General features: G+C 41.9%; 3 protein-coding genes and 1 long non-coding RNA gene across 8 annotated transcripts; 1 reads left to right on the top strand and 3 right to left on the bottom strand.

Moving 5' to 3' along the window:
- Window positions 1–19,357: 19,357 nt before the first annotated feature.
- On the bottom strand, window positions 19,358–48,516 carry LOC136456019 (disease resistance protein Pik-2-like). Of its 4 annotated transcripts, XM_066455778.1 has the most exons (6): window positions 48,342–48,516; window positions 48,134–48,262; window positions 47,898–48,020; window positions 32,070–32,986; window positions 27,733–29,731; window positions 19,358–20,829 (listed from the first exon to the last, which is right to left on the bottom strand). In XM_066455778.1, the coding sequence occupies exons 4-6, from the start codon at window positions 32,924–32,926 to the stop codon at window positions 19,579–19,581; spliced, it is 4,107 nt and encodes a 1,368-aa protein (XP_066311875.1). In that variant the 5' UTR covers window positions 32,927–32,986; window positions 47,898–48,020; window positions 48,134–48,262; window positions 48,342–48,516; the 3' UTR covers window positions 19,358–19,578. The 4 variants fall into 4 exon arrangements, with proteins under 4 accessions (XP_066311875.1, XP_066311874.1, XP_066311876.1 ...); XM_066455777.1 differs by having other exon boundaries at window positions 48,134–48,516; XM_066455780.1 differs by having other exon boundaries at window positions 20,118–20,237; window positions 48,134–48,516.
- A 1,766-nt stretch (window positions 48,517–50,282) lies between these two features.
- Window positions 50,283–51,965, top strand: LOC136458256 (uncharacterized). Its single transcript, XR_010759937.1, has 3 exons — window positions 50,283–50,549; window positions 51,137–51,259; window positions 51,829–51,965. It is a non-coding gene; the product is annotated as an uncharacterized lncRNA (long non-coding RNA).
- A 1,697-nt stretch (window positions 51,966–53,662) lies between these two features.
- LOC136456018 (receptor kinase-like protein Xa21) lies at window positions 53,663–61,140 on the bottom strand. 2 transcript variants are annotated; one of them, XM_066455776.1, is made up of 3 exons: window positions 60,855–61,140; window positions 58,435–60,770; window positions 53,663–58,004 (listed from the first exon to the last, which is right to left on the bottom strand). In XM_066455776.1, the coding sequence occupies exons 1-2, from the start codon at window positions 61,120–61,122 to the stop codon at window positions 59,587–59,589; spliced, it is 1,452 nt and encodes a 483-aa protein (XP_066311873.1). In that variant the 5' UTR covers window positions 61,123–61,140; the 3' UTR covers window positions 53,663–58,004; window positions 58,435–59,586. The 2 variants fall into 2 exon arrangements, with proteins under 2 accessions (XP_066311873.1, XP_066311872.1); XM_066455775.1 differs by having other exon boundaries at window positions 58,435–61,140.
- Window positions 53,690–59,575, bottom strand: LOC136460594 (probable LRR receptor-like serine/threonine-protein kinase At3g47570). The gene is made up of 3 exons (XM_066460236.1): window positions 59,263–59,575; window positions 58,505–59,128; window positions 53,690–53,811 (listed from the first exon to the last, which is right to left on the bottom strand). Exons 1-3 carry the CDS (start codon window positions 59,573–59,575, stop codon window positions 53,690–53,692), a joined length of 1,059 nt encoding a protein of 352 aa, XP_066316333.1.
- Window positions 61,141–72,089: the final 10,949 nt, after the last annotated feature.

Genomic DNA, 72,089 nt, shown 5'->3' with positions numbered 1-72,089 from the left:
GGTGAAGTCGGTGGCATGCTTGTGATCCAGGACGTTTCGCCACCGGAGCAACGGCTCCGTTTCCACCGTGTACACGGTGATACCTACCGGCAGGAATGAGAGCAACAGCACCGGGCTGGTGGGAGCGACGTAAGCCGGGTTGAGCAGCACTGCCAGGATAACCACTGTCAAGATGAGAGAAATGTTGGAGAGGTACGCCGCGGCACACAGGCGCCGCATGGACTTCTCCCTGGCATCGTCGTCCACTGTGACTGCCGGATCGTCGTCGTCCACTATTGGATCGTCCTGCAAGCCGATGCTACACGCCAGTGGCACGGTGATGGCCAGTAAAGCGAGCAGGGAGACAGCACAGAAAGCTATCTTGATATGTTCCTGCTCCTTTTTCTCTCCCAGCGTGAGTGACAAGAACGCGACAAGCACAGGCAGTGTTGTCGCCGAGGCCTTGGTGAAGTACATCAGCAGCATGTCTTTGACCAGGTAATCGTCCAGCCATTCAGTCTGTTGATCCTGTTTAATTTATAGATGAGACGGTCGGATCGATTTTGTGGAAGAGAAGCGCTACATCTAAATATCCAAAACTTGATCAATGTTCGAAAGAAAAAAACTAACCTACTTCGTATAATACTTTTGCCACCACCCACCACAACATATAGCTAGCAGATGCTGCTTTGTCATGGGGTTAATGAAAGTTTGGAATACCTTAATCATCTGGATGACAGGGGATCATCATCACTTACCTGCAGGCCTGCAGCAGCCGCCATTTAGTGCGTCCCTCGAACGAGTCCTCGCCGTAGATGAAAGTCGGGGTGTAGTGTGTATCATGGTGAACATAAATAGTTTCAAAAAAAAAAAGGTGAACATAAACAAGTACCACCACGGCCTGCTGAAGATCGAAGGTAACACTAGCTAGGCCATAATCCTGACCACAAAAGCATGTGCTGCTCAATTTGGAAATGTTGTGAAACGACACCTATACGCGAACGGCGTCTACAGACGAACAGGCGTCTCTTCACGAGTGATCTCATCCATCAAGCACAGGATTAGTGGATAGGATTAGACAGTTAATTTTAGTTCCAAAGGGCATGTCTTTTGGGAACAGTCGTGTCCCTTCGTGACATCCCTCCACTTGTATAAATATATTTCCGAGATCAATGAAAGCAACAGTTCTCCTAAATCTTGTTCATTTCAATTCACGCTTTAACACATTATCAGCACTTTGCTCTACGATCAAGAAGGCAGGAGGATGACGATGCCGGTGATGCAGATTCTCCCATGCCGTCTCCGCTACAAGACTGTTGTTGTCATCTCCAACAACGAGACAGGCACAAGGGCCATCAACACACTGCATAAGCACGTTCTTTGGTGTGCAGAATCAAGAACTCAATGTTGATGGCAATGAAGACGCTTCTTCATCGGCGTTCCTGGAAAAGAATGAATTCAGAACAAAACCAGAAGAAGATAAAGGACGGTAAACCACCGCTATTGATTGTCTTCGATTTATCATATTATTACCACTCTACGGTAATGGACGCCGCGACGTCGTGTACCCCGGCTGCGGTTCTTGGCTGGGCCCTGGCATGCGGCGGCGTGTTTGCTGGTCCCGAGGCCAGGCCTCATCGCAGCCGCGGTGGTGGCCACGCCCCGCTCGCCAGGACGACAACAGTGGCCGTGCCCGCGAGCCTGGTCCCCTATCGTCGTCGGCAGTCGGCACCCGCGGCTGGCGACTCTGCCGCCAGCGGCCTCCGTGCCGTGGCCTCGCGCCGCGGCTGGTGCCCCCCGAAGCGGCCCGAAGTCAACTGCCCACGCATCCTCCGCTCCTCGCGGCCCCCAGCATCGGCTATCGGCAGCCCTGTAGGCCACCGCGCCCGCGGCTCATCGGCGATAAGGGCGAGCGGCCATGGTTGTGCCCCGTTCACCCAAATCGGCAACAGTGGCTCCGCTATGCCCGTGGCCCACGGCGACGGCCGGCCCAGTCCGAGGCCCCTTCCCCGATGGCAGCGATGGCCAGCTCTTGGCGGCGTCCGCATCTCGGCCGCGAGACGTTTTCTCTCGATGGAGAAACCGTCCTTAGGGATAAGGCAGTGCAAATTTGCACAAAAATCCTTCTTTCTCCTACAAATTACATGATAATCCTAATAGATTATTGATGTATTCCAGAATTATGTTTTAACCATCAGGTTTTAACATGTCCTTATATTTATGTTCATTTTACACCATATATGTTTTAAAACGAACTATGATGCACAATATTTACCTTATATAAATAATTTTTTTTGAGACCATGCGTCATCAGAAATTGCATCATAATATATACATGTGCAAATGAATTTACCACTATAAATTCACTTTCCAGATCCTATATTTTCTGAATTTTTTTAGTATTGTTCAAAGTGTTCATCCAAAATGGCAAACCCAATAAACATGTACTATTAGCATTACATGTTCAAAGTATTTGTTCAAATAAGCAAACCCAATAAACATGTATTATTATATTTACATTATTCAAAGTGTTCGCCCAAATTGACAACCCAATAAACATATAATATTATTATCACGACGTTTTCATTGTAACTACTTTGTTATTTGCAATTTTCATTTTATGTTAAGCCCATTTATGCTTTATTTAAAGCTTATAGCGCTTACATTTTTTAATGCAAAATCAATTAAGTGTATTACCTCATTATTTGTATAACACAAATGTTTCACATTGTATGTTGGCCATACACAAGGTAGCGCCATAGTTGCTACTGTGGGATCTACACTAAATTCTTAGTGACTATCCTCAATGTGCGTACCCAACATCACAAATTGGAACATGCGGTCTACATCTTTTCACAAGATGACTATCAATAATCAGTATTCCTATTGGCCATACACAAGGTAGCACCATAGTTGCTACTGCGGGATCTACACTAAGTCCACAACTTAGTGACTATCCTCAACGTGCGTACCCAATTAGTTTGCGGATTAACTAAGGTCTACATCAATCTTTTGATGATTACCTTAAAATGTGTTTATACAAATTGCATACACCACTTGACATCTACTGTTCAACAGACTATGTCCATATTATTAGAGGTCTACATCTTTATGATGACTACCTCTAATGTGTTAGCATAAATAAGGTTTACACTATTAGTGAGATAGATCTTGTCTCCTATTTATTTTACATTAATTAATACAACATCACCATAACAAATTTAAATTTACCTTTTGCGTAAATTTAGAAAATCTATGGTTTAACCTTATTAGAATAATAGCCAACAAAGAGTTTGATCTCTTGCTCTTGATGGTCACTATTATCTAATATGGTCAATGGACGTAACGTTAAACTTGATGTTCTATGGATTCATGGTAATATTTGATGCTCCTCATAAGAGAGCATCACCACTTATGATCAATTTAAATACGGAGTTTTATTTAAATAAAGCACCATATACATCAATGTCACACGTATGTGTATCTCAATGGGTGCAAATCGAAGCACTATATGACTAGCTTTCAATGAGTGATACGAACAACACAAGGCAGTCATTCTGCCCAATGCCAACTATGATTGGCCACAACTTTATCTCTAGGATCTTAAGTCCACTTGAGAATATAATTATGTTGTTCTAAAATATCCCCTAACATTGCGTTTTCGCAAAAGCACACTACTTACCAAATGTATTCTAGATTAATTCCTACATTACGTCAGGTCTAAGTGTATGATAAACTCTTATCGAGGAATCATCATTAGCATTACAGTGATGCTCTATCATCTGAAGTACATTGAATTTTCAGAATCATTACAAGTTCGATGCCATGTAGTAATGTCATCCAAAGAACTTTAATGGTAAGATTTAACGCAAAAAGAAGTAGCAGCCCCGTGCATTTTTTAGGGTCAAGGCATTTCCCAAATATGACAGAACCATATTTTGTCTCAATTGTGTATGTTACAGCCACACAACTTGGAAATGTCATGCCTTGAAACATTTAATTGATCGGTATTACAAATCCATTGGACATAAATATCTGGCTCAACAATAAAGATATGAAGCACGCTTCTATCTTCACAGTTGTTCACAACAAATTTCATGAAAAAACCAAGTAGCAACCAAACACTTAATTAATAAGTGGGTCTTATGAGCATGGAGAGCACGATCATCGAATTTACTTCGCTTGATCCATTTTGGAGACCAAATTTGTCTTCTATTTACAAAGATACCTAGTATCTTCGTCCCATTTTGGTGTTGTAATATAAAATGTTATCATCAATTTTAATTGAATATCACAATAATGTGCCATCACATTTGATATTCCATTAATTAACTTGTATGTAATCTATATATTTACAAAGAATGTCATTATATTCTTCATGCTATATATAGACCTACACGGGAGTCAATCCAAATGCAAAGAGGAATTTTGCTTAGTGGATAGTTGCATCATAAACTCTATACATAGGGAAGCAAAATATTCCTAAACTCTTACATAAAGACAAGGAAATATTTTATTAATCGCTTGACGCGATGTCATGATAGTGGGCTTTGGTCGTCCTACTATCATACTCCCTATTGGTACTTAAATAATAATCATGAATTCATTCTTGTATTCTGATTCCAAAATGTACCCAATTAAAATTATAGAGATATCCATCAATGTGGTTTTCATATGGAAACCCCAAGATGACAACTAAGAGAAGTATTTTTCTTTTAACAACGGATATGACAATACTTAAACAAAACATCCTCAGTTGGATTTGACTATATATACATAACCTGTATCCAATGTTGCGTATAAATAATTCTCTCTTGATGTCAACAAGACTTGGCACATTTGCCTTAGTTATTCAACTATTGAGATAACTTGAGAATTATTGTCAATTCTATTGGTCATAGCATCAATATGAGCCACTACATTTCTTGAAGAAATTCAAGAACATACATGTGACTGTATTTACTATTTTATGGACCATAAAGATACTATGTAATGCACATTTATGCATCCATAATATAGTTCCAGGTGTGTCTCTTAGTCATGAGAACCATCACTATACCAAACTCATTGCTCGAAATCTTCAATTTAGAGCAAATTATCCTAGATGCGGGATCAAATCCATTTTATATGGAACAATTTGGTTTTTGGGTACTATATATCAAGTACCTTATGTCCATACCAATAATGGTTTTATTGAGTCTCTTATTGAGAATCAAATTGCATGACATATTAAAATAGAATTGTAATTTACCAAAACTAAGTCGTTTTCATGCGGCCTTACACACCGCATCGTTAATTCAAATTCATCAAGCTGCACTTATACAACTCCCCCCGTTGCAGTATGTACGTGAAACTTTGGCTGCAGCCAAATATTTCCCATCTACGTATCGAGTATGTTTTCACATGCCCATATCACCACCCTAACATACCAATGGCATTAGGGATCCAAAGAGGTAACTCTACAGGGAATTTATAAATTACCTGTATATTGATCACATTTGAGGATAATTGTAGGCATTAGGGGGAGATTTATACCACATTAAGAATGATAGGAATCAAAAGAGCAATCCTCACATCCACGTACCAAAAATTCTAGACCTAATCATTTAGAATGTCTTATATTTGCATCATATTACAAAGAATCTGTCAGAAACATTTACTGATAATAAGGGTGTCATAAAATCCTCTTATCCTACTTATAATGCACCCGAAAGAATGGAGGTACCAATTAAAACCATTCAACTCCCACTTCCAAAGAAGAGGGGGAGAAGTATGGTCGCTCTTAAGGATAATGTTCCAAGTAAGCATTCGAGGATACCGAGGACAATATCCTCCAAATCAATAAATCCAAGCCAACCTCAAGTTGATAGAAACCCAAAATGGATGAGCATCTAAAACCCGGATCAAAATCCACCCAGATCAACGATGCACCCAAATTCTGATCCTGGGACATTGGAACACCCTAACTCCATATGGGAAATGACTCGGAGTCCAAAAGGGTTAACATTTTCACATGCTATATTGATTTCAAGAACCGAATCAATCATTTAAAGACTACAAATTGTCGCGGCATATACTCCTCAAAGATTGTTTTTTACCTTACTGGATCCAGACCAAAAGTCCTAGGCAGAGTGTCTTCACACTCAAATTTGGTCAAACTAAGAGGTTGCAATTAAGGAGATTGCTCTTGTTCAATGATGAGAAGTATTACCATAGTAATATCTTCCCTCATATAGTTTCTTTTCAGAAGCAAGGTGACGAACAATGAGAGCTTGTAGCATATGGTTTTACGCAGAGACCCAGCATAGCATACCCCATGGTATGTGTGAAAATAAAGTTTTCCAAATTCAATAATTGGCATATCAAATGAATTTGATAGATTCGGACGTATAAGTCCCAATGGACTTTATATTCTGAATCCAAATACAAATCGCAACATACATTGTGTATAATTAAGCATGATTGCGTATATTGGTTATGTTGATATTATCATGATACAGAAATAATTATGCAATTATTTGAGATACAATTTCCATCATGTGGATTCGAGATGGAGGATTTAGGTAAGACCAAATATTGCCTAGGCTTACAACTTGAGCACCGTCCTTCAGAGATTTTAGTACATCAATCAGCCTATATCCAGAAAATATTGGAGAAATTTAATATAGACAAATCATATCATAACAAAACCCCGATGGTTGTTTGTTCTTTAGAAATAGATAAAGATCCATTTAGACCATGAGATATTGGAGAAAAAATATTGGGACCAAGGTTTCAGATCTTAGTGTCATTGGAGCACTTATATATCTTGCAAATTACACCAGACCTGATATCGCATTTGCAGTGAACATACTAGTTAGACATAGTGCAAATCTAACTCACCGTCATTAGACGGGAGCGAAGCATATCCTCAGATATCTTAGTGGCACAAAGGATCTTGGTTTATTCTTTAAGAGAAATCATGATCCCAATATGTTTGGATACATGGATACTGGTTACTTATCTGGTCCCCATTCCAAACTGGATTTGTATTCTTACATGGAGATACAACTATTTCATGAAGTCTTCTAAACAGACTCTGACGACAACCTCTACTAATTATTCTGAAATTATTGCTCTATACGAGGCATAACATGAATGTGTATGACTTCGCAGAATGATTAACCACATATAACATGCATGTGGTATTGGTTCAATTAAATCACCTACAATTATCTATGAAGATAATTTTGCTTATGTTATATAGATGCAAACAGGTTACTTAAAGAGTAATGTCGCTAAGGACATTGCCCCTAAGCTGTTTTATCCCCATAAGTTACAAGAAAGCAGAGAAATAAACATCTTGCAAATCACTGCATGCGATAATCTCGCTGAACTATTTACTAAATCCTTACCAATTCTATGTTTCAAAAAATTTCTACATAAGATTGGTATGCGATGACTTCGAAATTTGCAAGAATCGGAGGAAGACATCTCCTAGATGCTGACCTGTACCAGTATTATATTATACTATTTTCTTTCCCAAGTTTTACTCATAAGGTTTCTTATTAAAGTTTTTAATGAGGTAATATTAACATAAGCATGTGTCATATTTTCTATTTTTCCCATCAGGGTTTTCATGGGAAATATCAAAGACACATATTGCCCTCATAACTCATTCATGGTTTTTCTCTGAAAAGGTTTTTTATGTGAGTTATCTAAGAGGCAATACCAATAATATGTCGTCATATTTTCTCCTTATTTTTTCACTGGATTTTTACAGGAGTTTTAGCGGCATATTACTTTATATTGCTCCTCATATTTTTCGTAAAAGGTTTTTGGGGGAGTTATCATTATATCGTATCTTCAATATTTTTCTCTATTGAGGTTTTTAATGGGATACCAATGACATAGTGGTTTATTTAAATCACAAATAAATATGTTATTTTCTCCTTATTTTCCAATAAGATTTAAAGGAGTTTTTATGGTATATCATATATTCCTCAGATTTTTTTCATAGGATTTTTTCGAGAAATTTCAGCTTATAGCTGTATTGATCTCAAGGAAGATTCGATCAAGGGGGAGTGTTGTGAAACGACACCTATACACGAACGGCGTCTACAGACGAACAGACGTCTCTTCACGAGTGATCTCATCCATCAAGCATAAAATTAGTTGATAGGATTAGACAGTTAATTTTAGTTTCAAAGGACATGTCTTTTGGGAATAGTCGTGTTCCTTCGTGACACCCCTCCATTTGTATAAATATATTTTTGAGATTAATAAAAGCAACAGTTCTCCCAAATCTTGTTCATTTCCATTCACGCTTTAACAGGAAATGTAAGACATGAACTAGTAGCTAGTACGGGAGGTAAGAAAGGAAGCGAATCCTACTACATATACCCGAGATGCTCGGTTACCTCTTTCCGGAAGCGTCAACGCACCTGTAAACTGCTCCATGACCACAGAAAATAAGAGGCATATGTTAGATTAATTTGGGCCAGGCCCATTATTTATTCTAATTAATCAAATAAACTTCAAAGGCCCACAATTATTGTTAAGTGGAAAAGTGATTATTACCATATGGGAAATTCACTAAAAAGGTTATCAACTTAAATAACAAGTTGAGAGAGAGAACCGGGAGGCCACACGCGCACGCCGCCGCCGTCGAGCCGAGCCGAGCCACGCCAAACCCTAGCCGCCGCAGCCAACTCCCAATGCCCAACCACCCTGTCCAGGTTCATTCCCCCAACAGGGCCTAACAGACTAGATGGGGAATTGCACGGCTATAATGAGGGGAGAGCGCCCCTGTTCCAGGTGTGCGAGACCCGACTCTTCCTCTTCCTCCTCTCCGCAACATCTGAGCGCTGAGCTGTTCGTCTGCATCTTCGACCGGAGTTCCCTGCGCGCACAGGGAGCTTCGGTAGTAGGCCTCCGAAACTTCCCCCGTCAAGCGTACCTGCATGGGTAGGCGGGGAATCAAGTTTTTGGGGAGCGCCGGCTTCCCGGTGCGACTGCTGCCCCGTCTGTAGTTTCATGTTCGGGGGCTTCTGCTTCCTGACGGGAGAGTCTCGTTCTACTGCTCCGACACCGCACCTGCAGGAGCTTCCCATGCTACTGCTGCGACACTGCACCTGCAGGAGCTTCCCGTGCTACTGCTGCGACACCGCACCTGCAGGAGCTTCCCGTGCCACTGCTCCAACACCGCACCTGCAGGAGTCTCCCGGCGCGACCTCCTCTGCAACATGGTGGACACGAGGAGGACTGGTGGCCGCACCAACACCAACGACGGAGAAGATGGTGGCTCACTGTCCGCGGATACCGGCAGTCCCACCCTAGGGTATAAATCTAATCCCACTGTGCGCTATTGTTCATATGCTATTCTGTTAGCATTTTTAGCGCACTTGGTTGCTGCACTGTTAAATACTATCTGCAGTAGTGGTGCTGTTACAGTATGGTTAGTGGTACTGTTACTATTGTTTTAGTCATATTTATGGATTAATATAAGTCGTAAATTGACCAAATGTTCAACAATCCAAAAACTTAATAGGTCATTTTCGGCTGCTAGTTTTGCTACGTCACTAAAACCACCACCATTGAAAGATGATGGATCCAACTATAAAGTGTGGCGTATCTGCTCCAAGCTGTGGTTCACTAGTATGCGTTGTAAGCACGTGATCAAGGGAAAGCGCATTGAACCTCCTTTCTCTCACGAGGAGGAGATTAAGTTCAATGAGGCAGATAACTTGTTCAAGGGGGTCTCATCAGCAAATTAGCTGAAACCATGGTGCAAGTGTACATGGATATGGACACTGGCAAGGACATGTGGGATGCACTTGAGGCCAAGTTCGGTGTTGCCGATGCTAGCACTGAATTGTACATCATGGAGAAGTTCTATGACTACAAGATGGTCGATGACCGATCTGTAGTAGAGCAGGCTCATGAGATACAGATGCTGGCAAAGGAACTCCAGAACAATGAGTGTGAGTTGCCTGACAAGTTTGTGGCCGGCGGTATCATCGCTAAGCTGCCACCTACTTGGTCGAGCTTTGCCACTACTCTAAAGCACAGGAGGCAAGTGTTCAGTGTGACTGATCTCATTGCTACTCTTGGTGTGGAGGAGAATGCTAGGGCAAAGGACACTCATGGCAAGAAAGCGCATGAGGAAAGTTCTAGCGCCAATCTGGTGCAAAAGAAGAACTTTCATGCCGCACAGAGGAAGAAGAAAAACAGGCCTGCAGTCAAGCCTAAAGCTGCAACTTTTAAGAAGAAGGGCAAGGAAAAAGAAAAGGGCCTTTGCTTTGTCTGCGGTGCATCTGACCATTGGGCAAAAGAGTGCCCTGACCGCAAGGACAAGCAGAAGAAGTCCGCAAACATGGTTGTTAGCGAATCTAGAGGATCTGGGTATGGTAATCATCTACCTACAGTTTTTTCAGTTTGTCTCTCGTCTGAGTGGTGGGTTGACACGGGTGCTAACATTCATGTTTGTTCTGATGTTTCTTTGTTTTCTTCTTATCAGGAACAAAGAGGTTGCTCCTTGCTGATGGGAAATGGTACGCATGCTGCTGTACTTGGTGTTGGTACGATCAATCTGAAGTTTACTTCGGGAAAGATCGTGCAGCTAAAGAACGTGCAGCATGTCCCCTCCATCAAGAAGAATCTCGTTAGTGGATCTCTATTATGTAGAGATGGCTTTAGACTTGTATTTGAGTCCAATAAATGTGTTGTATCCAAGTATGGAACCTTTGTTGGAAAAGGCTATGAAAGCGGAGGCTTGTTCCACTTCTCTTTGATGGATTCTTGTGATAAAATTGTGAACCATGTGAGAAATGATAATGAGTCTAATGTTTGGCATTCCCGACTCTATCACATCAATGTTGGTTGTATGACGCGCTTAGCTAGTTTAAAATTAATCCCTAAAATCGATCTGGTCAAAGGGTCTAAGTGCCATGCTTGTGTTCAAGCAAAGCAACCTCGCAAGCCTCACAAGGCTGTGAAAGAGGCGAGAAATTTGGCACCGCTAGATCTCATTCATTCTGATCTGTGCGAGATGAATGGTGTATTGACCAAAGGAGGAAAGAAATATTTCATGACTCTTATTGATGATAGCACTAGATTTTGCTATGTGTACTTGCTAAAAACAAAGGATGAAGCAATGCATTATTTTAAAATCTATAAAGCTGAAGTAGAGAACCAATTGGAAAGAAAAATCAAAATGGTTGAGGTCTGACCGTAGGGGAGAATACTTTTCACATGAGTTTGATTCATTCTGCAAGGAACATGGAATTATTCATGAGAGGACGCCTCCATACTCCCCCCAATCCAATGGGATTGCTGAACGAAAGAATCGCACTCTAACTGATTTGGTTAACGCCATGTTAGACACTGCGGGACTTTCCAACGAATGGTGGGGTGAGGCTATATTGACGGCATGTCATGTCCTGAATAGAGTTCCTACAAAGAATAAAGAAGTAACACCATTCGAGGAATGGGAAAAGAAAAGGTTGACTCTCTCATACCTACGCACTTGGGGATGCTTGGCCAAGGTGAATGTGCCAATCATCAAAAAGCGCAAACTTGGACCAAAAACTGTAGATTGTGTGTTCCTCGGTTATGCTTTACACAGCGTCGGCTATAGATTCCTAGTTGTAAGCTCTGGAGTACCTGACATGCGTGTTGGTGCAGTGATTGAGTCCAGAGATGCTACATTCTTTGAGAATGAATTTCCTATGAGAGGAAATGAACCTAGCACATCTTGTCAAAACCCTATTGATTCCCCCGTGGCGCCAACAGAACATCTTGAACAAACATGTGTTGAGAATCCAGAGGAGGATAATAGTGGAGCTACTCGAAAGAGTAAGAGATAGAGGACTGTAAAGTCTTTTGGTGATGATTTCACTATATACCTCGTGGATGACACTCCAAGCACCATTGCTGAGGCATTTTCCTCTCCCAACGCTGACTACTGGAAGGAAGCAGTGCGAAGTGAGATGGATTCAATTATGACCAATGGAACTTGGGAGATTGTTGATCGTCCTTACGGGTGCAAGCCTGTAGGATGTAAATGGGTGTTCAAGAAAAAGCTTAGGCCTGATGGTATGATTGAAAAGTACAAGGCAAGGCTTGTGGCTAAGGGTTATACCCAGAAAGAAGGCGAGGACTTCTTTGATACTTATTCACCAGTGGCCCGATTGACCACAATCCGAGTACTGCTTGCCCTGGCTGCGTCTCATGGTCTTTTCGTTCATCAGATGGATGTTAAGACGGCTTTCCTAAATGGGGAGCTAAATGAGGAGATCTACATGGATCAGCCTGATGGCTTCGTAGTAGAAGGTCAAGAAGGAAAGGTGTGTAAATTATTGAAGTCTTTGTATGGCCTAAAACAAGCACCTAAGCAATGGCATGAAAAGTTTGATAAAACTATGACATCTGCTGGTTTTGTTGCGAATGAAGCCGACAAATGTGTGTACTACCGCTATGGTGGGGGAGAAGGAGTAATCCTGTGCTTGTATGTGGATGACATACTAATCTTTGGGACAAGCCTCAATGTGATTGAGGAAGTCAAGGACTTTCTATCAAAGAGCTTTGACATGAAGGATTTGGGAGTGGCTGATGTGATACTAAACATCAAACTTCTAAGGGGAGAAAATGGTGGGGTAACACTTGTACAAACTCACTATGTGGAAAAGGTACTGAGTCGCTTTGGTTATAGTGACTGCAAGCCCGTGTCCACTCCCTATGATCCAAGCGTGATCCTGAGAAAGAACCGAAGAATAATGAGGGATCAGTTGAGATACTCCCAAATCATCGGCTCGCTAATGTACTTGGCTAGTGCAACGAGGCCTGACATCTCATTTGCTGTGAGCAAATTAAGCCGGTTTGTTTCAAATCCGGGAGATGATCACTGGCGTGCTCTTGAAAGAATATTGCGCTATCTAAAGGGAACGTCGAGCTTTGGCATTCACTATACGGGGTACCCGAAGGTACTCGAGGGCTATTGTGATACAAATTGGATATCTGATGCTGATGAGTTAAAAGCCACAAGTGGATATACATTCACACTTGGAGGTGGCGCTGTTTGCTGGAAGTCTTGCAAGCAGACCATCTTAACAAGGTCAACAATGGAAGCAGAACTTGTAGCACTTGATACCGCTACTGTTGAGGCTGAATGGCTCCGTGAGCTCCTTATGGATTTGCTGGTGGTTGAAAAACCTGTGCCCACAATTTCTATGAACTGTGATAACCAAACAGTAATTATCAAGATAAACAGTTCAAAGGACAACATGAAGACCACTAGGCATGTAAAGCGGCGGTTAAAATCTGTCAGAAAATTGAGAAACTCTGGAGTAATAGCATTGGACTATGTCCATACGTCTAAAAATCTGGCAGATCAATTTACTAAGGGACTATCGCATAATGTGATAGATAATGCATCGAGTGAGATGGGACTGAAACCCACATGAAGTTCTATCGTGGTGGCAACCTGTCCTATGTGATCGGAGATCTCGTGAATTAGGATGGTGAAACAAGCTATGGGTAGACTGAGGGAAGAGACCCTTTTTAATAAAGGTCAATCTCTTGAGTAATGCACTTCTCTTCCTATCTGTATGGCAGGTTGGTAAATACCTCAATGTGATCCGAGTGGCTTAATGAGAAGCAAAGATGTCGGCCTACAGGGCATCTTAAAGGAACACAGCTATGTGAGTTTGATTGCTAGTCACAATCTATGAGATTTGGGTGATCTCTAGATACTCATGAATAGACCAGGAGTATGACTTATATGCTCCAACCAGAGGGGATGCTACAGGCAGCCTAGTATCAGTAAAGGAATCGAGTGAGCCTCACTTTGCACAAAACTGTCAATTCAAGGCATAGTCCATTGGTCAGTTGTAAATGAGTGTAAACTCCTTTTCTAGATGGATGTTCAACTTAACAGTCTTCATCGAAACACTGGTATATCAAACAAGCTCAGATCTGAAGACATTAAATGTGGACTTCTGAAGTTTGGTGGGGATTGTTAGATTAATTTGGGCCAGGCCCATTATTTATTCTAATTAATCAAATAAACTTCAAAGACCCACAATTATTGTTAAGTGGAAAAGTGATTAGTACCATATAGGAAATTCACTAAAAAGGTTATCAACTTAAATAGTGAGTCTTAGGACTCTCACATAGACAAGTTGAGAGGGAGAACCGGGAGGCCACACGCGCGCGCCGCCGCCGCCGAGCCGCGCCGCCCGCCCGCCCGCCCGCCCGCGCGCACGACGCGCCGCGCCGGGCCGTGGCCATGGCCCGGCTTGGTTTTGTCGCTTGGCCCAACCAAAACCCTAGCCGCCGCAGCCAACTCCCAATGCCCAACCACCCTGTCTAGGTTTATTCCCCCGACAGGGCCTAACGGACAGATGGGGAATTGCGCGGCTATAATGAGGGGAGGGCGCCCCTGTTCCAGGTGTGCGAGACCCGACTCTTCCTCTTCCTCCTCTCCGCAACATCTGAGCGCTGAGCTGTTCGTCTACATCTTCGACCGGAGTTCCCTGCGCGCACAGGGAGCTTCGGTAGCAGGCCTCCGGAACTTCCCCCGTCAAGCGTACCTGCACGGGTAGGCGGGGAATCAAGTTTTTGGGGAGCGCCGGCTTCCCGGTGCGACTGCTGCCCCGTCTGTAGTTTCCTATTCGGGGGCTTCTGCTTCTTGACGGGAGAGTCTCGTTCTACTGCTCCGACGCCGCACCTGCAGGAGCTTCCCGTGCTACTACTGCGACACCGCACCTGCAGGAGCTTCCCGTGCTACTGCTGCGACACCGCACCTGCAGGAGCTTCCCGTGCCACTGCTCCAACACCGCACCTGTAGGAGTCTCCCGGCGCGACCTCCTCTGCAACATGGTGGACACGAGGAGGACTGGTGGCCGCACCAACACCAACGACGGAGAAGATGGTGGCTCACTGTCCGCGGATACCGGCAGTCCCACCCTAGGGTATAAATCTAATCCCACTGTGCGCTATTGTTCATATGCTATTCTGTTAGCGTTTTTAGCGCACTTGGTTGCTGCACTGTTAAATACTATCTGCAGTAGTGGTGCTGTTACAGTATGGTTAGTGGTACTGTTACTATTGTTTAAGTCGTATTTATGGATTAATATAAGTCGTAAATTGACCAAATGTTCAACAGCATAATGGGGTCACATGACGCACAAATGAATTCCTCCAGATAATGACTGAATGAGCTTAAGCTAGAGGAACATAACGCTTCATCTTTCATTTCTTTCGCTTTATTATCTTCTTGTCCCGAGGATTTTGATGTGAATTAGAAAACGTTGGTCAATGATTTCTTTTTTAATGAAGAAAAGGTTTAATTAAAATAAAAATCTAGCCTCTCTAACGGTACTTACGGCCATTACAAAATAAATTGAAAAAAATGAGATCTAATATTCTATAAACAACATAGAAATTTTAAACTCTTAGATGCAGCTCAAATCCACATATATATCAATCTGAATTTTAATTGCCGAGAAAAAGCTTGATGCGGTTGCTCCTGTTCCCTTACATTAGGAAGAAATTAAAAATAGTCAAAGTTCATAAAATTCCATCATATACTTAAGAAGAGAGAAGAACTTAGTTAAACGCGCGGTCATATATATATTCTTATAGACCAAAATAAATCTGTTTACTCAATCGTGTTGGACTGAATAAATATTAGTATTACCGAAGCAATGCCTGCTGGCCATCACTGGATTTGTCGTGCACTAGCACTGCAGTACGGCACCATTACATTGATCCCGTCAAGGCATTTGCTTCAGCGCAGCCCTGTCCTTGCTGAGTCAACCCAGAACCCGTGAGACCTTTTCTGGCATACGCGGATGCGGGGAGCACCGGTTTTTCAAGCAGAGGTAAAAGCTCAACATGCATGAACACCCCCCCCCCCCCCCCCCCCCCCCCCCCCCCCCCCCTTTTCAAATTATGGACTCTTATGGCACATGAATGCAATACTCCCCCTTGTGCAATTCTATTTTCTCATCCCTTTGTTGGCAACGCAATCATCAAGAAGAGCTAAAAAGATTTCAATTGAAGAACATGCTCAAAGAAGTACCCATCCGGAAGGGAAAACACAAAAGAACTTGATACCAATTTTTAAGGACACAAGCTCCAAAGCATGGATGCCATGATAGATATGGGGTGCAATCCTAGAAAGCTTCTCAAGTAGACCACAAAGCACTTGCAAGTTCTAGGGATGGCAAAGCACTACGAGGAGTAAACAATGTAGCTCAAAGGCGCACAAAATCTCAAAGTGATACTATGTCACAAGAACCAAGCGTAAAAGCAATTCATTGGGTTTTCAAGATTATTCAAAAATTGTTCTCCACAAGAACAAGCACCTAGCATGAATAGTGCGAGGATTAAGTTATCACTAGTGCTATGAAAAGCTCAAACTAGGCAAACACATTCTCATCTGAAGGTCATCACAAACACCAAAATATTTAGATCCAAGCCTTGTTTATTTTATCCCAACCATGTGCCCACTTCTTTGGCAAGCAACATGAAACAAGTAAGCAACTGTATTGGATCACATTTTAGCACAAATTAGCTTGGTCATGAAAGAATTAAAAGCAACCTTGGGCTGAAAGATTATGCTAATCACAAAGCTATTTACATTTTAGCACAAGTTGCTTTGGGACACACAGAATTAAAAAACAACCATGTGCCCGGAGGTCCGCGCTAGATGCGGCTCTCGGGGTCATCTACGAGCCCATGTGCCTCATCGCGCTGTCCAACTGCATCCAGTTCGCCGTCCGCAGGCTCGCGGGCCTCCTCTCCGCCCGCGTCGCCGCCCTGCGATTCGTCCCCACCGTCTGCTGATCATCCGTGGGGTGGGGGTTTGTTTGACTTCATCCTCCTTCTACCCGTGTCTACTTGAAAACCGCTTCTGTATATATATCTGTCTGCAACTGCGGTTTTAGGGGGTTTGGGCATTGGGGGAATCAGGAACTGTCTGCTGTTCCTCTGTGCGTGCCTCAAGCATTATACCATTGAAAAGTAGCAAAATTCTTCGAATTCAAATGGAAGAAAAAATAAATAAGACCAACATTTTTTATCCTTTGTTCTTGTACTCAAGATTGATTGATGCGAATTGTGTTAGGATGCATCATTATCTGTTCCTTGTGTATAGACATGTGTTTTAATTTATTTTCTTGCTACTACTACTATTCAAGCCTGCCAGAAGCAATGCGTTTGGGGAATTCTTCTCATAAATCTACTAGTTGAATTTAGCTCAAACTGATATATATATATATATATATATATATATATATATATATATATATATATATATATATATATATATATATATATATATATATATATATATAGGACTACTATCCTGTAGCTGGCTACAGAATAACTTATTCTGTAGCCACTTTGAGTTACGATAATTACTATGTTATTTTACGAGATTATAGTAACTCCTTACTAAGTGGTTTAATATAACGTTATGGTAAATATCCCCATGTGTTATAGTAACCCAACTATCGTAAATATGTATTTATATTATGGTAAATTAGTATATAAAATTATAGTAAATGGAGGTGGCTACAGAATAACTTATTTTGTAGCCGGCTACTGAATAGCCTCTCCCTATATATATATATATATATATATATATATATATATATATATATATATATATATATATATATATATATGGCTACTCACTTTGCACTTCTTACGTCGACAACTTTTTTTCTATAATCAGCCATTATTTTGAAATTGTGACTCAAGTGGATGTGCTATGCTATATGGTTAATAATACTCTACAGAGCAAAGGCTTTTTGATGATATGCACCGTGTGTAGGATGATATTACTAGGTAGCAATGGGGATATAGTACAATGATTATTTGTAAATAGAAGATGCAGACTGGGTGGAGAAATCTACTTGTCGGATTACAGTTTTTTGTTACTCAAGCCAAATTGTAGTAATTTGTGATTTTTAGAAAGGGAAAGGAATAAACATGACCTCCTATTGGATATTGTTGAATGGACTAATGTTTTGACTGCTTTCTACAGTCATATATTAATTAGTATCCAACATGCTTAGGTCTAGTTCCAGCAGAGTAGAGGAAAAAACAAGAGGAGCTGGGTTCCAACGATTTTCTTTATTATATTGATCGCATTACCTTTCCTATAGTTTTAGAGTGATTTTCCCGAGTACAAAATGAAACAAGAGGGTAGCCTTTATTGGTGATTTTTCGTGAAGGTTTTCTCTCCATCCTTCTCACTCGCATGCTTTAAGTTTTGTTTTTTTATTTATCTAGAGTTTGTGTCAAAAATGCCTATTTCTACCATTTTCCTACGTTTGACATCTTGTCAATTGTTCTAAAATTCAATGTTATTATGTAACTATTCATAGGTTTTCAAGAGTTTTGAGTTTCCTGTATGGTGTACACACGTCTGCAGCTGTTTTATTTTTGGCCCTCTGTTCTTGTGAGTACTTCTTCTCTCCTTATTAGGCTTGCGTCCAGACACTTCTATTGGGTTCCTAGTTACTGGCTGACCATAACGAGGTACTTTTAGATATATTTTGTGGGTGGTAATCGACTAGTCATGCAATTATATGATCTTTCATGTTTTTGAGATAAATGAGGAAGGCACATTGTTCTTTCATTCATGTTTAGGTTGAATGCATATTCTGCTTATACGATCTGTTCCATTTATCTAAGAGGTTCAATGATTATCAGTGTAAGCAGTTTATGCTGGAGGGACTGAACAGCAAAGAAACTTTTTTTTTTAGGGCTGAACAGCAAAGAAACTGATCACAGGTCAAACAACCATTTTCTTTTGGCAACATTTATATTCCGGTTGCAACTCTTGAGGGCCCGTTCGCTTGAGTAATTTGTAGGAATCTGGATGAATTTAGATAAATTTGAAGGAATTTGTAAAAGAAAAATACTATTTCAGATGAGATTTAAGAGCACGCGAACGGGCCCGCACTTTCAACCCGGTTCGACTCCCGCTCCACACTGCTTCCGCTCCGTCCAGCTCCCTCTGACTCCCCACCGCTCCCGGCGCTGTTTGAGCTCCCTCGATGGCTCCTGCTCCCAACCCGCCAGAGAAAGGGGAAGGCAAGCTATGGCGGCGCCGAGGAGGCAAGCTCGGCGGTGGCAGCCTCGATCTTGGCGACGACGGCCTGGATCTCGGCGAGCTCGGCGACGGCTGGTGCTTCTACTGCTACAGGAGGCGTTGCAGCTGGTGCTCTGGATTTGCAGTACAACTTGAGGAACCACACGACGGATACTCTAATAACCACAGCAAGTGCCACCACGATGTATCATTGCAGGAGCGTGACTACTGCCGCGAAGGCGGCCGTGGCTACCAGCGCCACGAGAAGGCAATTGACGGGGTTTCAGTTTTAGAGGCAAATATTAGTTAAAAATAATATTATACAACAAACGGAGTTTCAGTTTTACAGACAATTGACGGGGTTCGAATATTTAGTCTTTGCATCCGACTCAGGGCAATCTTTACAAACTTATTACTGACTCAACATGAAAATGAATAGACCAAGTGAACCTTTTGCATGTTCATTTGGTCGGAATGATTTTTGCAAACCAGCAGGTAACTCCATAACACAGTCAACGTGCAGCACGACGCTTCACATAAAAGGCTACCAGCCATGCTACTGCTGTACTGAAATAAATACCAGGAAGATATTTGAGCAAACCAGGATTAATATGGTCATCCAAACCAAATAAACCATGAGCCAGTGTCTTCTGAGCAAACAAAGCAAACAGCATCAGGCATGCTCCAGTCAAGCAAATATTTGCAGGAAACTTGAGCAGTTGAGTCGCCTTGTCTGAGCCAGGTATGCTCCCTGGCCACCTCGATATCATCCACAGGCTGAGATATAGCATACACCCTGCAACGGCGCAGGAAACCATTGCCTCCGTGTACCAGGATCCCAGGAAATCCCCTTCATATCCATAAGTGGAAGTTAAGCTTGCCAAACCAGCTCCCAGGGGAATGAACAAGAAGCCATCGTTATCTGTGGCAACTTTGCCTGCTGCTGCTCTATAAGAACTTCCACCGTGGAGAAAAGTAGAAAACCAGACAAGCCCTGCAATCAGCTCAGGGATGCAGACCAATGCCACGACCTCTCCCAGCCATTCTCCTGCCATCGTGTGTACTGTTATGAACATCATCACCATGTATGCCATTTGGATCCATCTCAGAGGGCGTGTTAAGCCAGGACTGAGATCATCTGCCAATCTGGAATACATCAGTGCTAGCATCCCTAGCGCGCAACATGAGAAGAGCAGAAAGTGAGACAGAACAGGGCTACCGTCCCCATATAGTGCACTGATTAATAGTACAAAATACGGTACTAATGCTGTACTCAAAAGTTCCTCAATTTTCTTTCTATCTTGTTCCAAGTCATCCTTTGTTATACTCAGACACCCTTGTGCTGCTTCGAGCTCTTCAGAATTCTTTGTATCCTCTGATCTTTTGCATTGTTGCTGCAATTTGCCCTTCACCAGGATCTTTTTCCAAAGATAAGCGATGAAGCCAAGCAAACAAATAGGGAAGGGAACAAGGATGTAATACTGGAAGTTGATCAGAATCAGCAATACATATGCTATGATCACAGAAACACCGGTGTCCACGTAGATACCCATACCTTTGAACCGGTTCGACTCTGGTCTTAGCACCCGAAGATACTCAAGAACAAGGAGCACACAAAGAAGGCCAAAAAGGAGACCGCTTTGGCCTGCATTGCTCTTTTGTGCATTTGAAAACCAAGAAATAATGGACATAATTTGCATTCTCAGCAGGTTCTCATGAAGTGAGTCTGTGTTGCTCTTCTTCTCCCCTTGTGGCACCACGAACTTCAATCCAGATAATCAGATAGAGAAAATTAGCAAATTTGTATACATATTTATTAGAGATGTATGGCTTGTGTATACGTATGTGGCTATACATCTCTAATAATATTGATTAACTGTAAACAAAAATTGCCTCTGATTGCTAGATAAAAAATGAAACAAAAAAAAAATCTATTACTTCATATGTTATGAGACAAGTTTTGCATAACCTATTTCTTTTTGTAACACAAACATGTTATTTTGGATTATATTACATTATTGAAGATTAATTCGATCTCTTGCAGTCCAGTAGCACATATGGAATTATATTAGGAACAGAGACACTTGAATTGCATGTATAACCAATAAGCACCCTCTCTCATTTATATGGATTACCATTGTCTACTAGTTTTTCAAATGCAATTCTTAGTTTAACATGAGGGTCAAATAAGATAGACCTAGATGTGGTATGAAATAGCTACTCCCTCCATTTCAAATAATTCGCATTAAATTCCATCTTAGAAACAAATGTGATGGCTTCCACTGGTGTTTAATTTAGTGGTTGTTTATGAGCCCAACCTGAATTTAAGGAAGGGTTTTTGACTGAGCTGGTTCAAACTTGCAGTAATGTTTCCTTACCTTTGTTGATTGGTGGATATTTTAATCAGAAATCCAAGTGAAAAAATAATGACAAATATGACAGCCATTGGTCCATTTTATTCAATGCTATTATATGACTTCTGGGAATTGAACCCTAGATGGGTTGGATTTAAGGGAGATCGAGATGTTAGGACAAATATCCACTTGGACTAATCTCTACTGTAATGGACCAATCCAAACTATTTTAGGTACACCAAACAATGCGTCCCCCGCTGAGAGAATCCAATCACTGTGCACCCAGAAAATTACACATAGAATTTTAACATTATTAAAATCTATGGCTCCTAGTCCTCCCTCGCAGGCTTCAACTCGATCCGATGACCAACGTTATTTGGATCTCAGGCTTCGACGCACGCGCTCAGCCCCCCGCACGCACTGATCCCCTATACACCCTCCGTGGCCAGGGATGGAAATCCCACGCCGCCATGCCTCACGACAAAAAAATCCAAAACTGATATACGGAAAAAGGAAGGGCAGGACGGCGACATCGGTGGGGATCCCATCTCAATGGACGCGGATGAAGCTACTGCAGCGGCCGACGGAACCAGAGAAGCAACAACGGAGGACGAACCAGATGGGTGCGTGGAAGCAAGCGAGCATACCAATGCCGGCCAGGTTTCACCTATAGCAGCCTTCCGTACAGGTAAATCAACTAGCTTTGGACCATGCTTGGATTTGTGAAAGCCTGGCCCTTGCTTCTTTGATTAGATGCATCTATAATTTGATTGATTTGGTGGATGTGTAGTTTAATTTGGTGCATTGTACTTTGTTTTTGCAGGTGCGGTCTATAAGCTTTAGCTGACTTTGAATGAATTGACAAAATAGTTGTAGATATGAGGATAGTTCTTCGACAACTTCCGATCCAGAAGCAAACCTTGCACAAGTTATGAGGTAATATCATTTCATTGTGATTTGATTTAATTTGCACTGACATGCCTTCATTTTTCAATTTTGAACTTTTCAGGCGCATTGTTTTTCCATGTGTAATAGTTAACCGATGAATTTGTGCTGGAAACACATGCAAAAGACAATGAAGTGGAAAGAAGATCAGTAGGATTGCTATATTTAGTCTTGACATATGTTAGAATACTTCATACATAGTCTGTGTAAGTTAGTTTTTCTCTGAGTTAGTATAACATTGTAGGTCGATCTATCCAATCCTAGACATCTTTGTTACTGCAGTTAGTGTTTCAGTCATTTGCATTGTTTTATCCTTGTTGAGATCATTTGGTAATCTCTATCACATAGCTGTGCTCAACATTTTGGTTCGTTTGAACAAGTGTCGAGTCATTTGTATCCCCTTGCATACTGTTATATATGTACGACAAGGAAATATGTTTGACATCAAACCTGTGATAAAGATCAGAACCAACGGTTCTTTCTCACATGATATTTTAATTCTAAATGGAAAAAAGAGTGCCTACATAAAGTTTGAAGTCCACCTCTTGATTGCCCGTCATGCAGTGCAGGGACTGTGTTGCAATGTTACATGAAGTATTTTGGAAAATAAATTGAATTTTTATTTCTTCACATGTTGGAGAACCTAATGTGTGGACACCATTGAACTATGCCATACTATGTGTTTGAGTAGAGTCAGATATTGTATTTTAAGACTGAAGCACCATAATAATATAGTGTTGGTGATGCAGAAACAATGGTAGAAGTGCAGCAGGTACCATTGGCATTGCCAGAAGCATCAATTTTTTCAACCACCTTAGGCAAGATCGTTCTGTTGTTTGTTTTCCTTGGTGGGTGTGTGGAGAGATTTGTTTTGACACTATTTGTGTTTTCTTTAGATGTCAATCTTAGTCAGCTTTGGTATACAAAAAAATAGCTTCGTTATTGATCTTTTCCTTTGCGTTTAGTATTAGTCCGTTCCCCATCATCTTTTGTAGTCCACCACAATCTAGAAGTCCTCATGAAAATACCGTTTTAAAATGTCAAGGGTTTAAGAACCAATTATCTGTTTGTTGAATAAAAAGAGTTTTTGTCCAGCCGAGACCTCTAATATTCATGCTTGACCGTAATAAACCCAAGTAGCAGTATTGCCTTTTTAACATAAGCTTGATCTGTGGAAAATGAATTAACGGTTTAAGAACCAATGATCTATTTGTTGAAAAAAGTTTTTATTCAGCTGAAAGCTCTAATATTCACACTTGACCAAGAGATATGGGATGCCTAAACAATTAACTTGGCCTGCTCTTGAGGGACAGGAATTGATGCATTTGCTTAATTGTTCTATTTTCTGAATAAACACCAACTAAGTTTGTTCTTAATGTGGCCCGTAGCGTTAGCACGGGCAAATATACTAGTTCTAGAAATGTGCCAACTTTTGAAAAAAATGGATATAATCTTAGCTAGTAGGGTATGAGAGCAAAAAAATTCACTAGTCACAGTTGATTCCTTGAATAGAGAAATTTCTGATCATATGCCATTGTTACTATGCACTGTAAGGAACAAAGTTGACAGTCAACCTATGTTTAAATTTGAACTTGATTGGATTTTACATGAGGGGTTTTTTACACAATGGCAAAGATTTGGAAGAGTGAGAAAAAAGGATCCACGTCTATGCAGAATGGCAAAATAAAATTAGAAGGCTGTGGTACTTCCTAAGCGGATGGGCTAAGAATTTGAGTGGAAGTTATAAGAAAGAAAAAACAAGACAAGAAAGCAAATCTCAGCTTCTTAGTCAACATAAACTTGATCTTAAACAAATTGTTCGAGATAGAATTGCTCATCTTCTTCGAGAAGAAGAGACTAGGTGGTTTCAAAGGGTAAAAACCAGAAAGTTCTTGCAAGGGGATAAAAACACAAATATTTTTAGATAGTGGTTAACAGCAAGACAAGAAAATAATTTGTTTAGAATAGGAGGAAGAAAAACTTGAAGAATTTCATCACAAAGTATTATGAAGAGCTATTTGGATCGTCATAGAGAAATGATTTTTCTTTCGATGAGTCATAAATATAAGATATCCCTCAGGTTACTGAAGTAGAAAATAGCATGCTGGTTGGTGACTTTACGAAGAAGGAAGTAAGAGAGACACTGGGTCCTGATGGATTCCCAACAAAGTTTTATGGCCATGTTTAAAGAATTCCATAACTGTAAGCTTTCATCATTTTAGCCTGAATTTTGGTACCATTGCTCTAATACCGGAGTAGAAGGAAGTAAAGCAGATACAACAATATAGACCACTTTGTATTCTCAATGTTAATTTTAAGCTTTTTTTTTTACAAAAGTCTTGGCTAACAGACTGACATGCATGTATAGTCGATAGAGTGGTGAGACCTTTGCAAACGGCCTTTTTGCCTTGAAGAAATATCTTGTAAGGACTAGTGGTGTTACTTGAAACAATTCATGAAATACGTAAGAGGAAAAAGGTTGGTATTGTACTAAAAATAGATTTTAGAAGGCGTATGATAAGGTAAATTGGCAGCAAACCTTGAGAATGAAGGGCTTCTCGCCTGTCTAGTGTTGGTGGTTTGAATTGATTATAGAGGACATGTATAACCGATAAAGTAAATGATGAAATATAGAGGCCATTATTTTCATATTACGAAAGGACATAGGCAAGGAGATCCTCTATCACCTATCCTTTTTAACGTAGTAGCTGCTATGTTGGAGATTCTTGTTTCAAGAGCAAGAAACAATGCTCAATCCAGGGCTTCGTGGCCGAATTTGGTTGGTGACAAGTTTTTTATTCTACAATATGCAGATGAAACTATACTCTTCATAGACAATGACATTGGGGAGCTAAGAAGTTGAAATTGGTATTATGTGCTTTTGAAAAGTTGTCCGACCTAAAAATCAACTTCCATAAGAGTGGGTTGTTTTGCTTTGGATTAGCTAAGCTAAGGAGTAAGGATTTGGTGGAGTTATTTGGGTGCAAGGAAGGAAACTTCCCCTTTTGTTACTTAGGAATACCAATGCACTTTCATAGGTTTTTGAATAAGGATGGGACGTTAGTAGAAGAGTGATTCCAAAAAAAGCTTAGTAGCTAGAAGGGTAAGCTATTGTTGGTTGGAGGCAGGTTGGTGTAAATTAACTTGGTCTTTATCTAGTTTTCCTATGCTTAGGTTGTCCTTTTTTTGTGATTCCTAAAGTAGTACTTAAAAGGTTGGATTATTATAGATCCAGATTTTTCTAACAAGGTGATGATCATAAGAAGAAATATATACTTGCCAGGTGGAGCATCCTTTGTGAACCGAGGTGTATTAGTGGTCTAGGCATTTTGACCTTGGAAGTTCAAAATTCTTGTCTCCTTTCTAAATGGTTTTTCAAGTTTATGAATGAAGATGGTCTTTGGCAAGGTGTTCTGAAAAGGAAATATTAGAAAAACAAATGTTTATCTAAAGTGACAAAATAGCCGAGTTATTCCCACTTTTGGGCAAGACTTATGAATGTCAAAAATCTCTTCTTCGAAAAAAGGAAAATTCAAAATCAATAGTGGGCTCCAAACTAGATTTTGGGAAGATTTTGGTTGGCCAGAAACCTTTAAAGTTAAAGTTCTTGGCTCTTTATAGAATTGTGAGAAGAAAGGGTGTTAGTGTGGCTAGTATGCTAAGTACACCCCCATTGAACATCTCATTTAGAAGGGCATTAACTAGAAAAAATTGGAGGATTGGCTTAGCTTAGTGTCTAAACTTTTTCCTACTACATTAAATGAGAACAAGTTTGTTTTTATTTGGCTCGTCTTTGTATAGAGATATCATGAACAAAGAGAAATTGTTCTAGAGGGCTAATAACCTTTAAAGGTAAAGATTTTTCTTTGGTAGCTAAAAAGAGGTGTGGTTCTACAAAAGATAACTTGCTGAAGAGGGGGTGGGGGGGTGACACTAAATTTCTGTGGTTTAGAAGAAACAATCCAACATTTATTTTTTGATTGTCAAATTGCAAGGATGAGGTGGAATTCTTTGTTCATCATTTTAATCTACAACCACAAAAAAGTGCAGTCCTTATTTGGTTCTTAGTTAGAAAGCTTTCCTCCAAGACTAAAAAGACAAGTAATAGTGGGTGTGGTGATGATGTACTGGACATTGCGATTAAGTAGAAATGATATTGTTTTTAACAAAACAAATACTAACTCTCTCTTGCAGGTAATCTTCAAGGGAACGAACATACTGGATCAGGCAGTGGTCCTAGTTATCTAAAGAGGAAGAGAGAATGACACTGAGGAAAGGGTATAGTCGTTTAGAAGTCATGGTGATAGATCTAGCGTGGTGGTCAAAACCAGTGAATACTAACGACAAAGGGATGTGTGGTGGCCAAGAATGTTCATTTTACACGGTTAAACCGCCAAAGGTCTCTAGTTTTTTGAGTTTAATGAGCAAAAGAAAACTCCGATGATATGGCCAAAACTAGACTGCTCCTAAAAATGTCATCTACAATATCAAATATACTTTATGGTGTCTAATGAATTTTGTTTGATGTTGTAGATGTTTGTGCATTTTTCTACAAATTTAGTCAAAACTAGAGAAATGTGACCTAGGACAAATGTAAATAAAACCTATAACAATTTGAAAAGATGTAGTATCTCTTAACCTTCTTATGTCCACTACTAAATATTGAGACTTTGACTTAAAATAACTATTGATTTGCCTTCATTTTTTTTAAAAAAAATGTGCCATCATTTTTTGTTGCCAGCCCATTGAGGTTCTTTCACGGTTAACAACGGCAAGTAATTTAGATACAAAATTAGATGATTATGTTACTTATTTTAACAATAGCCGACATTGATAATCTAGATATATTCACAAAAAAAGATAATCTAGATTTAGATTTAATGGTTCTTTGTATTATTTTCCATAATAGCATTTGTGAGTAATTTAAGCATATGGAAATTTAGAGGTTATTTTTCATAATGTCAAAGGTGGATAATTTATTATGTGTAGATTTATGGAGCTACTCTAGTTATTTTTCATAACAATAGATATTGATAGTTTAATTAGATGCAGAATTAGGATATGGCGGATTACGTGATTCAGAAGTAAATTAGATAAAATCTCTTCTTGCCAACGTTAATTAAATCTACACAAAATCGATAGTCAGATATTTGTTTTGTGGTTGTTTAGGATTTTGTTTTTTCTGGCATGTCGTCATCTAAGGACTAACATGAAGGTACGGTTTTAGGAGCCTTCGGTCAGTCACTGCAAGATATAGTATTATATAATTCTGCAATACAATGAACATGGCTAGTTCAGTATTTTTTTGCACATAGCAAAGTTACGCTTATAAGAAGTTATTTAATTTACTGAAGCAGGGCAGTTTACCGTATGGGATGATAGTCGATGGAGCTCTTCGAATTCAGTATCGCCTACTGAAGAAACTTCCTTGCCGGTTTTCACAACAACATGGGGATGTTTAGGGTGCACCAGTGCAGCTTTCCTGACATCAGCTACAACCTTGGTGCCTACATCCTCGCGAGGGAAGGCGACGACAGCCTGCATCAGGCTTGGCAAATACTCGACCCCAGACACACTCGGTTCTTGTGACGAAGACGAAGAGCACTCCTGGAAGTTTAGCTCGAGCTGTTGGAGCATTGGCAAGGAACCAGCGCTGAAGCTTAACGATGGCAAATTTCTGCACCGGAAGCACAGCTCCTTGAGGCCTGGGAACCCGCGGAAGGTAAGTTGCTCTTGTTCCACGGAGACGATACATAAACAGAGCCGCAGTAGGCTGTCTATGCTTTCGAGGACACTGAGGCCTTCTGCGCTAAGTTCCTGGAAGTTGATGTCCATCTCGACGAGGTTAACACAGCTGCTCGCAACCAACTTTGGGATGGCGTCGTTGAGTCCGTCTATCTTGAACCGTTGAAGCGAATACCGTGGAGGAGTAGGCAAGGAGTGCAATGACTCCATCCAGAAACCACTGCTGCTGGCAACAATCAGAGAACGGAGTCGGTGACCTGCGAGTTTCTGGAGGACGGTGAGCAGGTTATTAACTTTATATTCTTGGGAGCAAAAGATGGCGAGCTCCATCAGGTTTGTGAGATCAGCAAGCTCCTGCACGGCACTGGCAGTGCTCTTCATGATATCAGCAAACGACAGAGTCCGAAGCGCCGTCAGCTTCCCCACCCCACGAGGCAATGAGATCATCCCGGCAAGCAAGTGCACTAGGTTGTGCAGGTCGACGATACTCGGAGGCAACTCTTGTATCCTTGTGGATCTTATGTCAATCGTTTCTAAGTGACGGAGCGAACCAATTTTGGGTGGGAGCCTACTGACATCAGTGCCCCTGAGGCTCAAGTATCTCAGCAGAAACAACATGGGGAGCACGTCAATGGATGGGTCCAGTGAACCCTGACAGTCTTCCAGGTCCAGAACACGCAGCATCTCCATCTTTTTAAGCTGGGGCATGGCACCAACTTCACCGAATACACTGAGTGACCGGGTATGTGATAGGCCCGCGGATCCCTTCGTCTGTGCTGCCGTGCCATGCCCTTGATCCTCCTCATTATTAGCTTTGCACTGCACGGATAGCCAGCGAATGGCGCTGTTGCTACTGGGTGTGTGATCATCTTGTCGTCGTCCACCAGCACCAGGATGTACCAGAGTCACAAAGTTCTCTTCCATGGACCTGCACACAATGAAATCGAGCATTGCTGGGTGAACTCTGCAACTCCTTGCGTTGCCATCATAGTCTACTTGCACTGGCTGGATCAGATTCCTGTTGATAAGCTCATCGAAGTAATTCTTGGCTGTTTCTTCCTTGTCTACCCCATGCTCTTCATCAATAAATCCTTCTGCAATCCATCGCCTTATCAATCGCTGCCTTCTGATCTCGCGCTTCTCTGGGAATATGCTTAGGTACAAAAGACATGTCTTGAGTTGTGGCGGAATATCGTTGTAACTCTGATCAAATATTTCCTTCATTCCATGTAGGTACGTCGACTTGTTGGGTTGTGAGTCCATTTCAAAATCCTTCAGTGCAGAAGCTGGGGATGTCTTGTTCAAGGCTGCGGCAATATTAACAATGGCTAGGGGCAAGCCATTGCATTTTCTCAAAATATGCATGGAAGCATCTCTCAGACCTGGAGGGCAATCGTTCTTGGAGCCAAAAGTCATTCCATAGAATAGTGTTTCTGAATCACTTTCATTAAGAAGAGGAATCCTGAAAACACAGTCACTGTGACTGGAACAGCAAGCCTTTGCAACACCCTCAATTCTTGTTGTCGTCACTATTCTGCTCCCAAGGTTGTTCTTCGGGAAACAGGACCATACTTCTTGCCATGCTTCCGTACTCCATAAATCATCAAGTACAAATAAATACCTGCTTATATATGGAAAAATGTTAAAAACGGTGACTTTGAATATATGGAAAAGGAATAAAGTTTAAATTTTCCATATATTCTGTAGTGATGAGAACCTTCATCGCCGTCAGCTTTTAATGTAAATTACACATGTGTTAAAATGAAAGATGATAGAAAGTAACATATTTTTAATTATATCTAAATTATCCACATCACCCATGACAAAAAAAAAACAAAAGTATCTCTAAAACCCACATGCAAATACTAATATAGGCTATTACAAAAACTAATTCACTACCCATAAAGTACACTATATGTATTTCTAAATTACACACTTCTACCACTATTATGTTAAAAGTAAACATAATGCCATATTTCATCATGTAGACCAAGTAAACATCTATACCTGAGGATAAATATTTATTCTGATAGCTTATCAAGTGCAAAAAAATATACCATCAACAAACCACATAGCATGACACTAACAATTCACTTTATATTATATTAATACTCTGTGATAATAAAATTTTAAAGTTGTTATTTTAAATAAGTTTATACGTTTGACAGAAAATTTATGTCACATTAATATTAGTAATTAAATTTTAAGAAACTCTATGTTTAATAAAACAACACTACTACAAAAGTTTGTTGATATAACAAATTTTGAGTGACGTGATGCAAGCTGAAATGACTATTTGTGTTATAGCCTGAGATCTAGAATGTTTTCTAATAAAATATAAATAAAAAAATTTGAATAAAGGATAGGACAAGACTAGAGTTTCAACTTAACATGTGTTTTGGAAAAATTGCTACAGCTAGATTAAAAGTTTAAATTCAAAATATAGATTCATGATACAGAAAGTGATGCAATAAGAGCTTATATAACTTAAGCTCAGATTTCAACTAAATAAATATCATAGTAAAAAGATAAATCCTAAAAGTTCTTAATTAAAGGTCCCAGTGAAGCTTCTACGTCAATCTTCATGAAACTTGTTGGGAAATAAAAAAAGATAGGTTTTGGGAATTCTGATATAAAACTAGAAACATCAGACTATCAATTCGGTGAACTCTAATACCATTCATAATACCCATTAAATTTATTATATCACTTAAATAATTACCTTGTTCTATGGAAGTGTAAAACAACATAAAGCCACCCATGAATCTATATTTAAATTGTCCACCTACATGCAACATGATTTAAGAGCCTGTTTGGATCCACTCCTCTAAACCATAGAGCTTTAAAATCTTTAGAGCACTTTAGCACAATTTTCAGATCTAAAGTTCTAATATGAGGTGGGCTAAAACGTTTAGAGCTAACTTTAGACCAAATGTTTGAAGACTTCAGCTCTAAAGTTTAGAGGAGTGGAACCAAACATGCCCTAAGTAAATGTAAGTTTACATTTGTTACCGACATGTTATTATGATAGATAATCTACATAACCCCTTATATGTTTCCCACTTATATTAATATTAATACAGTAAAATTTCATTAAATATAAATATAAATATTGTGCTATCACGCATATCAAGTATACATGCATACATGAACATAAATATATATGTTATGTTACTTTAGATATATTTATATATTTTAACTAAAATATTTGACATACCTATATTGATAGTATACCATTACTAGACATTAGTTCCTTGATAACAAAAATTCAAACATCTTGAGAAGTGGAAGAGGTTAGTGCATATTAAAGGTGGCTATATCTTCATGGCCTTTGAGATTCCTTTAGTGTAAATAGTCATTATTATAAGGTTTAAATATTAATATCCCCTTGAGTTTAGCACTGCTTCCTCATCTTAAATCTCACTTAAGGTCTAGCATCGATCTTAACCGATGTGATGCAGGTTTCCAACGACTGCTTGCCATCATAGTACTTAAAGAGTGTCATCTATGATCTAATCTTTTATTTTTTAAAAGGTAAAAAGAAGAGAGTTAATAAAAGGATAAAACAAGCACAAAAGCTTCAACTTAACTTGTGGATAAAACATCTGTTGCAATTTTTATGATTAAAAATTGAAAATAAAAATTTATATCTACGAAAAAACTGACCTAAGTTTTTAACTAAATGTATTGAAGATACACATATGTATCGCGTTAAGAAAAAAAAAACATATGAATACAGATGAAAAAACATATTAGGTTATCACAACTGAATAGACACACATACTATATATTATATCTATTGTTTTAGAAAATAAATGAGAGAAAAATATAACTAATTCTTATTAGTAAGGGATATTATCATATAATAGTTAATACTTCTATCTCCTAAAATTAAGTAGCCCGTGTAAGAGCACGGATTGATGGACTATCGTAAATTTAAGTGATGTGTTCAGGCATACCTCTTATGCTGCAGTCTGTCTCTGATGATAGCTTTCAGTTTGAGTTCATCCATGTTGATCGCGTCCTGGTACAGTACCCTGTCGTTTCCGTCTGCAACATCGGATAGTAGACCCTGAAGAATCTTACACAAAGCATCGGGACTCCGTCCCACAGAGACAAAAGCCCGGTGTTGGAAGTGTTCTCCGATCTCACAGTAGACCTCCTTGGCAAGAGTCGTCTTTCCTGCGCCAGGCATGCCGACGATGGAGATCACCTTAATACCCGCTGCAGAGTCCCCGTCCAGCACCATTGCGGTCACCTCCTCTCTTGCATAATACATGCCAACCAATGGGGGCCTGCTGGCAAGCTGGAGATCTGTGTTGGTCGCCGTTGTCCGCGGTGAATACAAATCGGGCTGCGCCGTGGTGGTCGACATGATGGTTGGCTTCTCCAGGAACTGCACATGTAGGCGTTCCAGTTGGAGCTTGAGCTCGTCAGAGATGCTCCTGCGATGAGCAGGGCCCAGCTTAATCTTGCCAACCAAGTTGCCCGCGAGACGTGACAGGGTACCAGCGATACCACCGGAGGCGACGTTGTTGCCCGCATCACCCACTCCGTTGATGTATCGGTCGATGGATTCCTCTATGCCGAAGGCCACCTCTCTGACCTTCTGCGCCCACTGCCTCGTGAACTCCGTAGGGTTCTCGAGGGTCGAGTACTGCTCAAATGCACCGCGGATGAGCTCTACCTCGTCCTTGAGGCGACCGATGGACTGATGGTCGAGGCCAGAGAGGGCGAACGACTGCTGCTCTAGCTGCTGGAGCAGCAGCGGGAGGGAGTCCAACACACCTGAGATCGCGCTAACCGCGATCACCATGCCTGTCTAACTCTTTCTGGATTGATTATTGTCTTGGCAATGGTTGAATCGATGAGGGGCCTGCAAGGAAGGGCAAAGTATCTCTTTCAATCTTAAATGACAAAATCAAAATTTCACTGCATAAATAAATATATATCAGATAATTGTCAATTCAGAATTTTGGAATTTATAGAAAAATAAATAAATATCAGATCTGTTTCTCAAACATGCATGTATACTGATCAGCATGGTGGCACGATACATATATATTTATATTACTAGATGAGTGCCCGTATGTGTTGCAACGAGTGCAACATAAATTGAATGAGATGTTATTATTTGCGGCGATTATTTGCCTGCCGGTGATTTCGTGAGTTTTATTCTATTTTATTTACTTGCCTTCCAGTGCCTCCATGCGGTGATTATTTGCCTGCCGGATATGGATTGCATGAGATGCGATGATTATTTGACTGCCGGATATGGATCGCATGAGTGTTTTGGTCCTGCCGGGTAGATGTTGATAATACGAATGTTTTAGTCGTAGAGATAGACACATACATATAATACACTTCAATATATCTTTTATATATTAATTAATACTGGTACAAGTTGATATTTGGAAAGTATGTGCGTGCTTTATGATTATTTAATTTTTTAATAATATATGTTGGTAGTATAGAAGAAATATTTGGTTTATTTTTAATAATAATGATAGGATAGGTATATACTGAACATAAATTGAACGGTTTGTTTAGGTTATCTATTATAATAGCAGATGTTATGCAAATTTAATAAACTCCCTTTGTGCTTTAATTAGTCAGTTATGCATATATTTTGACATCCACCATATGATGCATACACTTAGGGGGAGCATAGTCTATGTAATATGAGAGTTAAGTTTTTGTGATCAATTCTTTTCCACATATAAAGGATCACAAAACTTGACCCTCCCTTGTGTTATTAATGTCTTCCTTTTTGGTGTATGATTCCAAAGGGAGAGAGCTTGAGGAACCAAAAGCAAGTATAACCAATAATAAATACCAAATTAAAATCAACTTCAAAAAATTTTAAGTGGTATTGAATGGTGCAGAATTTCATTTTGGGAGATGGTCCAAGAAAGATAGGAAGTGGATTATGGAGTTAGGGGGAGATTTAAGTCCATAAGGCATCATAAGGTGGCATGTATATATACAATGACAAGGGCAAGATAAGTATTTCTTTATACTTCAAATGATATCTATTAGTATCATATGGTCCTGCTCTTGCATTGCATCCTAGTAAGTAGAGTGTTTATTTTCAACTGGTATATATTATCAGCTTGCTTTGGTCATGTTGTCATCAATCACCTAAAAGGGGAAGATTGCAAGAAAAATGAACCCCATGGGTCATTAAGTTTGATTTTGGTGTTTGATGATCAACATGACCATTTGGACTAACAATTTTTGCCAGTATACAGGGTCTAGTTCAACAGGATGCAAAGTGGACTTTGACCAAAGCAGAGTCGCGATCCGAATGATCAATACCTTTAGCAAGACACTAGAATCTTTGTTGAAGACCTAAAAATAAATATGAGTCCAAGACACAAATATGAAAATGTCCGGAACAAAAGACGTGAAGAAGGTGTAGACAAGGAGCTGGACTGCTGCTGGTTCCTCATGGTTGGACCAGCCCTGCAGGCTGCCGGACCACCACGAAACTGGACTGGTCCGATGATGGCAGTGTGGAGGCCGTCGAATCAAGCACCAACACTATTCAGCGGTTGGACCACCAACCTGGGCAGTAGGACCGTCGGGATGTGAGGCTGATAGGATGGGTCCTCGGCTACACGTGACTGTTGCCGGCGCTGAGGAGCCATTAGGGCGGCTCATGGTGGAACCGCCAGATAGTGCGGGTGGACCGCCAGGACAAGAGGCTGACTAGTGGGGTCAGTGAGGCACCAATGACCACGGGCGCGCTATAGACTGTTGCACTGACCTCACGATCGGACCACCATGCAGGGTGGTTGGATCATCAGGTTCTGTTGGCATGGGCAGAATGGCCCAACAACTATATTGGAGGTGGGAGGCAATATATACCCCCAAACCGGCCCACTGTGAAGTCGAGGAGTTGGGAAACCTATCTAGGGAGTTGTTGCTTCATTTTAGAGCTCTTGCCAAACATAGTGTTCAAATATTACTTAGTGATTAGTGTAGGTACTTTACGAAGTGCTTAGGCTAGTTAGATCACTGCTAGGCTAGTTGATAGGATTGCATCTCCATCTCATTTAAGCTTCCGTATTTTATTTGTGTACCTAGGTTGTATGCTTACATTTTTAGTTTAGCTTGCTTGGCTAGTTGATAGGATTGGAACCTAAGTTGCATAACTCTTTTACGGTAGAGATAGCAACTCACCTAGCAAAACCTTAGTTGCACATCTAGATTATTTGTTTTATTGCATAGATTTTAACTAGGTGGAAATTAGAGGCCGTAGTTTTATAAGTATAGATTTTTAGAAAAGCTAATTCACTTCCTCTTAGGGGTTACGGTCCCTTCAATTAGCCCTTAACCCTAAACTCTTAACCCTAAATCCTATTCGTGATGAATGTTGATGCAATAATTATGAGATTTGATGTGTCGGGGTTATAACCCCGGGGTGTCTCAAGGCACCGATTAGTTAGCAGGCGAGCGGCCCATAACACATCAGTTAGCGAAGGCCCGAACGACCAAGGCCCAACTAAGCCAGGCGAACCAAGCCGAATGCTAAGGCCGGGTCAGCCACGACCCCTCCTTCGTGCCTTAGCTACATGGCCCTAGAAAGGCGCACGACCTCTCCCCTATCACGACCCCTGGAAGGAACGGAGAGAGGTCGAGCCCAGTCAAGCGTGCCTGCTCTGACCTCGGTCCGGTCAGACGTCATCCCTGTGCCACGCCGCACAGACAAGACAATACCGCCCAAAGCGGTGACAATAGGTACAATGACCACTGGCCAGATACGGGCCGACGAGACAAGAGTACGATCCTGCCCACTATGGGACGGGATCCACAGCGATGGCCTCGACTCAGAGGCCATCCAAGCTGGCGGAAACCACGACCCCAATGATGGGGATCATGCACCCCCCCCCCCCCGCTCCTCAAGACAACAAGGCAACCAATGACCCGGAGGCAGCCACCAACTCCTGTACAACGTCCTAGGAAACCAGGAGATGATGACGAAGACCACGTCGCACAGGACGGCTGGCGAACTACCATCGTGCCTACAGTGCCTCCATGATCGGCATAGTAGCACCACGCCACACCATGCCATGACGTGGCCACAAGACCATGATGACAGCCACGCTCGGATGCACCTCGATAGACGTAGCTTGCAAGCCAAGTTAGCTAGGACCTCGCTCAGGCTCATGACCCTTCAGTCGGGAGAACCTATTGCTTTATATGCGCCCTAGCCCCAAACTCTATATACGGGCAGCCAGGGCACCCTTTCCAGACATTCTGAGTCCCCTACTCATACACATCCTCTACCATTCCATTCTTTCACCATAGTAGTAGGGCTCTGAAGCTTCACTTCGGTCAGCCCCTCGCCTAGCATAGGTTCCACCACCTCTTTCACCATTCTTGCACCCCCCATTGTAAGAACTTCAGAGCATTCAAGTGAGGAACATGCACTCGATCATCTCTGAGATTGGACGTAGGGCTTCGGTCTGAACCAGTATAAATCTTCATGTCTATTGGATGCTACCATCGTCTTCCTAGAGTAGCACGACAATCGTATAAATTCATTAGTCCGGTTTATGAAACACATGATGTTTTCCTGGTTGAGTTCATTTTTAATATGTGCTTGATTATACTTATGGCTAACTGGAGGTGTCATGTCAAGTTATGTCATGTGTATTGCGCAACATGTTTCTTGACTTGTGAGTGTGTAGGTGTTGGGCATGCCAAGACGGTCGATGTCGATGGAGAAGGTCAAGTGCGGAGTTCATGCATGATGGACCGGGAGCGGTGAAGGGTGGATGAGAAGTCTAGGACTGAAAGGACTAGAGGCCGGCGAATAGATTGTGTGTGGGCACATGAAGAGCAAAAGTACATGGGTCATGGAGACAACATCAACTGAGTGAAGGGTGAGATGGGACCAAGTCATGGGCAGGTGTCACGAGCACTTAGTGGATCGTACAACCAAGGACATGAAGGTCAGATACACGTTGACATCGGTTAGTCATGCCTAGCGAGACGTGCATGAGAGTTTGGCAATTTGTTTCACAAAACTGAGGGTGGATGGTTTGGTAGTTTGGTCCTCAAAACCATCGAAGGAGGTTTTGTTGGTTGGGCCTCAAAAGTAGGCATGGATGGATATGTGGTTTGGGTTTCAAAACCATTGGCGCACTACACCATAACCTACTTTTCCCTACAGTTATGTGTTGGTGAAACTAGGCTTTTGACAACACATAAAGTGTCGGCAATGATATACCTTTTTTAGGGTCACCTTAACTGTCACCAATAATAGTGTAAGGCTACACGTTATGTGTCGGCATTTGTCCTTCCAACCTAAAAAGTGTCGGCGAAAGTTTTAAGACAAACAAATTATCGTTGTAGCCTAAGCAAACCATTGTCAAAGTGTCATCGAAGGCTATGCGCCGAAGCAAATAAGATGATAGTGTTGGGCGGCACACCACGCACCAAAAGAGAGGTGTGCGCAGGAGCTAAAATGCTAAATGTTGAGCCCACTAAAACAGGCTACCTCAGAACCCATCCCCATTCATCTCTCCTACTCATGCGACTCGGGGGAAAAAACCCGCAGCCAGCAGAGACCGACGCCGCCCGCCACTAGCAGATCCCGACTCAGCGCGCCACCGGCCAGGAGGGCTCCTCCACCGGGCACCGTAGGAGGGCTCCACGGGCTAGGTGCCGTCAGTAGCCACTGCCGCCGTCTCCCAATCCCGCCGTAGCCGAACTCCCTGGCTGGAGCCCCGTAGCCCCCCTCCCTAGGCCCCCGTCGCTGAATCCAATGACACCACCACCCCAGTCCCTAGCCCCCCATCACCCTAGCCCGCCGCCTCCCAAGCCCGCCTCCCCCAAGCCCGCCGCCTCCCAAGCCCGCTGTCGCCCTAGCCCACCGCCGGCTAGCAAAAAGCGGTGCCGCCGCCGCATCCCCATTCCCCTCCGCATCTAGGTGCATCATCTCCGCATCCCCTTCCTCTCATCCCTATTCCCCTACGTGCTAGGTTTCGGCGTAGCTTACTTTCTTGTATTTTTTCTTGGTTGTAGAAAGGAGTAGACGAAGGTGAGAAAGGCTGAAAGATTCAAGGTTTGGGTTACTTCTCTTGTCAAACTTTCATTCAGTCTAGATCCGCTCTCTTCCCCTCTTTGGAGAAGGAACATATTCAGCTCGATTTCGATGTGATGTTTACTGCTTTAGTTGATTTTACAGAGGAACCAACAGGATTCAAGATCTTGTACACAAGAGAATCCATCAATTTGCATGTAAGTTTTCTAATGTTGGATCTGCAACTTATTTCTAGTATATGAAGGCAAAGTTCACACTGATGGGAATTCATAGTCTTTTTACTTTGGTCCTTTATGCAAAAAAAACATGTTGTGACTGTTTTATATAAAAAGACAGAGAATGGAATCAATTGAGCTTTAAGCTGCAACTGAAATTATAAGTTAGTCTTGGAACTATTGAAATGCATACATGTCTCCTTGTTGCAAAAAAATCAGATCTGAGTATTTCTTTCTTTCTTGTGCATGTTACAAAATATTCAATAAGGAAGCATTAAAGGATTCAAGTCTTTGATTTTTCTTTCTACACAAGTCATCACCAACTGTAGCTTGGAAGTAAGTTTGCTTGTGCTTAGGTTTTTGACTTATTTGTATTGTCTTGTGTGATTAATTAGCGTTGGTAATATTATCTACAGGTAGCACGAACAAGTTGGCCTTCTAGTCTTCATCTGCTCTTCTAGTGTCATTGCTTGATTGGTATGTTTTTCTTTTCTTATGAACTTTGTCTCTGTATTTAGCACATAATTGTAGGTTGTGTGTGATCTGTGGTGGCACAACGGCGGCAATGGTGAGCTCGGCTCGCCTCCGTCCCTCACCATTCGATCTGGGGTGTCGGCTCCTCCTTCCGTAGGCTTGGATTCTCCACCATCGGCGACCGACCCAGGTACGGACAATTCCTCCCATGTTCTTGAACGAGGAACGATTCTAGCTGCGTGTTCTTGATCCTTTCCCGTCGGTTTGAGCGTGCTGCTGTGACCAGCACCGGAGATCTTGGCGGCTGTGATCTTGGAACGAATCCAACTCCAAGGTGAGATATTCGATCTGCCGTCAAATACACCCTCTTTAGTATGTGGTTTTGCTCCAACAGATGTGCACTCTCTGTTAGATGTGCTTTGTGTTTTGCAAATGTCTATTTGCAGGAATTACGCTGAAGATTGAATGCAGAATGGATTTTTTGAAATATTGCCGGTGCTATATAACATGGTATGCCAGTGGAGGGTCTAAAAGTCAAACCTTTTTTCAGAATTTGTTGGGATCTGGGTAGTTGATTTTATATGAAGTTTTTCATTAGTTTATCTTGCTATGTACATGTAGTAATTGGACATATTGAAGTCTTCCTTAAAATGTCTGTTTGCGAGGCGAGGTTAATTATAATTAGTCAAGAGTCTTATTTGCAATTGTTTGAGTAATGCAATGATTAGTTATAAGGTATGACTCTGAAAATCCTAAGAACTGGTACAAAATACCAGCATTACAATCTAGTATAGACTACTGTCTTATCAGTACTGCTGCATATTTTTTCTTCAGTTAAATAGCTCATCATCAGATTCAGAAGCACTCAGTTCGCACTCAGTTTCAGTTTCCTCTGTTTCTTTAGGTGAAATGATGTCATTTTGACTAGTTTAGTAAATTCTTGTACGTGGCATTCTTGTTTTGATTAGTGAGACCAAACCACTAATCAAAACAAGAATGTCACGTACAAGAATTTACTGCCTGTTGAAATTAGTTGCTCAGATCTGCTTTAATCTAAAACTGTCCCTTGCCGCCGGCAGCACTGACGTCCTTAAGTCACAAGAGTATGCCCTTAGGAAATTTCAGATTTAATCATAAGTATGTCCTTCTTTGATACGTTGCAGCACAACTCTAAAATTGCCTTACGAAATTTCAGCTATCTATGCTGCAGTAGCTTTTGTATTTTACTGTGCACCATGGACGGCAAGAACTGCAGGCGTAGTCTAAAGATGCAACGATGAGTTTGCCTGCTGGCTGCTGCAAGCGTAGGCAGCAAGCTCAGCCTGCACACAGGTCTGGGTTCAAATAGCATAGTGGACTGGGTTGGTGTGGTTGGAACAATCCAATTGGTGGGCTGGGTTGGTTTTTAAGGTTAAGATCATCACTAATGGTTGGGGGTGGGTTCAGATCGGATTTCACACCATTACCAGCTTTACATATGTTATAAGGATCAATACATATTTAGAGCTTGTTATGAACTTATGATATGATTCATACCCTCCAATTCATAGATACTGTTTGCTGAAAAAACTGAACTTTCTTACAAGGTTCTAGTTTGTTTAACACAACAAATCCCAAACTTTTAGATTGTGGTTGTCATGATAGAATATGAATCAAATGTGATAACTTTCCTCTTTAAAAAGTTGTCACAAAGTAATACTGATCCATGTGTCTATATTGTTTAATGTGGTAGCTGCCCTTAGCTTATTGGTTGCTCCTCGGTTCAATAGAAGCTATCCAGCTATAGTGTAGAAGAGAGTAAATGCTACTAGGTACCTCCGTATGCATTGCTGCTAGTGGAGGCAAGCAGCAACCATGATTTTCCATTCATCCATCAATAGCTCGCTGCTTTGTAGTTAGCATGTCATTGCTAACTAGATTGAATGGAATTATATAATGGGCCTATGTCACTAAATAGTTGATAGCACATCTAGTATTTTTTTCACTATTTGCACCCAATAACAAAGCAAGAGTTAATGATATAGAGCACATTTCATTGATATTTCGCCTTTTCATTTTCATATTAGGTACTTAAGCTATGTGGTGTTGCAAGTATTTTGGATTGGCAACCTTTTGAGGTTCGATCAAAGAGCTGTTACATGTTCTCTTGAGTGGCAGCAACCATATGTGCACCAAATTGGTGTTCAAGTATTTTGGAGTGGCAACAAGCGTCCGAGAATTGTTGCAGGAAGACATAAATTTCAGTTCTTTTCTTTTGTTTGCACCTACTATCGTGTAGGCCAAAGAGATGGAAGCGTTGAATGCCACTTTTGTGCCCAAGTCATGATCTATTGAGCTCTTAGCTTTATCCATAACCAGTTAGTACAAGACTGTAGTATATGTCTCCTAGTGACTAATCTATATCTTGGACCTGTATATGTATGGAAGACTGGTCTATGTACTATGATCATTATCACTTGACCTGCTATATATATATATATAGCTGGTGTATGTATGGAAGATCTGATATATTATTTCTGTGAAATTAAGTGAATCTGTTCAATGTGATGCCTTCTATATGAATAACAGTGGATTTGTCAACTTATTCAAATTGTATTTATATCTATATCTGCAGTACAGTTTTTTGGACAGGGCATGATTCACAAAATACCTTGAAAATGGTTTCGCCAACACACAAACTGTCGGGAAAGGTTCAAACTATCGGCATAGGTCTTAACTGTCGGCAGAGGGTTCAACTGTCGGCGTAGGTCCACCATTTGGCAACACAAAAAGTGTCGGCGATTCCTTTAACTGTCGGCGAAAGTTTTGCCGACTGCTTCTAGCGCGACTGTTTTTAAACTGTCGGCAAAACCTTTCGCGAGAGGTTATCTGTCGGGAAAGGTACCCTTTGTCCACTATAAAAAGTGTCGGCAAAGGTATGTTGTGGTATAGTGGCGACGGGTTTGAACTTTTGGTCCTCAAAATTGGGTAATGACGGATCAACAGATACGTGGTGGCATCTCGAAGCTTGCATCGAGACGAAGCGAAGTTGGGATGGCTTCATGTCCAAATTTGGATGGATTCACCCCTAGGGGGTACATGGGTGAGTGTTTCATGTAAGGGAAACTTGGAAAATAGCCAAGTGCCTACATATATGGGAGATGGCTACTTGTGAGCCTAAGTATTTGGGTATTATTAGATTCTCATTTGTGAGGTTGAGAGTTTTGCTTAGGCTTAGACAGAGAGAGAGATAGCAGACATGCTCTTTGTTTGAGCTTTTTTCCAACCATAGCTTTGAGATCTACTAGAAGTGGCTTCCAATCATATATCTTGGGTTATTCTAAGGATCAAATTCATGCGCTACTATGCCATATGACGAGATCCTAACATAGGGGTATGTTAAACACTTGAGGTAAGAGGTTCCTGACCGATCCCTCTAGGATCGCCCGGGGGCACGGGGCTACACCCCTTAGGTGTGCTCGCACGCATCTTCTGGCCAATGATTGGGCCGAGCCTGAGTGCACCCTTTGCCTCTGCTCGGGGCTCGGGGGATCATCCGAGCCTCAGGCTCCCGATCGACAGGAGTCTGAGCCCGATCCTTTGCCCTGGCCTTCAGTGCTAGCCAAGGCCCGGGCTGGAAGCAAGCGCCCCAAGCACCCAAGATTCGGGGGGCTCCCCAGCATAGCATGATGGGCATAGCGCTGTCAATCACTCCTCCGACAGGGTCACACATGGGGCGTGACATAAGGGGACAAAACGCCTCCACTGGCTTTAGGGGCTCGGGGGCACTGGGGCCCACTCGTCAGCCCCTCAAGTTGGACGCCTTCGCCACCAATGAAGCCTCCAGAAGGTGCACCTAGTGGAGGGCTAGTCCAAGCCGACAGAGCCTGACACTCAGCGTGTCAGAACTGAGTAGCCGGGTGACGCCTAGGGCTTCTTCGACTCCACAACAACACCAAGGTCCAACCACGCCGCTGCAAGGCCCTCCTGGACTCCGACGTATGTAGACCATAGATTGGACTCCCCCAAACTGCCATGTACATGACCTACCTCGATATATAAGGGGAGGTCGGATCCTACAGAGGAGGAGTATGAACAGAACAGAACATAATAGATCATTCGAGTGCTCACTAGAATAACTCATGCTCTACACCGAGAGCAGAGCCACCCCGAGAGGAGTAACGAGACTTCCTCCACCCTTTCCATCGTCTTCCTCCTCTCCGACGACGGGGAGACCTCATCGCCGACGAACCTAGGATCAGCACCGAGCGATCCCTGCCAAATCTCTCTCTTACACTCTGTTGTAACGCCCCGATTTGGATGCTCTTGAATACAAAAATCATCAAACTACTGGACGTAGGGCCCCGATAGCCCGAACCAGGATAAACCTCTGCGTCCCTTGTGTGATCTTTGAGTTCTTTCATGTTCTTGAGTCAACCCGAGCCACTGGAGAACTCACACTCACTGACACCCGACGAACAACAATGCTTGCCGCAGTTTCGACCCCACGGCAATATACAAATCTAAAGTTTTACCTTTTTCAGTGATTTTCAAAGCCATTTTTGTGTGACTTCCTCTCTGCTGTTTTGGCTGGGTTATAGACTTGTTTTGGAGTGTTTTGGTAGCCATGGAACTGGTTCAATTCGTGGCTTGAAGCCCAACACTTATCTCCAATGTACCAAACTCAAAAAACTTCTCATTTTAAGCCTCTTTTAGTGATTTTCTTGAAAATATTTGAGGGGAACTTTTTGAGATGATCTTTACTAGTTTGTAGGTGCAACGAGTTCTTGGGAATATGCCTAGGCTTTGCGATACTATTCCACCTATTGTAACGATCTCTTCTCACATCAGCAAGCCTGCCCAAGGGGAATTCGAAGCCACCTACTACGTGTGCAGATCTCTCTTTTCTCTCTTTACATCCGTGCTCAATCCTTTGGTTATACACACAAGGCACCCTCTCTGGACGAGGGCCCTCGATTTTTTTAGAAATAGTGTAGCTCTTTTTTTCGTCCTTAGTTTGTAACCCTTACTGTAATCATCGAGCTGTTATACTCAAAAACACAAGCAAACACCATCCACTGGACGTAGGGGACGTTAGTATAAATCATGAGTCTCTGAGTGCTAGTCCATGTGAAGCCTTTTTGCGCGATGCTAAATTTAATAGTCAAAAGGATACCCTTGGTATAAAACATCGACGAAGGGCTTCTATAGAGTAGCTATGGCTCTGGTTCTTGCCAAGGCTCTGCCAAACGGTCATCCAAGAAACTGCTCCAGATAAGAAATCCGGAGGAATTAGAGCCATTTTTCTACCGGGAGTATGGAGCCATAAAAAGATGGCTTCTCCCGACTTCTCGTAAAATTGGTACAAATTATAACAAGACCGTTCCTAGAGTTGTTTTTGCTAAACATTTTCTAGAACAACTTCAACTCTACCGGGAGCTGGATCCATTTAATAATAGCCATAGCCCTATCAAACTGGCCTTAAGCCATAAAGCAAAACTTTGCGTGACAGTTAAGTCGTTACTCATAGTTGAACAAACATATGGCAACTCGCTATAAAGTGCTAATGAAGACATTGATTTGAGAGCAAGAACATGAGAATGAAAAACCGATGAAGAGAGTATGGAAGCTATGCTAAGAATTGAATAGCATGCTAGTCATATAATTGCATAAACCGCATTGCGAGGTAGTTATTATACTAGGTCATTCTCAAGCGGGGTCGAAATTTCGGTGAAGTTTCAGTAATTTAGGTGGCTAAAAGAAAAGTCCAAATTTTCATATTAGACTAATACATGTTTTATATAACTTTAGACTCATATTTTCTATTGTTTATGTTGCATATTCTTCTACTCATCAATAGATATAAATTTAGAAAATCATACTTCATGTTTGAGTCTCTAAAAGAATTGGAAAAAAATAAGCCGAATTTCGCGAATTGTGGGTGTGGCCAAAAAATTTTTAATAACAAAATAAAAAACCCTGTTGTCGGCCCAAGATTTCGTTATGTTTTTTCTAAAATTGTCAAATCAGCTAAAATAATACAATGATATCTGGCTGAAACAACAACCGTTGAGGACTAGGTTCATTTTATTTTATAACCTCGATATAATATTTAACTTCATGACTCATTTAGGGGCCGTTTGGTATGGCTCCCGGAGCTGTTTAATTTTTACGCTCCGAGTGCCAAACGGGTCAGAAGGCACTAGCTCCGACGAAAGAGCCGTGTGATTTGCGCTCTCACACCCCAAGCACGTCGTTGGAGCCAAAAAATTGAGCTCCCACCGGCTCCTTGTTAGGTGCACGTGGGCCCATGGCGTATTTGGCCGTGGATGCCCCTGCCTTCTTCTTTGCGCTTGGGCACGGAGCGACATCAGCCTGGGGAGGAGCGGAGGCGGCGTGGCGTTGGCCTTCGCGGCCACGGGTGCGTGCTCGAGCGCCCCCGGTCAGCCGCACGTGCTCGGGCTACTTCGGCAAGCTGCCGCTCGTGGCTCGGTCCTCGGAGGCGTGGGGAATAGGAACAGGAGGCCACGGGAGAGAGTAAGGATAAGGCAGGCGTCAGGCGGGTCTGCATGCATTGCCGTATTGGTGATAAGGTAGAGAGAGAGAATAAATAAAGAGAAAAAAAGGAGAGAAAAAAAAGGAAAAGAAAAATAAAGGTATTTTGGACCTTTCATCTTTTTTTATGAGAAGGAGAAGCTGTTTTACCAAACAGTTCGAAAAACAGGTTCAGCTCCTCAAGTGAATCAGCTCTACAGGTAAAGCCATAACTAAAGCTATTTTAGCGGGAGCCGGAGCTCTACTAAATAGGCAATTAATTAAAGTTATAAAGCGAGTCAAAACTCATTTCTTCTCGATGTTGCCGTGTCAGCAAATATATGCATGTATGGTGCTTTCTTAAATGCAGATAAAAGTAAAACTCCAATTAGGATACCCACGACAGTTAGCATGTCAGTACCAACTCATTTATAGAGAGTGCAAAAGATTGGGCATGTTTGGTATAGCCTTGTGATTCTTTTCACCTGGAAATGACTTCCGATTGTATTTTCATGTGCACAACAAACCTCTTGTAAATCTTTTCCCTTGGAAAATTGTGTTTGGTTCATATGAATTATTTCTCAACCCTGGAAAAAAAAAGAATGCAGACGCAGTAGCCAAGTCTGTACTTCGCGAGAAGGGATTGTGAAATCAATATCCAAACGCAAGTATTCGATCTGCACATAATTCGAATGAAAGCTGAGCTTCATCAATGGATAGTCTCCTACGTACCTCCTGGCCCCGTTGTTCAATCCAAACTCAATACTCCGCCGCCACCACAGGGACTACGCCCTGGGCCACCGATGCCATGTCCGCCGGGACGGCGGGACAGACGCGCCATAGAGCTCCCGCTCCGGCAGCCTCACGAGGCACCAGCCGGCTAAAGAACGCGCCGGAATACTCTGCCTCCGCCCCCGCGGCCACGGGTTCACGCGGCGGCGCAACCGGGTGTGGCGGGTCTCACGGTCTCGATCTCGCGCATGTGCCGGATGAGTGACGAACTGACGATGCTCGGGGTGGGTGGACGAGGAGGCCAAGGCCGTGATGCCGCCAGCGCCGGGAGGAGGAGACCTCGCTGCTGTTATTGTGCTAGTTGCTACCTTCGCCGCCGCCGCAGCAGGCTTCTCTCAATGACGCGAGACGAAGCGAGCGGGAGGGAGGAGGCCACGATAGTTATCGTATTTTTTACAGACGTGGTGAGGAGATTGTTTTAATCCGACGGTTTTGCCTCAAACCGGATGTAATATAATTAGGGTCAACGGCCATCCAAACGGTTAATTCTAGATTGAGTTGGAAAAATATTAGGAGCTGTAATTTACAAGGGTTTTTAGGATAAATATCAGACTCCCAAACAAGTTAGACTTTGCGTAACATTACTATGGGTCTCACCTATTATGTCTATTTTATTATTACTAGAATCATGCCGGTGCGTTACACGGGAACGAAATAATACGACGATAATTTATGTTTTGAATGTTCAGAACAATCCATTTTTACACAATTATCGTTGTTGACCAAATATTCAAGTTTCGATATGGAATTGAAACTCTTATTTCATACCTTAACAACCGTGTTCATTATACTAATTCTACCAAATCTTGTCCTGGCTATGTTGAAACGTAATTGTGTTGGAAGTAATATATCGTCCTGCATATAAGATTTTTATAATATTTAAAGCTCGTTTGAGTATAACATATTAACGTGAGATGACCACATATCAAACGCAAGCGTTAGGTAGGAACGTGGCCGGATAGCATACGTACTCGGTAGTCTTTGTAATCGGATCGTATACGTTTTTAGGTGCAGAGAAGAGATTTTCCCCCATATTCTATATATCTTCTTCTAGCTTCCATCGTTCTCCTCCCCAATTCTCATGACCAAGTCGCGTGGAAGGTGCCAGCCAGCTACCGTCGGCGGGGGCCATGCCTGTGCCCAAACTTGTTCGCGGCCAGCGACGGGAGCCATGCCAAGGTCTGTGTCTAGATTGCCTGGCGGCCGGCGGTAGGCGCTGCACCTGGCCTGCCCACCCTTGCCAGGAGTTGTAACCCCTCTTCTTCCTCCTCACCTAGCATTACGCGGTGGCCTAGGTCCTGCAGCCCTCACTGACGGCCGCGTTTCCTCAAGCGGTGGCGCACGGTGTCCGAGCTCCGCCCGGGCCGACGATCGCGCCTGTAGCAATGGATCTAGATCCTGCTCGAGTCCATGGTAAACAGAGGAAAGTAGAGAGACGGGAGGAGAGGCAGGAACGTCGATGAACCCCATACCTTGCGTGAAAAGACGATGTATGTATCGACTCTCGGTACATCTAACGCCCGTTGCGGGTGCCCTTAGCTTGGGAAGTGGCCTAAGATGTGGTGACCCATGGGACATGGGTAGAGAAGAGGAGCAAATTAAAGCATGGCTGCCAGGTGCGCAAAGGCAGCCAGAGTTTCGCCGGCCACGGCCATACGATGATATGGCAGCGCACGGCGGCCAACTAACAATCAAACACTCGCGGCGCGGGAGGGGGAGGGCCTAATAGAGAAGCTCACCTTGTGAATCACGGTCGTGTGACAACGCACCAGAACGGCTAGGCGACCCAGATCTGCGGCGGTAGCGGAGAATCCCCTCCGTCGTTCTGGAGCATGAGCTCTCGGGCTATGCTATGCGGTAGGCTGCAAAAAACAAGAAGTAGCTGGTGGTTATATTAGGTCCCTAGCTACTACCAGCGTCCGGCCTTGGTAATAATAAGGTGTGGACGTCGTCGAGGGGATGGTGGCTAGCTCACCGGAGTCGATGAACAACTGTGCACGCACACGGCGCAGCTGGATGTAATGGGCGTAATTGCGGTCCCACCTGAGACAGATCGATGGCGCCGTTTGGAGCGCGGCTATGGGACCAATACAAGCGTTGTTCTCTACCAGCGGATCGGAGGCGTGGACTTAAGACCTGCTGTGCTGTGGTGGCCAAAGGAGGAGGAAGAGTGGCGGACGAACCTTGAACAATGCGTATGCATGCGATGTGCGGGGGACCGTCTGAGTTCTAGCGCCTAACAGCGGGAAACAAACAAGACTGGGTAACATGCCGCGCAGTCGCGCGCACGCGGAGGAGCGTGAGTGCACAGGTTGCGGGGGCACACCGCACACGGCGGTGCTGCGGGGTGGGATCTGATCTGGGATAGCCAATGCCAAGCTAGCCAGCCCGGATGTTCCGTGTTTAGCCTATGGGATGGGGTTCAAGTCGTCGTCCAAGTCGTCGTCGTCGTCGTCGTCTTGTGTGGTGTCTCAGCCTCTTTGTCCCCTCCTGGTGGGGCCCACGTATATATATATATATATATATATATATATATATATATATATATATATATATATATATATATATATATATATATATATAGGGAGAGGCTATTCAGTAGCCGGCTACAAAATAAGTTATTCTGTAGCCACCTCCATTTACTATAATTTTATATACTAATTTACTATAATGTCAATACATATTTACGATAGTTGGGTTACTATAACACATAGGGATATTTACCATAACGTTATATTAAACCACTTAGTAAGGAGTTACTATAATCTCGTAAAATAACATAGTAATTATCGTAACTCAAAGTGGCTACAGAATAAGTTATTCTGTAGCCAGCTACATGATAGTAGTTCTATATATATATATATATATATATATATATATATATATATATATATATATATATATATATATATATATATATATATATATATATATATATATATATATATATAACTACTACTCTATAGCTGGCTACAAAATAACTTATTCTGTAGCCACCTTGAGTTACGATAATTACTATGTTAATTTATGAGATTATAGTAACTCCTTACTAAGTGGTTTACTATAACGTTATGGTAAATATTCCTGTGTGTTATAGTAACCCAACTATAGTAAATATATATTGACATTATCGTAAATTAGTATATAAAATTATGGTAAATGGAGGTGGCTACAGAATAACTTATTCTGTAGCTGGCTACTGAATAGCCTCTCCCTATATATATATATATATATATATATAGGGAGAGGCTATTCAGTAGCCAGCTACAGAATAAGTTATTCTGTAGCCACCTCCATTTACCATAATTTTATATACTAATTTACGATAATGTCAATACATATTTACGATAGTTGGGTTACTATAACACATGGGGATATTTACCATAACGTTATATTAAACCACTTAGTAAGGAGTTACTATAATCTCGTAAATTAACATAGTAATTATCATAACTCAACTATCGTAACCCAACTATCGTAAATATCCCTTACTAAGTGGTTTAATATAACGTTATGGTAAATATCCCCATGTGTTATAGTAACCCAACTATCGTAAATATGTATTGACATTATAGTAAATTAGTATATAAAATTATAGTAAATGGAGGTGGCTACAGAATAACTTATTTTGTAGCCGGCTACTGAATAGCCTCTCCATATATATATATATATATATATATATATATATATATATATATATATATATATATATATATATATATATATATATATATATATATATATATTCGGGCGTCCCCTTCCATGTCTTGCACCACTTATTCTGTTCCATAATCTATCTACGTACTATGTCTATAGTGAATTTGTGATTAGTAGTAGTAGGTAATGTCTCCGTACGTGTTCAGTAGCTAGCCGCGTATGGATGGTCGGGTGCACCGCGTATTCGCTGTCCCCGCGAATTTGTGATTAGTAGTAGTAGGTAATGTCTTTCCGAGTGATGTTCCGTCCGTGTCTGAGAGTATGGAAGTTCCGTGTTCGTCCGCGTCTGAGAGTATGGAAGTTCCGTGTTCATTTGAGTGGATCCTAATAAGCTGTTGACTCATTCGAAGTAGCTAGCCCACACGAACCTCACCGTAGTTCTGCCACTGCCAGGAAAGTTCTCTTTATTTTCCCCAGCACTCTCTTCTTCTTCTTCTTCTTTAGGACCCTGCACTCTCTTCTTAAAGATGTGCCCCAGTTCATCTGAAGCCTAGCTTGTCTCAGAGAGCCAGACACACACACACACACACACACACAGAGAGAGGGAGAGAGAGAGAGAGAGAGAGAGAGAGCGCGCTATAGTTGATTCTACCTGCACAGCTACACTACGCATCGGTGATAGCCCCAATCTTCTTCCTGTTGATTCTGCCTAGGCGCACCAGTATCGTGTGAAGGTACAAACAAGCTGATCCCAACAAAATACATCTCCCATTCACACTCCCTCCCCCTTGTTTTTTTGAGCATGCATGTTTGACGTTAAATTTGACCTTAGCTTGTTCTTGATTCTTTCATTTGATTGATTGAGAGATTACTAAGGGCGTGTTTGGGACCGCGTTTCTTGCGGCGGCGGTGAAAACAATCCGAGAATCACGCCAAACGCTCCCACGGTGCGATGATTCTTTTCCCCGCACACGGCATCGGAACTGCACAAATGAACTAGCGTCTGCATTTTCGGCACCGCGGCCCTCGCGTCGCGATACACGTACCGCACCGCGCGGTGGGTAACCGCGGTCCCAAACACGCCCTAAATGTAGCAGATCTGAAATATTGTTTTGGCGTTATTGAGAATGGTACGGTACTCATTTCGTCTTCATCAGTTGACATTTCTTGGACAACATCGATGTTTTGGAGAGAATGTGTTTATCCAAACAAGTTCATTTTGTTTGTGCATACTCAGCTAAGATTCGTATGTATGCATATCCGTCGGAGGCATATTGGCATTATTATCAAATTAACCTGGAAAACGATGTCACGTCTGCAGTGAACACGGAGTAAAGAAACATAGAGGAGGGTTATACCCGGATCCAGCCCATATACAAGTCATTCAGTGGTGGAGATCGAAGGGGTTTCCCAAGATACAAGTGGAAAGAACAATAAGATGCAGGTATAAGTATTACCATTGAAATAGTGAGTACTTTTTCCTAATATAAATAAATACTATAAGGATAGTGTTTACCTTGCAAGAGGTCGGAGTCTTGTTGTTTTTTGAGGTCACTAGCTCATCATCAACGAACCCTAGTATACAGTATAAAGCGTTCCAGAGAAAGGAATCTTTTTACCTTTGTGTCGGTTAGCTCATCAAGCAACTTGTGCTTCTGCACTTGTAACTTTAATAACAGACATAAATAATACTCCATCCATCCCAATTTATAAGTCATTCAAGAATCTTAGAGAGTCAAAGCGTTTGACTAAATTTTTATGATAAGATAATAACATTTATGATGCCAACTAAGTATCATTAATTAGATTCTTTATTAATTATATTTCCATAGCATATATATTTGATGTCATAAATCTTTACGATTTTTTCTGTAATTTTGGTCAAGCTTTAGATGTTTTGACTCTTCAAGATTTTTAGAATGATTTATAATTTGGAACGAATGGAGTACTATGTATGTATCATGGACTCATGGTTAAATTTGAGGCCCTCATGCATGCATGTTTGTTCTACAGGACAAAGAACTAAGGAATCGTGTCCGAGCTTTCACAGGAGCTTTCATAGTTATGATTTCCCCTGTGCTCCTTGCTATCGTTCTCAAGAAAGTCAACTTAACCGGTGCCGGGAAGTATCAGGGCATCCGGATGCTGGAAGTACTTGTTGGTCTTGTTCAAAGAAGGTTTCCCGACCTCGCAGCAGTTACTTTATTGATGGGCATACTACCCTTCCTGTGTGTGATGGCATCAGAAGCATGCGACATCTTGCCTCCTCTCAGTTATGTCGCCCCAAGGCTGAAAGCTGCGACGAAGGTGCTGCTGTTCGTCGCTAACGTTTTACTGATGCTCCTAGGTTGCGGGATCTTACTTCTCTTCCACAAGAATGCTCTGTTAGTAGTTACATTTTGCTCGACCATGGTGATCGTTGTCATGGTCGTCAACATCATAATCTTCGTCATCGGGTACTGCTGCGATCCAGGCACAGCTGAAGATGCCACTGCGGAGAACCACAGTGAACTGGAGCACTTGCTGGAGTTCTCAGCTGGCGTAACCGTCATGATGTTCCTGGTGCTAGAATGCGTGGTATTGGAAGGCCTGCTGAGAAACAGTCAGGGACAAGCTGTGTTCCTGGGTGCCGCTCAGCCTCCAGCCCCGACGCCATCAACAGCTCAACAAGGACAGGAAACGTTCCTTGGTGGCACCTTGCTCATCAGTTTCTTCACCACCGCGTTTGGCGTGTCTCTCATGAACATCTGGACAGTGTTTGGCACGGCTCCGCGTTCGTGGACTCCTCCGTCAGAGCCGGAGCCGGAGGCCGGAGCTGCAAATTCTGGCTCCGAGTCCGTAGGTGAAATGGGCTCTGCCTCCTCTTCCAAACACGCAGAGCCACAGCCCAAGCGCCAGCAAACAACAAGCCCCAAGAGCAAAAGCAAAACTGTGACCTTGACCGCGACATTGCCATGGTGTTTGAATTTCATTCTTCATGCTGTACCGGTTGCCGCGGTGCTGGTCCTGATTACATTGGAAGTGCTACCACAGAAATTGAAACCAGCAGTGTGGCTGCCGTTTTTCCCTCCGGCCACAGTGCTTTTGATGTTGCTAGCGCGTTGCAGCTGTGAGGAAGACTCCTCGAATAAAGAGGATCAAGGGCAAGCAGGACCAAGTGGAGCACAAGCGGAGAATCAGAAGGCGCCACCAGCAGAACAAATAGTTGGCAGCGGTAGCGCCTCATCGGATCCAGCTGGTAAAGCACAGCAGCCCGAGGACAAGGACAAGGAGCCCGAAAATGAAAAGCAACCGACGGATAAGCCGGCCCCGTTGGAATTGACCAAGGTGGCGTTTACGGGATTCTTGGCTGTGGCAGTACCCAGCGTGACGAATGCTTCTGTCGGCAACCCCTCCATAGTTTTCGTGTTATCTACTGCTGCTACCGTTCTCATGGGCCTCTTATGGAGGCTCCTGACTACGCACGAGGCCGAAGCCGAGCCACCCTCACATGTCCTCAAAGCTGCCAATCATGCTTCCTTCGGCGCCCATCTGTTGATTCTGATCGCGGGGGTTGCGTTCTGGGTGATGGCTGTCAATGTCTAAGTGACATCAAGTCTTTACAGTTTTAGCGTTGTCTTAACCATCTGTACTGCCAGTAGTTTAATTTCTTTTATTTAAGACATAATATAACGGAAATGTGGAGTACGTGTACCAATTGAGTGGAAAATTTTGAATTATCAATTATTTGTATTTGCCATACAAGTCTTCTGACTCTTATTAGCAGTCAACAACAAACATGCCGACTATATGTATCAAGCTAGAATACATCTAGAGATTCTAAATTTTGTCAGAAGGGCACAAACTTTTTAAGGAAAAAATTTACTTTACATCCTTATACTACTGCCATAGTCTGATTTTCCTCTTTGCCAAAATCAGACATTTTACGTTCCAAACTCTCGAACCGTTCAAATACCTCCTTGTCCTTATCTGAAGTGGCTTTAAAGGCAGTGCTTTCTGTTTTTAGTTAAAAACAATCCAAAAATATACTTGATAAGGTTTTTAAACTATAAAAATGTCTCTAAGATTCTACAGTATGAGAAAAATCATACAAATAGATTGGGATGCAATGAATTCAAATAAAATATTTAAAGCTCACAAAAAACCATCTGGAAGCTTAAAAATAGATTTAGCTATAAGAAAATAGAAAAATATTTAATAAAATCTAGAAAATTCACAAAACATTCTAATTATGTATAAAAATATTTTACAAATTTTGCTCGCCAAAAATATGGGATATGCTAGCATTTGTTCAGACGACAGCTAACAACCATCAGATCTCCATCCAATGGTCCAAATCTATTAGCACAAATTATAATAAACAAATTACAATTTTTTCCATGGAAGGACAAAGACAAAACTGAACTATAGGAAATGTGCAAAAATATGACATGCGACCAACATGAATGCAACATATGTTACTGTTGAGCACCTTGTTGCTATGCATTTGTGCATGTTGTGTCTTATGTTTTTGTTGTGAATAGTTTTTAAAATGTGTTTAGACATGAATTAGAATGTTTTGGGAGTTTGGTAGATTTTTCTAGATATTTTTCTAGTTTCCTACAACTAGATCTTTTTTTAAAGTATCTAGATATATTTTCACTAGCTCTAAATATTTTATTTGGATTTGTTGTACCCAATTTATCTCTATGATTTTATAGAATGTTTAGAAACTTACGGACATTTTCTATAGTTTAAAAACCTTATCAAGTTTTTTTCCTCGATTTATAACTAAGAAAATGACTATAATGTCTTTCAAAACTAATTCAAACTAGATCACAAAGGTAATTTGAATGGTTTTGAGAGTTCATGGGGTAAGATGTATGGTTTCAAAGTTTGAAAAGGAAAATCACACTAATATGATAGTTTAGGAACTAAAATGAACCTTTTCCATTTCTTAATAAAACTCATTTCATTTTCAAAAAGTTCATAATCACAATTGTTATGCACATCTTGATAACCTTAAATTTTTGAGATACTAATCAAATAAAAAAAAACTCAAAACTATATATGTATGTTGTTCAATAGGGAACTCAGATAATAAGGACCCACTATCTTTTATAGTGTAGGAAGGAAAATGTTCTTATTACAGAGTGAAATATGTTGGAATATGATACTCCTAATTATATGCAACAATATTTGGATCTTTGAAAGGATATTACGAGTAAGACATAGGCTTGCACTGTATTAAGAACAACATAGGCAAATCTCGTAGAAAACTCTAGATGTCAATGTTGAAACCACTATACACAACAAAAGATTACAATTTGGCAAAGTTTACCACAAATTCTTTAAGCACAACTATGATAGGATTTAGATGGCTAGAGGTGGGGGGGGGGGGTTGTGTGAATAGCCTATAAAAATTTCTTCCACAAAACCACAACACGAGCAAATGTGATTAGTCTAAGAAATTATCCTAATAGCCACTACTTGCTCGAGCTCTACACCACCAAAGCAAAGCTCCTACACAATTTTAGTAGCAAGTGATTTCTAGTCTAAAACACAACACCATGCACACAAAGCTACTAGCTACACTAAGCAACACTAGATAGGTAGCTAAACTAGTGAGCAACTAAGGAACAAGCTACTCTACTACTAAAGCTATTACTAACTACAGGCTACTCTACCATGCAACTAGCACTCAAGCAAGAGATATGAAAGTAAATGAAAGCGAGAGTAGTAGCAAACCAACAAGGACAAGTGATCAACGCAATGATTTATCCCTGCAGTTTGGTTGCTTGCTAGCAACCTACGACCACATTTTGTGAGTCCCCAAGTAATGATCCGTGTGCTAACTAGGGTGACAAACTAGACCCACAACTTTGGTGCCGCGGAATCAATCAAATGGTGCACTTTAACTAGCCACGATCATTCCACTATAGTATCCCTTTGCAGCTCCGCATGTGGGATCAATACCTCTCACAAATCACCGGTTGGAGGTGGAGAACAATCACCAACGCTCCCCTCAATGACCACAGCTACTCCAAGCCATCTAGATGGCGGAAACCACCAACAATGACAAGAAAACCGCAGCCCAATCGAAGAACTAGTGTCACCAGATGCAACTTAACAAAGCAAATGCACTAGATCTCTCTCAATCTCACTTGGATCAAGCACAAGTCAAGAGATGAGCGGGAGGTGTTCTTGGATCGAGGCTCACAAGTGTGTTGGATTGCTTAGAATGTCAAGAGAGCTGGATCAAGCATTACATGTAAGTGTTCTCCTTGGCACATGATCTGGTGCTCCACTGTTAGCACCACCAGATCAATCCGGTGGCTTTTTTTGCACCCATACCAGGATTAATCTGGTTCCGATTGTGATGAGAGGTGGCGTTGGTGCTATATATATTATACCTTGGCGAAGAACTTGATGCTGTGGCCAATCCCGACGAGGTCCATCTTGTTGTCGAACCTGAAGACATGCATCGGGGTCCCCGTGTTGTCGGCGTCAAAGATCACGGCGTAACTCCTCAGCAGCCCAGCCGTTGTCACTACTATAGTAGAGCACTATAGGGGTGGCTGGTGAGCCTTTATAGGAGACCCAACCGTTTCTACAAATCAAGAATTTATAGGGGCGGTTCCCAAACCGTCCCTACAAATCTGATTTATAGAGGCAGTTGGTAACCTCAACCACCTCTACAAATGATTTTGTAGGGGCAGCTAGTATTAATTAATATTCTCCGCCGGCTCATCGTCGTCTATGACGAGGAGGCCCGCCTTCTGACCAAGCACCGCATTGGCAAGGATCACGCTGGGGTACAAGGAGGCTAGTTGCAGGAGGAAGAGGATGAGCACTACTGGCACAGGCGCTGCCATTGCTAACTAGGCTGCTACTGCTACTAGCTAGCTATAGCTATGGCTAATGCAGCAGCAATGCGCGTACATGTTCCTGTCACCACTGGATCAAATTTTAAATATGAGAAATTTAAACGTAATTTTTCCTTAATAGATAAATTTAATGAAAGTTGTATAACTTTTTGAGATCTACAACATTTGTTTTTGTCGTTCTCGATCTGAGGTTGTTTAAACAAACTCAAAGTTGAATATATTTTTAGAGGCAGTTGTAGATCCGGCTGTCTCTAGAAATCAATCTGTGGGGTGGATAGATCTATAGTCGTCCCTACAAATGCATATCTTGAGATGGCTCGTTTTGGGAACCATTTTTAAAGACGGCTTTAGATTGAGCCGGCCCTAAAAAAGAGGCGGCTCTACAAATGCTCTTTTAAGTAGTGATAAGAATTTTAAAACCACAAAAAAAATCTCTTGACTTTTAAAATTTTCAATAAAAGTCATATTAGAGAAAGATTGGAACACGGTAAATCTAAATACAGCATTTAAAGCTCAAAAAAAATATCTGCAGAAGCTTTCAAAGATGGATTTAGTTCGAGAAAAATAGGCTAGAAAACCTGAAAATTTTCTATAACGAGCGCATTTGGAAAACTTTTTATAACAAAAACACGAGATATGACTAGTATGAATGTGTTCATCATTAATGCTGGCATTGCTGAAATCATCCTTGTTGCGGATGTTTTATACATACTATTACTATCACACATTCACGCTGCTTACAAGACACTAGCCCACCTCAAGAAAAAATAGATGGAAATACAATTACCTAGTCAACATGGATCATATGACTTGGGAACGGAAATCCTAAAAATGAAGCGTAAAGGAAACCTAACTCCAAAAGAAGGTCAATTATCCTTTACTACCAGAAGAAAACAGTTTTGCAATAATTTTCTATATATATAGCACAATGATTCTCCAAATATAGAAACTTATCAATATTACACCCGCTAATCTGTTAATTTTTCTCTCATGCCAATAGCTTCTCTCTCGTGCTGAGTTTAACTCTTTGTCAACTTCTTTTATACTAATGCGTTCATTTGGTGACTCTTTGCAGCACATGAGTGCACATTGTGTCACCAAAAGTAAGCATTCATAATTTTTTCCTGGCTCATAGGCATTATCTTCAGTCTCTTTTTCTCCACTTGTCAGAATCAGTTTGTGATCAACTATTTCCATTATTTTGTCAGAATCGATCTGTGAATATTTCATCAGTGGGACTCACTCCGGTAAATATCTCAAGCAGCAGAATGCCATAGTTATACACGTCTCCTTGTGTTGATGCTTGACCCCCCATGCCATACTCTGACAACGAAAATAATTAGTTTTTTTTTTTTTTTGAGAATGCTGGAGGGGCTTGCGCCCCTACAGGAAATTTTATTAAATAAAAACTCTGAACAAGTGTACAAAACAGCCACCTTGAAATAATTAGTCAGAGATCGCAAGATATCAATAGCAGAATTATAGCTTCAAATGATCACATAATTTGACATAAATATAATCTATTCTCAGGGAAATAGTGGAAAGAATAAAGAAAGAAAGGGGAATGAAAGCTATACTGTTTGGTCCACTTTCCAAGAAATGAAAAAAAAGAACTCATAAACTACAGACCTTCCAAAATAAATAAGGACCGGACAAAGTTGTAAAGGGTAAATAGGTTGATCTATTGTTCTTAAGAACAATTGAGAAAGGATGATACTGAGGAAACTACGTATATTAGTAGAGAAGGCTGTACCTGGAGGAATGTAGCCAATGGTACCCTTGATGCATGCCCATGCTTGTTGCTGACTGAGAAGACATCATACCTTCTTGAACCAAAAATTTTGCTAATCCAAAATCACCAATATGTGCAGTCATTTCCTCATCCAAAAGGACATTACTAGGCTTCAAATCACAGTGGACAATTGGCACAGTTCCGTGATGGTGGAGGTAGTCTAGTGCTGTGGCAACTTCAATAGCTATGTCCATCCTCTTGATTAGCCTCAGAGCTTCCAATGATCTATTATCAGTACATGCTCTAGTATGTAACCATGTCTCCAAACTACCATTTGGCATGAACTCGAAAATTAGAGCCTTGAAATCGTTACCATTGTGATCTGTACTAGAGCATGAACTGAGGACTTTAACAAGGTTACGGTGGCGAATATTTCTCAATGCTTCACATTCTCTGAAGAATGATTCAGTAGCACCATGTTGTTCTAGATCTATTACCTTTGTGGCAACAATTATTGGCTGATTCTCAAATGTCATGGTGGCTTTGTACACAGTTCCGAATGTGCCTTTTCCAATCAGGTTAACCGAGGAGAAACCCACGGTTGCCTTGAATATGTCATTGTACGACACCTTCTTATGCTCAAATTTCAAGTTCATAATGGAGGCTGGATTCTTTTTTGGCCTTCTATGGTATCGAATAGCAAAGAACAATATGGCTGTGCATAGGCATGCTAATGCAGCAGCTATACAGATTATTGCAATGATTCTCCTGGGATGTTGTTTTTGTGTTTGGATATGTGCAACACATCCAGGTGCATTTGTGGTGGTCCACCACAAATATTGGGATTACCTCTTACATCCACTGCAGTAATGTTTTTGAACACTCCTCCTATGGGTAGTTTCCCCTCGAAATTGTTAAAAGAAATATCCAGATGTTGGAGCTCCATCTGATCGTTGAATTGTGGCACTGGACCAGAAAAATTGTTATGGGACAGATTAAGGTCCAGCAGTGCTTTCATGTTGCTGAAGGATGAAGGGAAAGAACCCTGAAACATGTTTCTGTCAAGATAGAGTGTCTGTAATATCTGGCACCCATCGATGGTGCTTGGAATGTCACCGAATAATTTGTTATTTGATAAGATAATCTTTTGTACATTGTTCATCTTGCCTATTTCTAGCGGCAGTGGACCACTAAGATGGTTGTGTGTGACAAGTCCATGGCTAGAGAAAGGGAGGGAAGCATAATTTCCTTTGGAATATTTCCTAAAAAATTGTTAGTTGACAGGTTGATTGATTCTAAGGCTTGCATCGAACTTAGCTCCTGTGGTATACTCCCTACAAGTTCATTGTTTTGGAGGAAGAGACGGGTCATCTTGGTAAGGTTGCCAAAAGTCGGTGGAATTTCTCCTGAAATGGTGTTATTTGCTAGATCTATCATTTCAAGTCTCCAAAGTCTGCCAATTTCTTGTGGGATAGTGCCTCTAAGTTGCATGTTGGACAGCTGAATTCTTGTCAGGCCAGTTAGTTTCCCAATATCAGCAGGGATGTTACCAGAGATAAGATTAGTTTGCAAACTGAAAAAGTAAAGATCGCTTGAAAGATTACCTACGGAACTGGGTATAAATCCTTGGAGTTGATTATCTCCAAGGTCCAATACTTGTAAACCAGTACAATTTGTTAGTGCATCCATAAAATTATTCCATTGCCTAGGTGCAGTGGCCTCTAGTAAATTTGATGCAGACTCAAAAGTCTCAAGGTTTTGTAAATTTCCTATGCTGGAAGGCATTGGACCTGTGAACTTGTTATATGCAACTGCAATCATATGTAACTCCGAACATTTGGATAAGGAATTCGGGATTGGTCCTTGTAGTTGATTTGCAAATACTACAAGTGCCAACAAGTTTGGGAAATTAGCGACGATATCCGAAGGAAGATTTCCACTGAACTGGTTGTAAGCTAATTGGAAGACCTGCATAGATGAAATATTGTACAAGGAACTTGGTATCTCACCTGAAATACTATTTTCATTAAGGCAAATGGTTTCGAGGGCTTGGAGCTGGCCGAGAGAATCAGGGATAGTGCCAGTTAAATTATTGACATCTAGACGAAACAGTAGGAGCCTAGTTAGATTACCAAGGCTTGGTGGGATGTTACCCGTGAGGTTATTAGAGTTCAGTAATAGGTAAACAATTTCTTTGCACAAGCCAAGGCTGTTAGGGATGGTGCCTTGGAGATTATTTCGCCTCAAATTTAGGTCCTGTAGCCTGGTGCAGTTTCCGAGAGTTGATGGTATATTACCACCAAGGGAATTCACAGGCAGATTCATGTTGCGCAATCTGCTCAATTGCCCTAGCTCCTCTGGGATGATTCCCGTAAAGTGGTTGTCAGAGAGCCTCAACTCCTGAAGAAAGGAGAGGTTCGAGAGAGATGGGGATATCTGACCTGAAAGACGGCTGGAGCTTAGGACGAGAGCAGTGACGACCCTATCAGAATGGCGGCCGCCACACTTGATCCCAGGACAGAGACAGTGGTGCACTGAACCATTCCATGACGACAATATTCCAAGTGGGTCGCTTGATACGAGGGACTTGAAGGATAGAAGTGCAAAAAAATCAGTTTTGGCTGTGGTAAATGGTTTGGAAAGACGAACTGAGCAAAAGGAGCTTAAAAGGAGGAGTTGAAGGGTGAGAAAGAAGCGAGAACTTCCCATTGTTTTGAGTTTGGTGCTAGGAGCGAATACTTGCAAGGCCGCAGGGTCATTCACTCCTATATATACTCAGCGAAAGCTAGTTTTTATTTCTTTACTAATTAATTATGATGAAAAAACTGCTGGTCTTCCTATCAAGTGACTCAAACTTTTGTCTGCTTTTAATAATTCATACTGTTAGTGAACTGCTCCTTTGTGATAGACGTGACACCACATCAGGTCTTCCTTTCAAGTAACTCAAACTTTTGTCTGCTTCTAATAATTCATACTCTATCGTTTTTTTGTTTCCGTGCTACGACTCGATTCGTAGAAAATACGTACAATATTTGTATCTCCAAATAAATTTATTAAAAAACTAGATTCAAAGATCTTTCCAATAATACTAATTATGTACCATAAATATTAATATTTTTTAATATATATTTTATCAAAGTTATTTCTCGAAAAACGAAAGCAACAGATATTTTGGGACGGAGGGAGTTCTGTTAGTGAACTGCTCCTTTGTGATAGACGTGACACGCCAGTGGACTGCTCTTTTTTTTAGATTAGTGGACTGTTCCTTTGTCACGCCATCTACTAGCAGTAATACTGCCTCCACATCAGGTCTTCCTATCAAGTGACTCAAACTTTTGTCTGCTTCTAATAATTCATACTGTTAGTGAACTGCTCCTTTGTGATAGACGTGACACGCCAGTGGACTGCTCCTTTTTTTTAGATTAGTGACTGTTCCTTTGTCACGCCATCTACTAGCAGTATTGACACGGCATTAGTTTGTCATGCCGTCCACTATCACATGCATTTAATAAAGTGTAAGATTCATTGAGTTCTTGTCACACTCCTTTGTGAAAGAGTAGAATGAGAAAGCTAGTGAATCTTAAACCCATTGATGAAAGAACAAAAAGGACAACAACTATGATTACGGAATAAAAGAGGGTTTGGGGATAGGGACTTGAACCCTCATGACTTATAATGTCGACAGGTTTTCCTTTTACTAGAAATTTCATTGTTGTCAGCATTGACATGTAGAATGGGACTCTCCCTTTATCCTTATCTGATTAATCCACTTTCTAAAATATCTCGAAAACAATGAATTGAAGGATTTGATTACTCAATGTTCGATTGGAATAGATTCATAATAATTCTAAAAAAAATATGAATTTCCTATTTCATAATCATTCCTAATTTCATTCTAAAAATAAATAAAGAACGTATATTATAATATGGGTTCTGTGATTAATCACCTCCTTTGGCAATGCCATTTTTTTAATGGAACTGGCAGGTGCCTTTTCATTCAGTAGAGAACAAAGTCTGAATATTTACAGGGTGAAGAAAAGTGCAAAGAATGCAAACAATAAACTGAAATAACAAGCGAAGAACTACCGGTTGTCCTCGTTTGATAGGCGTTACATCTGTACATCGTTTTTGGCAATACCATCATATCTCACTGGAAATCTTCCTTACAAGCTCACCACACACACAAGATACAACTGGAAATATCCAACACAGATGCTCTGGTTCCCCAACCCTGATGAGAAGGCGTGAACTATGAGTTTGTATCGATAGTTTCAAGTAATATCATTATTAGTTGTCTTTATCAATGGGTCGCATGGATGATGTACTGATTTGTTTTAATTAGTTTGATTTCCACTTTTCCATGTTTATTAGTTTTACTTTAAAAAAGTTGTGCATAGTCTTAGAAATTTTGGATCTTACATTTTAATACTTCTGGTCTTTTGCACGAGAAGAGTGCTTACTGTAATTTCTGAGTTGTCCAATACGCATCTCAAATTATAATAAAATTGTAAATACTCCATCCTCCATAATAATAATTTGAAAGCCATCGTTAATTCCTACAGCAATGTATGGTGAATTCTTTTAGTTGCTCCTAAATCTAAATCTATCAATGTATGGTTGATACTTCTGAGCAATCTGTTAGAAATCTAAAATTGATCTTGCAATGCTTTGAGTGGCTAACTGGCCTTAAAATTCAATTACCATAAAAGTGAGGCGCTGGCCAGATTTTGTAGTGTCACGGGAAGAAAAGGAGAATCTGGCATATATGCTTAACTGCTATTTGTGGGTCCTTCCATGAAGTATTTGGGGATCCCAATTAGTGACATCACCTAGCCATGGGGGCCTTTGCTCCTGTGACTCAGAAAATGGTCAAGAGACTTGATGCTTGGAAGGGCAAATTCCTAACTTCTGGTGGGAGACAGATTTTGACCAACTCGTGCTTATAAGTAGTGTACCTTTATATTGTATGGGCTTCTATCTTCTTCAGGATGGGATCCACAAGAAAATTGACAGCATTAGAGCTAAATTCCTTTGGCAAGGTGCTGAAGAAAAATTTAGATACCACATGGCTAGGTGGGAAATGGTTAGCAGACCCAAAGACCAGGGTGGCTTGGGAATTATAAACACAAAGATAATGAATGAATGCCTACTAGTTAAGTGGATTTGGAAAAAAATTCAAGAACCTGATGAGCTATGGTTCAAAATTCTTGAAGCTAAATATCTGGATGAAGGAGGCTTTTTTTTTGGGTGGGTGGGGGGGGGGGGGGGGGGGGGGGGGGGGGGGGGGGGGGTTCCTAGTTCTGGTTCTGGAAAGGGATACACAAGGTCAGGCACCAGTTCAAATGAGGAGCTGTGTACAGAGTGGGAAATGGCAAATATTGCATGTTTTGGGAAGACCGCTGGTTTCAGTAGGTTCCTCTGAATATTTCATATGAGAATGTCTTCAAGATGGTTGCCTTCCTGTTCAGTGGCAGATTGCTCGGAGGAGGGATCCTGGGTGATGGATTTTGAAAGGAGCCTCTCTAGGCAGGAGTTTGACAGCGGGCTGGACCTACTAGATAGTCTTAAGGACATATCTTTAACAGGTAACAAAGTGTTGACAACCAAAATTGTTCATTGTGCGAAGATCAGAACTTCTGACCTCCTACCAGAACTTCTGACTTTCGCATAGGAGTTTTGGCTTTATGCGGAAATCAGAACTTCTGATCCTCTACCAAAACTTCTGACTTTCGCATGGGAGTTCTCGCTTTGCGCGAAACTCAGAACTTCTGACCCCCTGTAAGAACTTCTAATGCTCGCCTAGAGGTGCTAGCTTTACACGAAAATCAGAACTTCTGACCCCCTGTCAGAACTTCTGATTTTCGCAGTCCGAATCAGGGAGAGTCCAAACACAATCTCAACTATTCCAAACTCGTGGGAAACTTGAAAAATAAGGCTTGGAGAGATTTCCTACTGGAATAAGCCCAACCTCATATATATATATGAGAGGATCATGGCCGATTGAGTTCTCATCTATCCAATCAACACAAAAACAGAACAAATCAATCTACTACCTCTTTTTACCCTCTCTTCCCCTCTACCTCTTCTCCTCGTTCTTCGTTGGTGCTACATGGCTGGAGGATCAACGACGACGACGCTCTAGAGCGGTCAGGCCGGCTAGGGCAGCCCATAGCTGCCGCACGCCCCGACGGGGTCCCTCCGGGGCGTGTGGGGTTTCGGGTCTAAAGAGACCTCGCCGGCGTGTCTTGCGTATCGCGCTCCCGGCGAGGCTCCTCCGGCGACGTGTCTTGCGTATCGCGCTCATCGCTGGAGGCTTAAGGTCCAGGTGTGGACATCCCCTAGGCGCCGACCGATCCCAAAATCAGCTAGGCCCTACATCGAGCGATCTAGCTCCTTATCGAGTGTGTGGCCTAATTAAGCGTCAACACACTTTTTGGCGACTCTGCTGGGGAACGATGGGTTTGGCTATCTCCTATAGCCAATCTTTTTGACCTAGCCTATTCGTTGGTTCCAATCTATCCTTCTTGTGTTTATCATTACCGTTGCATCTGGTCCAAAAGGCTGATAGCATTTGGTCTTGATCCCCTTTTATCAAGATGTGGAACAACGGTTGCAACGGCGAGTTCACCGGTCCAATGGGTCAGGAGAGCATCATCAAGTATACAATCATAGCTGAGGTAAAAGCACATGGGTCCACCGAAGATTCTCTTCTTTTTCATGCTATGAATAGGATTATGTCTAAATTTGATGAATTAGAGGAAAGGATGTTAGGTGCTCCTATTGTTACTTTACCTCATGCTGCACATACTGCGAATCGGCCTCGGCTTTTAGTCAACCTCAATATGAGAGGTCGTTTCACTACTATCTTGATCAACATAGCATGTTTGTTTCTGATAATCAGTCCGAATTGGCCTCTTCGGCACCTGAAACTAATAGGTCCAATTCTGGAGGGGTTAGCACTAAACTTCCTACTGAGAGGCCGTATTATTTTGATCAACATGGTATGGTGATTTTAAAGAGTCAATCCAAATTAGCCTCTTCGGCGCCTGAAACCGATAGGGCCAATTTAGGAGGGGCTAGCACTATACCTCCTAGTAAGAGGTTGTCTTACTGTTATATTGATCCAAATGGCAAGATTATTTTTAGAAAGCAACCCGAATTGGTCTCTTTGGCGCCTGAAACCGATAAGACCAATTTAGGAGGGGTTAGCACTCACTGCTACACAAATGATTTTGCAAGACGGTGCACTTTTATTAATAGAGGCGGTCAAAAAATTCAACTATCTCTGTTAATGCCTGCGATTAACGGAGGCGGGCATTTTTTTATTTACCAAGGCGGGCACTTTTGGCCGCCTCCAAAAATCGATTTATGGAGGCGGGCGTATTAAGACAACCGCATCCAAAAATCATCTATTTTCGGAGGCGGTCATCTTAAAGCAACTACCTCCAAAAATTCATTTCCGGAAGCGGGCACACTATAAAGCCAGCCTCCACAAATAGTGGCCCAGTTCGTAGCCCAAGTGAAAGCCCACATCTATCCTCCCCGGGCTCATATATAAGCGGCACATAGGGTTACGCTCTCCTAGAGCCGCTTGAACCCGTGCCACTCTCTCCCAGCCCGCCCCTCCCCTCCCATTCTCCCCCTCCCCACCGAGCACCCCTCTCCCTCAGTCCTCTCCCCTCTCTCTCTCTCAGATCCACTGGCGTGCTCCCTCTCCCTGGTCCGTGCTCCCTCTCGGTACTCCTCTCTCTCTCGAGCTAGGGGCCGTGCTCGATACTGCTCATGGCGCGCGGGGAAGGGGCCATGCCCCCGGTGCAGGGTCCACGCTCGTGATGGCGGCAGGCCACGCCTCGGCTCAGGTTGACGCGCTCGCAGCGATGATGGGCCATGCCCCTGGCTAGGGTGGCCGCTGCCTTCACGGGTGGGGCTAGCTCGAGATCTCCTCCGGCGATGGATCCGACGGCTATAGGACCCGGTGGAGGCGCAGCGCACGAGATCTGGCAGTGGTGGCATGGGATCTGCTTCTCCACGCTGGATCCGACGGCTGCTGGACCCGGTGGAGGCATGGCGCTGGGCCCGGTGGAGGTGATGCCATGCCCGAATCTCCTCGTCTAGTGTGGCCGAGTCTTCTCCTTCTCTAGCATCACGCGCGGGCACCGGTCATCTCCAACCCAGCCCAGACCTAGCGAGCGGAGCGACGGATCCGACGAGCGAAGCGGCGGATCTAGGGAGTGGAGCTACGGATCCAGCTAGCGGCAGCCGCCGCCTGTGGGTGGGCTCGGCGGGCCTGTGGTTAGGCTCGGTTGGCCTATCCACAGGATTTTCTTTTTTTTTCTTTTTTTGTATTGATTAACCGAGGCGGACGACCATGGTCTGTGCATTAACCGTGACCTTTGATTAGAGGTGGTTGCTTTGCCGGCCTCCAAAAATCTAGAACGCCCGCCTCCAAAAAGTTTTTTGTAGTAGTGACTATTCTTCCTACTGCTACATACACACCCAATTTGATTTGTACTTCTCAAACCGATGATGAGACAACAGCGCCATATGCTTCATTGCCTCATATTACAGTGTTGTCTAACTCTCTAAAGTCGTCGTGCCTGGTTCCAATGCCTGAGGCTTCACGTGATGCTTTCCAAACCAATTCACAAAAATTTATTAATCGGTTTTGAAAATCAAAAGAGGCAAAATTGGACATGCAAGCTACGCATGACAGAGATATGCATCCTTTGCCTTGCAATAAGACACTTTCATGGCTGAAATTTTGGGGATAAATAATCCAACCATCTTGATACGACCAGAGCTAGCCTATTCCACTATTGGAAAGAATGTGATAATCGGCGAGCCCAAAGAACATAAGAAGGGAAAGAAAGTCTTAGATCGTGAGGTGGTGCTAGAAAAGTCCAATGGCAATCTGGAGAGTCTCAAGATCACTATCAAATCTTCTGGGCTCGTGGGGCAAGCTCGTTCAAAGAGGATTGATTAGGCCGACTTTAAAAGTCGACCAAACTGATTTTAATGTTGGTGGACAAAAAAAATCAGCAAGACCGATTTCCCAAATCAGTCAAGCTAGTTGCAAACAAAAATTGCAGCACACATGTAAAGATGGAGTGTTGATTCCTTACCCATTAATACGTCAAAATCCTCACTGATGGAGGATGTGTGCTGGTGTAGCTCACAATGAGCAATGGTATGTCCCTTAGAGCCGATTGAGCTACGGCCAATCAAGCTCCAACAAGGTAGGATGATTAAGCCAATTTTGGTTAAACTTGCTAATTAGGTCCAACAAAAGGGTAAGGCATCAGCAAAGCAAGTATATGTGTTGAGGGACAAGAAAGTTCTAATTAATCCCACAAGGAAAGCCGATGAGCAAATAGTCATCAAAATCAGCCCTGGAAGTGCTCCAATCAAAGAAAGCGAAGGACCGATTGTCATTGATAATCTGGACCAATCTGATGTGGAGAAGATATCAAAGGGTGCTGATGTTAATAATCATGAAGCCCAGATTAGCACATCAGCTTTTGAGAACTTCCAACCGACATGGTGCCCTTCAGGTTTGTTGAGAACACAAAAGCACAAACTCCAGCGTGCTCGTTGCAAGAAGCTTAAGGAAGAAGGGCTAACAAAGGTGGGGAAAGAAATCTTCAACAAGGATCCAATTTTCTCTCAATCAAGCAAGAAAGAACCAACTGCCTACTCAAAGTCGGCTGAGCTGACTTCCCAGTCGGCTAAGCCAACTCCTGAGTCAGCTGAGCTGACTCCCCTAGTACCTACTACCCTGGCTAACCCCCAGTTGGCTAAGCCGGCTTTAGAGTTGGTTGAGCCGACTTTCTCAGGCTTGGGTGCCTTTGGGGCATCTCCTGTTGATTTGATTCCCGCTGTTGTTGATCTGGTCCCCACCAGTGTTGACAAGCTTTCTGGATGTCAAGCTATTTTCCAGAAGCCGGCAGACCATATGAATCACCTCAAGCCGCTACATGTGAAGGGCTTCATTAATGGCAAGTTGGTCAACAACATGTTGGTGGATAACGGAGCCACGATAAATCTAATGCCATATTAACTTTATAAGAAGCTTGGCGGATATGATGAGGAGCTGATTAAGACCAAGAGGACGGTCAAAGGTGTTGGAGGAAATTCTATTTCGGCCAAGGGATTTGCCTTGATGAAACTTACTATCAGGAGCAACCATCTTCTTCGTTGTAGAAGTGCAAGGGAATTACAATTTGATTCTTGGGCGCGAATGGATTAATAGCAATCGATGTGTGCCTTCTAGCTTGCACCGTTTCCTCATTCAGTGGGTGAATAATGAAGTTGAGATCGTCCATGTAGACTCATCGGCTTATACCATGGTTGATGCCCCTTTGCTTGGGGGGCATGATGATATGATTTGCTTGTTAGGGAGAGACCTTGCTGGTTTTGAGTCATTAGAGGAGGCTTTGTTCCTGTTTCTCTAGAGCCGATTGATGATCGACTCCATATCATCATGTAGTGTAAATTTTGTTTGGAAAGGGGATTGCATCGGCCAACCCATATGAGCAAATTGGCGTTGGGTTTGGCATTAGACCACAGTCAACGTATGCAGGACAAAATTTAGAAGCCAATTATAAATTAAGTTAATCGTGCTTCTCAAGGATTCTCTATCAACACCAACGGTTCTTCATGCATCTCGGAGTGGAGCTCCATTCACTTTATATATTATTGCCGAAGAGGGTGTATCGGTGTTGTGTTGACTCAAGAAGACAAAAGGAAAAGATATGCTATCATCCATGTTGATACATGTCTTCTTGATCTTAAGACAAGGTATGCCCATGCTTTAAATTATGCTTAGTGCTGTACTATGCAGGTGCTGAATTGAAACATTAATTGATCTAGTACACGCGTGATGGCTTGCTAGGCCAATGTTAAGCACATGTTACATCGGCCAATCCTTAGTAGATTGGTGAATGGGCATACGCATTAATTGACTGTGATTTGGCTCTTGAGCTATTGAGTATTTTGATAGGTCAAATCCTCATCAATTTGATTGTTGAGCATGGAATTGATTTAGAAGATGAGATCAATTACTTGTTTTCTACTCCATGGAGGCTTTGTTTCGATTAATTGGCTTGCAAAAAGGGTCAAGGTGTTGGCATAGTCATTACTTCTCACAATGGTGCTGTTTGAGACATCAAGCCGATTTAAAACTACATTTGCACCAACATTCAAGCCGAATGTGAAGTTCTTTTATTCGGCTTGGAAATATTGCATTCCATAGAGGTGAAACATGTTAAGGCCTTTGGTGATTCCTTGCTAGTGGTATAGCAGGTGGCTTAGCAGGTTTCAATGATTGAAAGGGGTCACCAATTGATATGTGTCTTCATACTACATTCGCACCCTTCATAGTCGCGTTGTAACCCACATAGCAGTCCAATTTTGGCCTCGGTAGTAAGCTGTTAGTAGTGATAGTCGTAGCACCATCGCTATCTCGGATCGACTAGGAAGTACACAACACCACCGCATTGGCTTATCATCCGTCCGTGATAAGGTCCTTACTTCTGTCATATTGGAGCTCGACCCGGCTATGGATATACACTAACACCACCATATGCAAATGAACCGCCAGTGTCAAGGCTATCAAAATAGTCATGTGGGCACATCAACCACCTGTGTAGTGGTCACTAGCACCGTCGCCTTGTACTTCGACCCGACTGTCAGTGGTGTGGGTTCATTATCGCTTCGACGGCCAAGACATCTGTGTATAGGTTAACACCACCGTTGCTTTAGCGTATGAACCACCAGTACAAAGGTCATGGTCACCATCGCCTTGCACCATGATCCACCTTTGATGATCGTTTAGTCAGTGTTGGATTACTAAATGATTCGACAGTGGTATTCTTTTGATCCCTGCCGCATCATATGTATAGTGACGGTGGTGATAACAAAACAATGAATGTCGCTTACATCCGATGGTGATAGAATTTCATTTGGTTTCACAATAGATACTAATTCAACTGGGCCCTTAATAGCTTCATGAACACAAAACATACATATATATAATCATTACATCCATAAATCATGTTCATAAACAATTGTTTACAATAACAATGGATGCTACCATAACATCTTTCTCAACTGATGTCCTAACATAAGCAGCACATAGAGCATACTAAAGGTACTGATCTATACAGACTTACATATTGAAATGATGTAGCTGTGTTCCTTCTATGTGGCACTCCTTGCAAGGCAAAATGAATATAATTAGTGCATCCTTCAGATTGGTAGCCAATGCACCATGGAACCCCTCTTATTCATCTCTGATCCACAACCTAAAGAAAGCAGTAGAATTAATAACATTAAATGTACCATTCCTTTAGTTAACAAGCTAAAATTGGCCTATACATATATAGAATGAAAACGACTCCCTACCTAAACAAAAACTATCGTGACGACGAAATGCAGAAAATGCACATTTACTGCTCTGCTAAAGACTCCATGAACAAAAGAACATAAGGAAGGTAGTAAGGCCTATTCATATGAAAACGCCCTCTTGATCTACAAAAGTGGATGACATGGGCATGGATGACATGAACCTTTCTACGGTCCATGTCATATGCAATCAATGTTCTATCTTTCCCAACAAGGAAAATAAAATTCCATTCTAGGTGAATTGTAATCACTCTGTACTCCTCATCACAAAGCTCAGAACCAATTTTAATATTCATGCGTCCAAACAGATCCTCTATGTCCACACCATGCATCAAAATCCATTTATCAGTGCCATAGTCTTCAAGTATCCACACTAAAAGCCAAAACCTATTGAGAAAATCAGCAGAGCACACACACAGGTGACCCTAAGCTTGATGGATGGACATTTCAGCACCACCTAGTTTACGAATTGTCCTCCATGTATTTCCATCCATATCCACAACAATTATCACATAGTACTTAAGCATGTGCATAAAATCATTAAGAAAAACACTTCTCGATTTTGAACGTAGAACAATACTATCATCGCCCCATTTAGATTCCTTAAAGGTCCATGCTATAGTTTTAGATGAGTAGATCTCCACACCTACACACACACGCTCCACCTCAACAAATTCAATCACATGGAAGTGCGAGGAAATTGGGTCAAAACCTAAGTGAGCCTAACTAACAGAACGGATGCTACGCGGCAGTACATACCATTTGTGGGTTGCTGAATTGCGACAACATAGCGATGTAATCAATCAGGCCTAGCACACCAGCAAAGGATGAGGCCGTTGCAACAATATGAGACTAGGACTTTTTTAAGGGGGAAGGGCAAGAAGGACAAGGAGGGCTGTTCACCGGTGATGCTGGTGAAGTGGTGATTTCCCTTCCACCAACTGCCATAGAAGAAGCCAACGACAGTTTGTGAAAGCTTCTTACGTTGATAGGAGTTAGAGATGACGTGCTCCAGGAGCGACAGACACACTTGTAGCAGTACAAGGACTAGGCGGGGAGGTAGCTAAAGATGTTGGCAAGCACATCATCTGAGAGGCTGTCCACTACATTCCTCATGTTGCGGGCCTCCTTCATCTGGAAGGACACCACTAGCCAAAGAGATGAGGCCGGCCTACCGTGGAATTGCATCAATAAACATTAGTAAGGAGATGAGTTTTGAGGAGAAGGGATGGCGATACAAGTAAGGCCTTATTACACTTGCTTTTGGATCTGGT

The sequence above is a fragment of the Miscanthus floridulus genome, chromosome 6 (assembly GCF_019320115.1).
Source record: "Miscanthus floridulus cultivar M001 chromosome 6, ASM1932011v1, whole genome shotgun sequence".
In the NCBI taxonomy this organism is placed as follows: domain Eukaryota; kingdom Viridiplantae; phylum Streptophyta; class Magnoliopsida; order Poales; family Poaceae; genus Miscanthus; species Miscanthus floridulus.
Note: the sequence above shows the minus strand (reverse complement) of the source record. Positions and strands in the feature narration are given on the sequence as shown.

Bases quoted from the DNA above. Each gene is read 5' to 3' on its own strand.
- LOC136460594 (XM_066460236.1), bottom strand. From the start codon at position 59,575: ATGAACAATGTACAAAAGATTATCTTATCAAATAACAAATTATTCGGT. The intron at 59,129-59,262 runs GTAATCCCAATA...GCCTATGCACAG, and splicing joins TACTGCAGTGGATGTAAGAG to CCATATTGTTCTTTGCTATT. The intron at 53,812-58,504 runs GTATGATGTCTT...AACTAAAAACAG, and splicing joins AAAATTTTTGGTTCAAGAAG to AAAGCACTGCCTTTAAAGCC.
- LOC136456018 (XM_066455775.1), bottom strand. From the start codon at position 61,122: ATGGGAAGTTCTCGCTTCTTTCTCACCCTTCAACTCCTCCTTTTAAGC.
- LOC136456019 (XM_066455777.1), bottom strand. From the start codon at position 32,926: ATGGTGATCGCGGTTAGCGCGATCTCAGGTGTGTTGGACTCCCTCCCG. The intron at 29,732-32,069 runs GTATGCCTGAAC...ATATATAAGCAG, and splicing joins GACAGACTGCAGCATAAGAG to GTATTTATTTGTACTTGATG. The intron at 20,830-27,732 runs GTAAACTGCCCT...TCTGGATTGAAG, and splicing joins ATCGACTATCATCCCATACG to TTCGTGGTGCCACAAGGGGA.